Consider the following 72,089-nt stretch of genomic DNA (forward strand, 5'->3'; position numbering starts at 1 on the left):
CTCTATCTCATTTTGTTCTCACAACGACCTTGTGAGGTGGGTTGGGTTGTAGCTCCACCATAAATTTGAAGACACAGGAGCAGAGAGGTTAAGTCTCACTTCCAAAGACTCAGACTCATAGAGGGTTAGAGGTGATGTTAAGGTTTCAACCCAGATCTGTCGGTATGTCTTTTAGCAGACTGCTTTCTAGGGGAGTGCATGGATTGCTAAGGTGGGTCTCAGTGGGCTCTCAGTGTAGGTCATTCTCCTACCCTTGCACCTTTGCCAGTCACTATGAGATGCAAACTGCATTTTAAACTCCTGCATGTCTCTTTAAGCTCCAGCCCAAGAGTGGGGTGAGCAGGGCTCTGTCTGAAGAGAGGGAGACAATAGGTGGAGGCTGTATGCTTCTGCTGAGGCCCCTGAAGTATCCCAGATCAGGGCTCTTTTCCTGCGTCCCCAGGATATTCATAGAGGAGGAAAGGGAGTCTGAGTTCTGTGGAATCTGATCTGGGCTGGGCAACTTGGGAGGAAGTGGACAGAATGGGGCAGGAGGCTACTTCTCAGGGATGACCAAATCTGGCCTTGGAAGCTCTTAATTAGGGCAAATAATCTTCACTGATACATATCTAGTTTGGTGACAAGTAATGATTATTTTCCCTTGTTTTATTTCACAGGGTTGAGCCAATTCTCACATGGTACTTGGCCTTTTCATAGCACTTTTCACATGTGTGGTGGGTTTGGAAATGTATCTATTTTTCAATGGTGTTGTGAGATAATATATGTAAAGTACTTGAGCTTGGCCCAGAGGGGCTGTTTTTGTTATTGTGGTTGTCTGTCTACTTGTCAAAAATCTCTATTGTAAATTCTCAGGGAAGGGATTATGTTGCTGTTGCCTAGTACAGTACCTAGGACATGGTTATGTACTCAACACAATTTCTATGAGAGAGTGAGAATGAATTGAATAAAATGTGTTAAAGACAGCAAAGGTAGGGGATGAATATGCTTTTCTTAACCATTTAAATATCCTATATAATAAAAGGCTAATATGCAAACCGATTGATGGATTTGCTAGGATGCGCACTGACTACCAGGGGGCAGATGCTCAATGCAGGAGCTGCCCCCTGGTGGTCAGTGCGCTTGCACAGGGGAAGTGCCACTCAGCCAGAAGCCCTGAGCTGGGCTCACAGCTGGTGAGCCCAGTGGCGGTGGGAGGAGCCTCTCCTACCTCCACAGCAGTGCTAAGGATGTCTGTCTGTCGGCTTAGGCCCACTCCCCCCCTTAGGGGAGCGGGCCTAAGCCATCAGTCAGATATTACCCAAGGGCTCCCAGACTGCAAGAGGACGCAGGCCGGGCTGAGGGCCCCTCCACCCCCAATGCACAAATTTCGTGCACTGGGCCTCTAGTATGTAAATAATAAACATATACTTCTTGATCTTTTCAGTGAATAAATTCTTTATTTAAAATAGGCTAGATGTTTTTACTAGATTAAATAAAATACTCTACAAATTGAGAATTTAAAATCCAACATACCAAACCCAGTAATACCAGTCAGGGATTGTCCACTGATCCCCATTCAATAACATTTGAATGAAATAGCTTACAATTCTAAGAATATGTGCCTTTGCTTAGAGAAGGATATCCAAAGCAGTGTCACATCTTCTGGATACAGCAGTGTCACACTAGTAAGAGACATGCTATAATGCCTAAGACAGCTAAGAAACAGTGACTTTCAAATGCAGAGATTAATAGTATTTCTAAGTCACAGAGACTGTCGACACCTTTTATTTCAACAAGAGAAAGAAAGCAAGAAGGGAACCTACACTATTTCTAACCACTTGTATTTATTAATATGCGTTTGCTGCAGAAGGGTAAAACATGTTTTAGGAAAAAGAGGCCGTGGTTCAAAGCTGGGGAGCTTATGCATACACAAAGTAGCTGATATCGCAAGGCTCTCAGGGCTCTTGGAAATGCCACCCGTTGTGCATAATATGGGGCTGCTGGACCTTGTTTCCTGGCATCGAAGTTTGCTCTGTGTCTGGGGTCACTGTGGTATCCAAGGTCGTTTCTCCCAAAGGTGTGGTCGTATCAGCAGCGTAGGGCTCATAAACATCAGCTAATCCAGGGGTCATCAGTGGGTCAGCGGCTGCTGGGGTAACCCTGGGGGATCCCTTGTTGTGCTCTTCAGGGCCCCTGACCAGGCTGGGAATATTGTCCTTCGGGAGAGCAAGAAGCCCTGCAAGGGCGCCAGGCATTACTACCTCTGGAAGGAGAGCTGGGTTTTCTGGATTGGCTAGGTTGGCCTCCGGCACGGGGGAGCCTTGCACAGGTCCTTCTCCCTTCTCTGGGCCTTTGGTTGCAGCGACCGGGGAGTCAAATTCCAGAGTAAAGTCCCCACCCTTGCCTAGATTGGGAGGCATCCCTCCAAGGCTCGGCCTCATGCCTCCAAATCCTGGGAAAATGGCTCCATAGGCCATGGGGCCTCCTCTGCCTCCCTGGGGAAAAAAACAACATTTACCAAAGATACCGTTATCATGTATTATTACTATACCATGCTATCATACCTGGTCAGACTCACTGAGAAGCTACAAAAAACGACATGGATATAAAGTCCTTGAGAACAGGACACTTATTTTGCCTCTATGGTATCTTTTGATGCATCTAGCTCACAGAAGGCACTCAATGTTGAAACGCAATTTTTCTTTCAGTGAGAGCATATAGGTGTATTTATTAATTTGATAAGATCTGTAGTTGCTGATGATTTGTTAATTCAGTATGGTTCTGTTTTGCTTTGTGCTCTAACAGATGCAACATGAAATTTTCAAAGGAAAAAGTAAAATTGTGTGAATCTATTGATTCACCCTTTAATGTTGTAATATGAGTGGATGATAACAGAATAAGACTATACTTGAATTAACTTATTAATGTCCTTTCAATTTTATAATAATAAAATTTTAAACTTGATTACTTTTTTTCCTTTTTGACCTCTCAGTTTTGAGGTCTAAATGATTTGTGAGCTGTTGAATTTGTTTTGAGGGGTTAAATGGCCCGAGAAGGAACAGGAACTTTGTGTGAACCGTGTGTATTGTTTTTGGTTTGAAGCATTTGCCCTTCATTGAAGTCTTTTCAAGAGAGATTTCTCCTCTCCGCATTGTCAAGAAATGGAGCAAAACCCTATGCTAAAGAAAGGCCATCTCTCAGAAATGTCTGTATGGTAAATACGATGAAATCTTTGCACACTGCTTCAGGATCAAGCTTTGGTTTTGGAGCGGAACAATCTGAGTCACATGCTGTCTATTTGGCTGCATTCACAGCCAATGCCTCTTGCAGCCAGTCATCTGTGACTGTTCTCCCTGGATATTATTTTAAGAAGAGTTTGAAGATAGTACTCACTGCCATTTCTTCTGAGCTCATGATGCCAAGTGTGGTAGGAGCATTCTGTTAAAAAAGAAACACTGCTGACCCCTATTGTAGCAACTCAATACTAAATTAAAGGTCATTTTGTTTCTCCTTAAATCTCAATATTAATGGTGTGTCCAGAGTCAGAGTAAAGTGGGAAGATGAGGATAATTGAAGAAATGTAGCCAATTTGGAAAATTCAGATGGCAAATTTACTTTTTCTTTAGTGTGTGTGTGTGTCCAGAATTATCCAAATAGGAAATGTGTCTCTTTGCCATTTCAGTTGCTAATTTAGGCATTCAGAAAACATGGAATTATTGTGTGAGGACAGGATTTTATAATTTTAGCTCTTAAGGTAACATTTATTTTTATTTATTTATTTTTTATTTTATATGTGTTTTTATTGATTTCAGAGAGAAAGAGAGAGGGAGAGATAGAAGCATCAATGATGAGAGAGAATCATTGGTTGGTTGCCGCCTACTTGGGAGAGAGCCTGCAATGAGGACATGTGCCCTTGACCGGAATTGAACCTGAGACCCTTCATCTGCAGCCTGATGCTCTATCCACTGAGCACACCAGCTAGGGCATTAAAGTGATATTTAATTAAAAATTATACTTTTCATAAAATATACACTTACCAATTGATTTGCTCCATAGGACATGTAAAACATTCCTGGATAAAGCTAAATATAAATACAACAATAATCACAAAATGCATTTTCCCAGGGAAACACTTTGAAATAAAAGTGGTATTTAAAAAAACTTACTGAAGATGGTTTATTTTGGGCCAGTGGTCCCTGAGATATCAAACGGGCTATTGAGAATATCTTTAAGTGGTAGAAAACAGGATACGTAATTCAGATTTGTAACAACACAGGCAAACCTCCCATTACAGCCATTTCTAACACTTATGTGAAACACATTTTCAGATGTATTCATATGGCAACAAAGTATTTAATATTTAAGAAAACAAAGGAACTCATACTTAATATTCATAGTAAATGGAGCAATTAAAAATTTTTACTCTTTCTTAAATAAAGGATAGAGATATATATTTTTTTCCCCAAGAAAGTCTCATTGAGATGTGTACTTACGGATGGACCTTGTGGATCAGCAAAATCCATTCCTGGTAGCTGCATCACAGATAAATAGTAACATTACTAAATTATCAAAATAGACAACCAAACTTATGAATATGATAAAACAATCTCAAAGAGTGCCCAGATTTTTTACTTTCATTAGTCTTGGGGCAACAGACTAAGAGACTGCAATTGCCTTTTACTGACATGACTCAAGTGCAAGGGCAGAGATGCAGATGCATTCATATGACAATGATGTATTTAATATTTAAGAAAACAAAGGAACTCATACTTAATATTCATAGTAAATGGAGCAATTAAAAATTTTTACTCTTTCTTAAATAAAGGATAGAGATATATATTTTTTTCCCCAAGAAAGTCTCATTGAGATGTGTACTTACGGATGGATCTTGTGGATCAGCAAAATCCATTCCTGGTAGCTGCATCACAGATAAACAGTAACATTACTAAACTATCAATTACCAGACAAACCGAACACACTTTTATTTATGAATATGATAAAACAATCTCAAATAAGTTTCCCGATTTTTACTTTCATCAATCTCAGGGGCTACAGACTAAGAGACTGCAATTGCCTTTTACTGACATGACTCAAGTGCACAGGCACAGATGCAGATGCATTCATATGACAAGGAAGTATTTCATATTTAAGAAAACAAAGGGAATCATACTTCATATTCATAACAAATGGGACAATTTAAAATGTTTACTATTCTTTCTTAAAGGATAAAGATATTTTTCCCAAGAAAGTCTCATTGAGATGTATACTTACGGATGGACCTTGTGGATCAGCAAAATCCATTCCTGGTTGCTGCATCACAGATAAATAGTAAGATTACTAAACTATCAAAATAGACAGACCAAACACACTCTTACTCACAAATATGATAAAACAATCTCAAAGAAATGTCCAGATTTTTACGAATATGATAAAACAATCTCAAAGAAATGTCCAGATTTTCACGAATATGATAAAACAATCTCAAAGAAGTGCCCAGATTTTTTACTTTCATTAGTCTCAGAGGCACAGACTAAAAGGCATTGCAATTGCCTTTTACTGACGTGACTCAAGTGCATGGCAGAGAGGCAGCGTGTCTCTGGTGGGTTTGCCTTGTCTTGCACAGTAGAAAGCAATGAGTTTTGGAATTGGAGCATACCAGGTTGGTTTGAATCCTGACTCTGCACTTAATTTTTATGTTATGCTGGGAAAATTGTATAACCTCTCAAAGTCTGTCTTCTCCTTTTAAAAAAGATAGTAATATTGATCTTTATAGGACTGTAGTCAGGATGAAATGGGGAATGTTAAATGTCTGCAGCATGTCAGGTACATGGTGCCTTCCTTTTCTGTCCATCGCTCTTTCCTCGACATTGCTCTGAGATGCTTTCCCATGGCTGTCTTCTCTACTACCAGGTAGAGAAATAAGAATGGGACATACTACTTTTCATGCTGAGGGATCCATCCCTCTTCTCTGTCCTTCCGACAGTGAAAAGGACCCTGATGATGGGAAGCTTGGATTTCTCTGGGCTTCCCTATTTTCTCTAAAAGCTTACATTTCTTCAACTAAGAAACCACATTTTAGAGACACAGACTCTTTTAGAAACCATGCCCCATCCCTGGTGGCAAATGACAGAAATGAATATTTGTGTTCTATGAGCCAAATCCGTCAGGACATATTTAAATGTGCTCTCAAATTGTTGTTGTTGTTTTTTCTTCCCATTAAGTTAGTGGGTGATCCTGATCTAACTTCAGGGGAAGGATTTACCTCGGTCTTGGTCTTTGGTGGCTTCTCTGATGGTGCCACCTGCTGTTGAATCATGGGCCCCTCTGCCTGCTGCAAGGGTGGCTGTCCGTGGTAAACCGGAGGCTGAGGTCCTCCCTTCTGGACTGTGTCCTGGATGGCGGTGATCACGCTGGGCTGGTGGAAAGGTTTCTGTCCTGGCTGCTGAGGCTGCAGGGATGGCTGCGATGGGAGAGGTGGGGGATGCACAGGCAAAGAATATTCATACTGCAGAGAAATTTGAAAGGAGTGTCAGGATGCGATGGCTCACTGAACTGCGGTGTCTAGAATTTCTAAAGCAAAAGAGCTGGGGGATTTTCTATTTGGAAGAGTCTGCTCCTGCAAGTAGGAAGCTATGTGAACGTCCTTGTAGAACAAGTCGTTTCCTCCTCTAGGTTCTCATAGTTGCCCCTGTGCATCTCTATTTTACCCCTTTCTCACGGGATTACAAATTTTTGTTACCAATCTTTGTCCCCAGTCACCTGAGGGAGGATACGTCTTATTTATTTTTATAGCCCCAGGACTTAACATAGCTCCTAACAAGTGCCTGGCACATGATAGATGCTTAATATAGTTTTGAGTTAATGAAAGGAGAAAGAGTAATTAAACAAAACACCAATCAAATTTCTGCACTACAGAGTCCATTTTGGAAACAATCAAGAGGAGAAATAGTCACCATTAACATAACTGACTGTCCCACTAAATGTAGTTTGGTGGGCAATGCTGCCTGTTGTGGGAGGCCATCTGGACTTATAGGTTCCTGTTAAAACAACCATGTTTTGTTGATCTTTAAAAAATTCTCTGTGGCCCTAACTGGTTTGGCTCAGTGGATAGAGCGTCGGCCTGGGGACGGAAGGGTCCCGAATTCGATTCCAGTCAAGGGCACATGCCTGGGCTGTGGGCTCGATCGCCAGAAGGGGGTGTGCAGGAGGCAGCCAATCAATGATTCTCTCATCATTGATGTTTCTATCTCTTTCTGCCTCTCCCTCCCTCTCTGAAATCAATAAAAAAATATATTAAAAATTATCTGTGGTAAATGGCTCCCTATCATTTTTAAAGTGATTGCCAGCTCCTCAAAGTGACATGGATCTCACAACAACCATTGCCCATCTCTAAACAATTACAGCTTTCGTTCCTTATACCTCCTTCATTACTTATGTCTCACAATTTAGCAGCTTGTAATACGTTGTCTTCTCTTATTTCCCAATCAGATCTGAAATTCCATAAACCTTAGAGTCATTCTTAAACATCTTCACTTTCACTCCCAGTCTACAATTTGATTTATGTATTAGGCACCTAACAAATAATGGCTAAAGTTAACTGATATGTGATTGCTGTAAGGTTCATGATGTTTTAACCAGGACTTTGGCATCAGTTTAAATGTGCTTTTTAATAATTATTTGGGGAGTCTTGATTAAAATGAGAATTGCCCAGGATTTAGCCTGTTTCCATTTTGAGGGTATTTTATTGTTATTGCTGATATTTTTAACATAGGTCTCATATTTGGGAGTCTATTATCTTCCTGTTAGAAATAAATGTTCAAATGGGTTGAAAATTTGGACCATTTTATTTTAAATATTCCAAAGTACTAAAACTAGTTACAAGTTTTGATGTATTTGGTGTCTGGATAATTACTCGTATGTTTGTTTATTACTCTGTGGGTAGTATATGACAACTTAGAGAATGTATGTAGGGGAAGATTTTAAGGCTTGGTGTTTCAAACAATTGATGTAACTAACTTACCTGTTGAGTTCCATGTTCCCTTGGTCTCATCCATGGGAAGGAGGAATGTGGTGGAAGGAGACCTTGCATCCACAAAGAATTAAGTGATTTCCCAAAGCCAAATCTTGAATACTAAAGACATGGGGAGAAAAGACAGATAGAGAGAAATTTACTTCTGTTTCAATATTGGCTTAAACTTGGTTTTCATTTTCCAAAAGATCCACAGGAAATGTAGAGATAGCAAAAGTAAGAATGAGATTACTTAATTTAACATGGATAGGCAAACACTCTCTTGCAACAGCCTCACAGCCATTCTAAGCCAGACTGCAGTATCCTCATATACTTGTCTTGGATTTAGCTTTTAAGTACTCATAATAAAATTGACAATGCAAAAAAAACTTTTTAATAAAGAAAATTCAATGTTGTTTTTATTTTCCCTTGCCAGCCCATCTTAGAATCTTATTGTGTTTTAGGTTATCTCAGTTATTCATTAGTTCTTCCAAAATTTAGGATATCTCCTGTTCACAAATATATTCTACAAATGACAATGCTGCTGCTCATATCACTACCACCACCACCATTAATACAGTCCTTGCAATAAGAAATATTTGAAAATAAGTTTACCTGAGAAAGCATATTTAGTCCCTGCAAGGTGCCCAATTGTCTCATTGTCTGTAAAGAAAAAAAAGTGGGTTACTGTTTACCACACATGTTCCTTTTCTGTATGACACAACAGATTTTGCAACATATATCATTAACACAAAGTTTGGAGTGGGTCAATTTGAATAAAATAGAAGTAGACATTAATTATCACTGAAAAATAAAAATGTTGAATGTGTTTTTTTCACTGTTGTTATTATTGCTATTAAAGTATTTAGCTTGCTTTCTATTATTAGTAGAGAAAAAGCACCATTTAACTGAGGTCACATTGAAATATGGAAAAATAGCTCATTCAACTGAAATATAAATGTAATCATCAGGACATTCCTTCGTTGACTCTTTTACCATACTTTGCCTTTTTAAAATTCAACTTGAAGAGGAATTTTTTAAAAAAAGGCAAACAAAACAAAATAAGACCACCTCCATCTCCTTCCCAAACAAAAAAGTCCTCAAAATAAAAAATATAAAAGACGTTGAGTAAAATGGTATCTGGAGAGATTGTAAAAAATACCAGCAACTCAACAGAAAGTCAATTTCAATGTATTAGGAAGAAGTTTAGAGTGCTTTGGTTGCATTTAAGCTAGAAAGTGAGAAAAAATAACTCAGTGAAATTAGCTTGCATGTGAAATGGGCATCCAGCCAATATAGGTACTGATTGCCCCCAGATTATTATAATCTGAATAAACATTGCAAGGTCTTGTGATACATTTAAAATTTCATAAGTATTTTTCTATTTGTAACTGTCAATATATTTTATTAATATGGTGAAACAGTACTATTTTGCTGGGATTTTCTAAACAGAGTGTATACATTAGTTATGAGAAGTGCAATGAGACTACCATAGATTATGCAGCAGGTACAATGCTAGTGTTATTTACAGGAGTTCTTATAAATAACTGAATTTTGTAAGGTAAATTTTCTTCATCTGAACTTTATAATATAAGGTACTAAAAGGAGAAGGAACTAAATAGAAACCATTTATGACTTCAGGCCAATGTGTTTGAATTAATGTAGTAATTATATTGATGTAGTAATTATGTTAATGTATCTATAGTAGGCATTAAATAAAGTATATATAGTAGGTATTAAAATATTGCTTTGATTCACATACAGATGATGTTATGAGGAGTAAAGCACCTGAGAATTGGAAATGAGGTAAAATTATAAAACAAGGCTCTCATAGATGCCATAAGCTTCTCCAGAACCACACAGGAGGATGGCCACTGCCTTCTGACTGGGAAGACCAGAAACAGCCCATCACCTTTCTCCCCTCCCAGGAACAAACAAACGTAAAAAGTAAATGTCAGTGCTCTGACAACACATACCTCCAGGCTCAAACTAGCCATGCCCGCTGTCCCCGGCTGCCGAGGAAACACCTGCATGGAAATAGAATAATTTTGAGTTCTCTTCGGTGACAAACTTCCTTAACCACCAGAAATAGAAAGTACAGACAAGAGGCCAACATTTGGTTTATTATCTAAATAACTTGAACTTTTGGGAATAAAGAAGAATAATTTAAATTATTGGGGAATTAACATATTATTTTACAATTTTGCTCCCGCAGAAATCATCGATCCTTTGTCTACATCTTAGTGCTATGTTGCTTTAAAAGAAAAATTTGATTTAGTTTGAAAGTGATATAATAAGTAAATTAAAGCAACAAAGTAGAAAAATACTGTAAAGGTAACTTCTATTCTTAAGTGTTATCATGTAGAAGAGCAAAGGGGACAAACTTGAGGTCAATTTTCTTGTGTGTTTGACAAACCTACATGCTCTGGTTTATGGGATGTGGTGTGGAATCATGATGTTCAGCAAAACCCTGCCAAAACCCAACTTGCCTCCTATTCAAACAGCTTCAACAAATCATCCATCATCTTTAGTGAAAGATTACTTTATGTATAAAGCAGTTGATCTGTGTGTATATTTGGGGGATCATATCAAAGGTATTTTTTCTTAAAAAAGTTCTAGCTCTAAGTCATAAATTAAATAACAATCATTACATGAATGTAAATAGACAGGGGATACATTTCCCATGTGGCAGTGAAAGGAGAAGAACATGTAATTTGGCAGGCAGTCTGCTGGTGATCCTAAACAATTGTCTTGCTCTTACGACAAAGTGGATTTGTCATAGGTGTGGAGTAGAATAGGTTTGAATAGGGTCAAGGTATTAGACTGATGATGGAGTCTGACCTCAACGTCAGTATCAGAGAAAGGTAAATTAGAAGGGCAGCTTCAATTTTTCTTTCATTTAAAATTCATGTTGAGCAATAGAATAGAAACTTTTCATTTGTAGAATTGAGGTTTGAATCCTTGTGATCAGTTTTCATCCCCTTTCTCCAAAATGTTTAACTTTAAGAAACCCAAATAGCTAACCTTCTTTCTCAAGGAACTGAAATATTTTAAACTTCATTTGAGGCTGACCGTAGGCTCCCCAGACAAGAGACCATGTCATATCTACCTTTGTGTCTCAATGTTCAGCACATTGCTGGGTACATGACAGGTGCTTAGTCAACATTTTCCAAAAGCAGATAGCAGCTGAATAAAGTCCTCGTGAAAACAGAATCACATGCTTTTGGCTGGAATAGTTCAGTGCTCAAAAGAAGTGTATTCTTATGAGATCACCTCAATATATGATAGAGTGGACCAGGTGTATGACTGTAACATGCAATTCACTTTATTGCCATGACATGTTTTGATTTAAGAAACTTCACCTCTTGATCACATAATATCTTCCCTATAAGGCAAATTTATCGTTTAATTACTAGCTTCAAATGGAATTACTAGCTCAGTTTTGTAGCCATAGTAATTTGGCTAATATTGTTCTTTTCAAAGTGAAGAAAACGTACTTCACTTTTTTGAAGAAATTTTCTTTCCATTTCAATTTCATAATAGTAGCAAGTAGCTGATAAGAAAATTGTGCCATGGCATTGCGGAGACAACATAAGTCTCTTATCTTTGAGTGAATGAAGGGAGACTTAGACATTGTCTTTGGAATATTTTAAATATCTTTTTGGATAGAAAAATCATGTATTTGACTTATTGCTTTTGGATGGTAAGGCTCATGTCTGGGCAACTATGACTTTTGGCTCAGTAGGAATTATAACACTTGATTAATTCAAATGAGTCCATGCATGGACTCAGCCCACGTCCTTCAGTGTTCTTTGGGGTCCAACAGTGTCTCTGCTGGGACGCACTCTAGAAGACTCGGACTTACCGGCACTGCAGAACTCGTTTCCAAGAGGCACAAGACCAGTATCAGGTTCTTCATCTTGAAAAGTGGGATCTTAAACAGAGTTAGGTTGGAGAATTAAATCAGATACATTTTTACTCCAGAATGGTTAAAAGACAATACCTCAAATGAGCTGAATCACCGATTTTCCAAAACAACCAGGTTCGAAACAAAAACAAAAGCAACAACAAAAAACTAAATGTTGCTGAACAACTGATTTGTATTTACTAGTTTTTGTAAAGAATTGACAAGCAATTAGAAAATATCCAAAAACTTTCTGTGTGTGTATAGCTACAGCCTAAATGAACATGTAGGAACAACCTTCATGCATATTCTTTAACTGCTGTGTTTCATTTTGTAAAATATGAATTGGAAAATCCCTTCTACTATGTGAAATTTTGGTCTATTCAGTATCGTCCACAGGAAGTTATACTTTTTTCCCTTCCAGAGCAAATTTTGAATTCATTGCAAATGTAATACAGACCATAATAATTTCATAACAGACCTTTATTTGCAGATTTATAAGGCATATCATTCTATGTTTAGGTTGCCCACATAACCCAAACATATTTTTAAAATAAGAATGAACTTAATAGTTAAATTTCTAAAATGTTAGTGGAAAATATTTCTAAAAATTGAGTTTTTCTTTTTCTAAAATAAATTATCTCTTTAAAATGATTTTATAAGTTCAAAAGGCTCTTACCCTTATATGAACAAAAGTCTGTCTAGCCAAGAGATCTGTTCATCTTCTTATATTTTTATAAATTAGGCAATGTCACTAATAATCACAAATAGTAAAAAAACCCCACCTCATTAATAAGTTTTTCCCTCTCACTATAAAATGTTTATTAAATATAAGAGATACATTTAGATTTTATGCACCATAACCCATCTTAGCACATTATTACAATTAGAAATGTATGTTTTACAAAAATTCATTTTATGAGGTAGTACATATATTTTTATTTATTTACTTACTTATTTTTTTACGTGTGGATTTAAAAATTTAATGTTGTTAAAATATCCATACCACCCAAAGTGATATGCATATTAAATGCAGTTCTATCCCACCCTAAAATTCTTTTTTTTAAATTTTATTTTATTGTTCAAAGTATTACAAATAGTAGTCCATATGTCTCCTTTTTCCCCCCATTGACCTCCCCCTGGCCTCCTCTACCCCCCTGCACATGCAAGTCTTTTTTCTTTAGCTGGAAGGTTATTAGACATATCTTCTCTGAAACTTGCTAATGGTTTACAATAAGTTATTATTTTGGTGACAAATGAAGATAAATCCTCTTATAAAAGCTGCCTGCAGATAGGAAGAAAGATCTTACAGGAATCACAAGGAAATCATAAAATCACATTTTACCTTCAATGCTGGCCTGCACTGTGCTCTCAGGGCCTGGTGATGCCAACCAAGATAGTTCTAAGAAAAAGAAGATTAGTTTTGTTTTTTTTTCTGGACTGTATGTGCCTGGGATTCGCTCTGTATCTCTCATCAAGGTAGACCTGAAATCTTTATTTAAAGTATCAACCCACCAATCAAAGTGAAGCAAAATGGGGGGAAAAAAAACCATACCAAACTCTAGCCCACACCTTTTTACTGCATGCAAGGACATTGGCCTGGTAAAGTCTCATTATTTTTAATTGTAACTCAACCCCTGTATTTATTCAGAGAACTTGATTGCAGGGAAGATAGTGAAGGAATAATGGACATAAACTCTGAAGATAATAATTTTGGTGAGTCAGGGGGGAAATGCATGTAAAATAGGTTCAAAATAAACCATTATCTGTTTTGTGCAGGGTTTTATCTGCAGATAAAACTGGAAACCTTGTGCCAACATTCTCAAGATTTCTACCCTCATGTTTGTTGTGGTAAAAGTAACTCCCCCCTATTCCCTCAACAAATACACAGTCTAGAAGGAAATACTAAAATAACTTCCTGGGCTTGAAAGAGAGGATGAAAATATTAGGTAAATCATGTTACGATTCTTCCCCCTGCCCCCACCTTTGAATTTCCTAGGTATTTCACTAGAGATAGCTAAATTAACCTCTCTAAGAAATTTCAATTGGACCCTCTGAAAGAATCACTTCAGGAAAACCTTTGGCGCATGTTCTTTGGGGCGAGAGGGGAATAAAGCAGAACATTCTCCATGACCCAATCAAGCCCATCGGCACAACTCTCAGTTTGCTTTTTGGATAGACCCATTTTCAGGCACTGGTGTTGCTTAAGAGGTTAACATCAACATGGATGGGTATTTCCATGAACAAATAGGAATGTCTTGGATGTGGATTGAACTTTAGCTGCTTTTGTTATTTCTCTGACCCTCCTTGTCTTTTCAAAGTGTGATTTCTGACGTGAGAGGGATAAGAATTTAAGGTTGGCCGAAACCGGTTTGGCTCAGTGGATAGAGCATCGGACTGCGGACTCAAGGGTCCCAGGTTTGATTCCGGTCAAGGGCATGTACCTTGGTTGCGGGCACATCCCCAGTGGGGGGGTGTGCAGGAGGCAGCTGATCGATGTTTCTCTCTCATCGATGTTTCTAACTCTCTATCCCTCTCTCTTCCTCTCTGTAAAAAATCAATAAAATACATTTTAAAAAAAAGAATTTAGGGTTGGTTTCTTAAAAAGGGATGAGTCAGTACACTCTTTAGGGAAGTAGGGATTTTGTTAATTATAGAGAACTTAGAGGAAGCTGGCATTATGGAAGAAGTATGTCTTCATACCTAAGTGTAGGCCTAAAAGCTTCAAATAATGTTATCCAAGAAGCTGCTCCTGAAAAATCATTTCCCATTGATAAAATAATTATTTTTAGGATGCAAAGAAATAAGGAATGGGAATATGTTTCGTAAACAGCAAAATGTTATTGAAATGAAAAGTATTATTTTTGACTTCTCTCTTTCTCTCTTTATTACAGCTCTGGTACTTGATCAAGTTCCTTAATTTCTCTAAGCCTGTTTCTTCTTCTGTGATAAAAGGATAATCATTTAGGCTTGTTTTGAGGATTTGGTGAGGTGGTGAAGATGCAGCAGCTGCCATACAATGGGTGCTCAATAAATGGGATGATTGTCTTTCTTGGTGGGAGAAACTACATGAAAGATGAGACCACAAAGATACTGTGTGTGTGTGTGTGTGTGTGTGTGTGTGTGTGTGTGTGTGTGTTATAGGATGAGGAGTACTGGCAGTTAGGTCCATGAGCTCAAAGGAAGGTAGAGCGGGGACCTGATGGAAGACATTTCCTCTGCATGGAAGTTGATACTAAACCCATGGGATTAAGCTTCCCAATGACAGCTAAACAGGAAATGGAGTTTGTGTATGTCTCTTATGGTTTATGCGCATGATCATGACATCCTAATAATGATGTTTTGGTGGATTCAGATGTTCTGTCTTGCTCTTAAGCCAAATGTCCAATACATCATAAATGATGCTGCTTCCACTTTTTAAAAATATCCTTTACTCCCTTCTGTAACATTGATCATGTGACATTGGGTTAGTTATTCAACAAGAATATATATAGTATTTTTATCTGTGAAATGTGGTCTTCCATAGGAAAGCATTAATTTAATTTAAATAGACCAGAAAAGAAGTGCTCAGTACACTATCTGGTATGAAGAAAATGTTCAATGATTACGAGTTCTTCTTCTTCTTATTGAAATAAAGAAACATGTATGCTGAAAACCTGCTTCATATTGGACTGTGGGCCTTGACTGTAGTTATTCCAGCCAGCAATGTGAATTATAACAACTAACTAAAATGTATAGAAATGCGGGGCCGGGCTAGAAGGGGTCGATGGGGTAGAAAAGGGGTCATATATAATATTTTCAAAAATCTGGCTCCAGAGTCTTTGCTGTTACACACTATGACAAAATTAATCAATTACCCAGGGGCAGATGACATGGACTAATTAGCAATTGGCAGATACAAAGAAGTGCAACACAACACACCTGTCTGTGGGAGAATTTGCCAGGTGTTTACTTAAAGAAGAAAGACACAAAAGTAGTTAATGAAGCATACAATAAATTAACAATAATATAATTAAAAAGCACATCTAATATCAAAAGACAAAATCCCACACAAAATACTGCTAAAATAAGAGTGCTATATAGAACAGTGATCCTCAGCTTGGGGTGATTTAAAACATTTGAAAATTTTTTTCAATTACAATTGATATACAACATAATATCACTTTCAGGTGTATAGCATAGTGATTAGACATAAATTATGAAGTGATCACCCAGGTAAGTCTAGTACCCATTAGTTTGGGATGATTTGGGCCCCCCCACAACATTTAGAAATGTTTGGGAGATGGGATATTTTTTGGTTATCTTAGTTTGCCGGTGAGAGGAAGGGTGAAGGAGAGGAGAGATTTTTCTATTGGCACCTAGTGAGTAGAGGCCAGAGATGTTGCTAAATACCCTATCATGCACAGAATAGCACCCCTCCCCCAAAGGAAAACACTTATCTAGCTCCAAATGTCAATAGTGGCGAGTATGGGAAACTTTGCTAAAGAAGAATGCTATAAAATTCTTGAGGTTGGAGAAATCCTGTGGGGTCAGGTATTAGGAGAATAGATTCATGCTGATCCTTGAAGGAAAAATGAAATTGGACAAAGATACTTAATGGCTGGTGATTGAGTGAACTGATAAGTACTTAGTGTTCCAGGGAAAGAATTGGATGGAGTGTCATGCATTAAGCCTCAGGACAAGGGAACAAGGGCTAAGCGTGTGGTCTTGTCAGAGGAAGGCCAGTTTTTAAAGTAGTCTTAATAGATGTAATGCAGTATTTCATTAGTGTTTTATTTTATATTTCTTTGTTCATTATTAAGGTTATGTTTTCTTCACTTTTCCTAACTATGCTACTAACTGTATTTCCACTTTTGTAAAAATTTCCTGGTTTTGCTTATTGGCCACAGGGAAATTGATATTCTTATTAATTTGTATGTGTGTTCTATATATCATTGAGCATCTACATATATAAAAAGCCAGCGACCATAACGCTGGAATGACCAGAATGACCAGTTTCTATGATGCCCACTGTGGTCAGCGAACCAGCCTGATAAAGGGGTGGGGCCGGCTGGCCGGACAACCTCCCACTGCAACCTTCAAGCTGGCCCAGCCCTGATCGGGCCCTATTGGAGCCAGGCCAGCCGGACCCCACCCATGCATGAATTTGTGCACAGGGCCTCTAGTATAATATAAAACATTTTATATAGCATACAAATTAATCTCTTGTTATGTTTGATGTAATTTTTTGACAGACATTAAAATATGTTAAAATGCATTCCATGTAAATGCTTTATATTTTACAGTAATTTCTTACATGTATATTTATTGGAATCAGATGGAGCTCATTTTCCACCCCTCATGCCTTCCTTTGCATGATGAGTTCCAAAGACTACATTCCTGGTAATTCTGACAGTAAGCAAAACTGGCATTGATTCTTTCAAACAAGGAAATTTGTGGCAAATTGTGTGTAATGGATACAATACTTGGCTGCTTGCCAAGTAAAACACTCACTTCTTTGTATGTTAAAATGGTGATTCATTTGTTTATTTCCAGGATTATTATCATCTGCCAGTTGATACCCATTATAAACCCACTTCAGAAGGACTTTTGGAAGAATGAGTTGACCATAAGACAATACAGGATGACTTCAGCTCTTCACACAGTGACCCTACGCTCTGACATCAGTCAGTTTTACAGTAGAGATGGTACTTGGGTCTCACCTTGCCCAGGAGAAGCCTCTGGTGTAGATAATTGGTAAGCAAGTCAGGAAACATGTCTTGTGCTAGTCACTTACCTGCCGAGTTTGTTAAAGAACATTTATTAAAGGCTTGCTATGAACAGACCATCATATTACATTTAATGATGTAAAGAGGGACACTCAGGCCTCTTTTCCTCAAAAACGTCAGGTGGTGTTATATGACACTAATACATGAACTGACATGAGTCTTATTATGAAATATCTCACCATGTAAAAGAAGATAGTGCGCAAATTACTTCGCTACTAAGAATGTGGGCTCTGGGGTCAGACTGGGCAGGCTGGGATAGATTCATGACTCTCTAGCTGTGTGTCTTGGACAGGTTATGTCACCATTCTGTGCCTCAGTTTCCTCATCTGTAAAAGAGCACAAACAAAGGACTTGACAAAGGAGTAAGTGAAACAGTGCACTGAGGTTCTTAGAACAGTGCCTGGTACATTGTAAATATGCAATTAATGCAAATGATTACTGATTTAACGTAATTATTAAGGGGTGTCAAACCAGGAGGTTATTAGAATGGGACAGACTTAATCATAGAAGCATTCTTGTAGAAAGTGAGTTTTAAATCCAGGATTGCAGCAAATAAAGAATATACACAGACAGTTTTAAGATGAAAAATGCTTCATATCGAAGGAATGACCTATAAAAAGAAAGCTGATTGTGTGATAGTGAGAGAAAAGCAAATTGGCTGAGGCTGAAGGACATTAGGGAATCTAGTGAAAAATATATCCAGTTAGTAGATGTGATATAATCATGATGCCAAACATCACGAACTTAGCTAACTTGCATGCAGAAAAAGAAGAGAAACTTATTTGCCTCATCCTCTTCTCAGTTATTGCCATATCCATCTTCCAAAAGGAAAGACCAAGGTTTCCAATTTTAGAAACACTTCTAGTCACCTGAACTAATAGCTAAGTCCAAGAACTAAGATAAACAAACAAGACAGGTCCACACTGCTCTGAATTTGTGATGTAGACCTTGATCCTGTCTTGAAGTCCCTCCATTTTCTTTTCTGCTTTCTAGAACTCCTGTTAGTTGGGGTGAGTGGAATAGGCAGTGGGTCAACTTTAAACTTCATTTACCTGCACATTCCCTTGTGCTGAAGAGCACATTCTCTCCTAAGGCCAATGAATGGAGTATTATGGGTTGTGTAGTGGAATACATGCAACATAATGTAAGTGAAGACTGATGCTTCACATGATTACTTCTCTTGGATGTATTTTATCACTGAGAAGTAAATTTCAACTATTCATAAGCAGACATAGATCACAGTAATGGTTGTACAGTAAGACATTTTATTGTGACTGAAACACTGCACTGCACAGGGTATATGAAGTGTTGGGTTAAACATCATAATTTAAAAAAAAATTATTGACCATGAGAGTCTCCAGAATGGAGTTTGGAGGATTTCACTGAATTTTAGATGGAGCAAGGTAACATTTAGCTGATATGGTAGAAATGTAGGGCTCTAATTACGCTGCAAATTTAAGAACAGCTTCTCCCAAAAAGAAGCCAGATTTCTTATTCAGGCAAGATGAAGATCCTGTCTCAGCATCTCTGGCTGAAATGCAGAAGTGCAGAGAGGTTCAAACCTGCATGTAAAAATAACAGAGAAAGTACCCGTGATCAAGCCCATGTATTTCTTTTTAAAGAAGCAGAATGGATTTACCACTGCCTGGGCGCGCTGTGCCTTCCAGGATATCATAAAGTGTAGCATAAAATAGGGGGTGAAGGGGAAAGCTATGTATTGGTCTCCACTTTTACTCTACTTCTGGAGCTTTTACTTTCCCTATATTAGTGGTCGGCAAACTGCGGCTTGCGAGCCACATGCGTCTCTTTGGCCCCTTGAGTGTGGCTCTTCCACACTCAAAATACCACGTGCGGGCGCGCACATACAGTGCGATTGAAACTTCATGGCCCGTGCGCAGAAGTCGGTTTTCGGCTCTCAAAAAAAATTTCAATCGTTGTACTGTTGATATTTGGCTCTGTTGACTAATGAGTTTGCCGACCACTGCCCTATATGATTACATTTATTCCTCACAGGAACCCCAGGGGGCAGCTGTTATTACATCCCTGTTGTTCAGACATGGAAATGGGCATCAAGAGCTTTCACTATTTCCTCAGGGCCACACTGGTAAATTGTAGAATCAAAGTTCGAATCCAGTCTGGGTCCCAAGCCCACATCTCTCCCACCGTGGACATGTAACCCAACACGCAGGGCTGACATCGCGGCTGCTCAGGGGCGCAGGGGGAGAACGCCTGCCTCCCCATTTGGCCTCCTTGGCCTCCTTCAAAGTCCTACAGGAGCGGCTGGAGGGAGGACTCCCAAGGTACATGATAGGTCTGCTCTTCCCAAAGTGTGTTCTGAGAAACCTGTGGAGATGCTCCTTGCAACAAAGGTCCTGTGGCTAAGTAGAAACATTGCATTTTATTTCCTCAAGCACATGATTGGTTCGGGAAAACATAATAAAGAAACTTTCCCCCAATTTCCTCCACATTTGGTTTTCTTATAAAATGTGTTAACCTGTGGACCTGATGTTCTGTAAAACATACCTGAGGAGATGCTACTGAAGATGAAGTCTGTCACAGCCCAGAGTGTGAGCCTTGAGGACGGGGGCTGTCACGTACTTTTTGTATCTCCAGTGCCTGGTACGTATAGGTGTTGACATATATAGGGCACAGCATTTATTAAAGAAGTGACTCAGCCAATAAATGAACTCATCTGGCCACTCCAGACGGGTCTACCCAAGGGGAAGGGGCAGCACAGATGTGTGCTTATTCAGGGCGAGAGAGGAAGATCCTTCACTTTCAGTATCGTGCCTAAGGACACACAAGTCATCCCTCCTTAATCTTCTGAGATGTGTGTGAAATTGGATTGATTCCCGCATCGCTTTGGTGGAAAATGGGATGGAAGCAAGACAGTACATTTATTCAATATCTGTTAAATGATAGATGGTGAAGAGGCACTTGGTCTATGCTATTTCATGTAATCTTTGTATCAGCCTTACAAAGTAAGTCTTATTGTCCACATCTTTAGAGATAATGACACAGGCTTCAAGAACTTAAGGAACTTGCCAAAGACAAATACCCAATAAGCATGTCAAAATTTGAATTCAGGTCAGACTGACTCCCAAATCCATACACGCTATCCCCCCTATATCACACTGTCTCTAAGTAGGGAACTGGATTTGGATAGATGATATTAACACAGATTATTTACTTTGAGACTTAGATGTGCTTTAATTATGTTGTATATGAATTCTTAATATTAATTCATAAGATTAATTCATAGTAGTTGTTAAAATGGAAGAAAGCCCAGGCTATTGACTTGATTACTTTCATTTGATTATGGGCTCCTCTATATATTTTTAAAAACAAACAAAACAATCAATTTCTACCACTCTAAAGCCTGGATTTGTTAAGTTATGGTATAAGTGTTCTGCATAAACTTTTTTTTTATTTTACCATGCGACTTTTTTAGACACTATCTCTTTGCTCATTTCTTAGCTAAGTTTTAGCATTTGTACCAATTCTGCAAAGGCAAGAAAACTTACTGATTTTTTTTTTTTCCTTTGGAAGAGCTGGTCAGAACTGGCGGTCTCTGATTACAGGCCTACACCAACTTGGAGAAAATCACATTCTGTTCAGTCCACATTTCTGTCTGATAGGTAATGTCTGAAGGTGTCTGTGGGGGTAATTATTTAGGGAAAATATAGGCTAGGAAAACCAAGAAATGGGTAGACTATCTTTCCCCAAAAAAACCAAAGAAATTATCATTAACAGAAAGAAAACCAAGAGAGTCAGCATGCCTAAAATTTTAGGGTTTTCATGATTCAATTAAGAGACCAATTAAAACTGAAGAAACATTTTAAAGAGCATGAACAAAAAATTTGTGAGATAAATATATATGAAGGAATTCTAAAATGTGAATATGCCAAGTAGTTTTACTTCTCAAGATTATTTCTATGGATGTGTGACTGCTAATGATGATTGTAAATGATATGAAACAACAATAAAGAATATTAATGAGCTCCTGCAATGTGCTGGGCATATATTAAGCACTTGACATACACTATCTCATTTCAAAACTTGGAAGTTCAGTCATTCTGAATGGTAGCCATGATCAAAATTGGGGAGCAACTGCTCCCCTTTAACAGGACAAGCATTCTCCTTATTTTTCTTGAACCTGGCTGGCTTCACTCATCTATGTTACCTGCCTTGCCTGGGTAGGCATTTTGGTTTTTGATGCCTGCTGTAAATATAAAGTGCTTGTCACTATAGCATGAAGGATAACTGACCAAATTCTTTCTATTCTCTCACAGAGCATACAATGTCATGTGGCTCACGCTGCTACACGTTGTAGTAACAAAATATGCTTCTTCATTAATGAAAGCAAAATAGAAACATGCATTTTCAGGCCTCATGGAGACAGATGTCATTCAACCCCTTGTAATTGCTCTGGTACCTTCCAGCAGCTTCAGGACTTAGCAGATACTTAGCTTTCTTCTATAGTGACAGTCACCATAAGACACAACTGTTTCCCATGTCACTTGGAATGAGCCAGCTATTACTAACTGCCTCTTCCTAAATTTCCAGTATAAATTTCCCCAGAGAGAGGAGCTGACTGATTCAACTCATCACCGTTCTCTGCAGGAGGTCTGTATTAGGCAGATCTTTTGAGGCAGGGCACTCCACAGGCTGTTGGCCAGAAGTACCCACCCCGAGTCCAACCATTTGTGTCCAGGCAGGCAGAGTGAAAAGGTACGAGGCATGATTAAAGAACCTTTTAGAAGGGGATATGGACCCAGCAGGCATTCTGAAGCTCCCAGAAGGGTCCATGACTGTCAGATACCTTTCTTGGCCTGTCCAGTTATAAGCTTCTTGATATAATGCTACAAAATAGAATTCCTCCCATTTTTAAGGAGGATAAAAGCTTCCTAACCTTGGGATGGGCTTCATCTTTTTACTCTATTTTTCTTTAGCTCTCTTTTAAGAATTCTCTTTAGAGAAAATATTGGCAGAGGATAGGATTGAAAATTAGACCTGAAGTTACAGCAAATTGTAAGGGAACCTCGATTGCAGTGACATTAATTGTATTTATTCCCATTAAACTGTTTCCACATAATCTACAGTTACATCAGACTCTTCATGGAGGTACTACTCAGTGCATTCGTACGGTCATTCACAAGTACTCACTGGGTGATTTATGTGAGTGAACCGGTGTTCTCCGATGCTGAGATTACAAAGGAGCTAACAGTCTGTGAGAGAGTCAGACATATAAGGAATTTATTAAAGTTTGGTCTGCCCTAGCTGGTTTGGTTCAGTGGATAGAGTGCTGACCTGTGGACCAAAGGGTCCCGGGTTCTATTCTGGTTAAGGACATGGGCACGTACCTGGGTTGCAGGCTCTTTCCTGGTCCGGGCCCTGGTCAGGGTATGTGCAGGAGGCAACCAATTGATGTGTTTCTTTCACATCGATGCTTCGCTCTCTCTTCCACTTTCTCTAAAAATCAGTGTAAAAATACCCTCAGTGAGGATTAAAAAAAAAAAACGTTTGGTCTGACAAATGTTGTAACACAGGGATGTGCCAGGAACTAAGAACTATGCTACCATTTAAAGTTTAGATGTTGGCTTATTTACTCAACCAGAATTTACTGATTTCTAACTTTGTAGAAAGTATAGTGTAGGACATGGCAAGTAATTGCCTCCTAGAAGCTCACAGTCAGTTGAGGAGACAACGATGAACACACACACACACACACACACACACACACACACACACACACACACACCACGATCAGCACTGGTAGCCAAAGGAGATTAAATTCCAACTACTTATAGAAAATAGAGCCATAGGATTTCAGAGAAGAGACCTGTATAGGCAGGAGCAGTTTCAAAGCCCTAATTTCAAAGTGCCTTAAATGAGCTTTGAAAAGCAGATAGGACTACAGGACAGAGAAGAGAGACAAGGTGTTTGAAGGTGGGGGTTGCAAATAGTACCTTTGTTATCTTTTGACCTGAATAAATGTTTTAGAATAAATGTTTTTTTTTTTAGAATAAATGTTTTTCTTTCTGAAATGAAATTAATTCCATAACCTACATGCACATGTAGTTTAAAAACTAAATTACATGAAACATAATGTGCTTACTGTAATTTACGTGAGAAAAAAGTATAATAAGCAGTGTGCAATTTAATATATCATGCTTGAGCATGACTACCCAAGAAACCAAAATGAAATAGTCAGAGGTTAGTACCTACTTGTAATGACTCAGAATTTAGAAGTAAAATTAAAAGCCATGCTGAACAAGAAGTAGAGGGAAATGAAAGAACAGAGGTAAGTGGACATAGACTAAAAACTAGTACTAGGATCAGTAATAACAGACTAGACCTGCCTATCTATGATAAGAGAAACAGAGAAATAACCTTAATTGCAGTAAGAGTACATGTCAGGACAAATTATGGATTGTTGAAGTGAGAAAATGAGGAAGTCTGATATTCTTGCCTTATTTATAAGTGTGTGTCCAAATCATTCCCTGTGTGGCATGGGAGGGAGATGAGACAGAATATTTCACTAAACAAATTCTACCTTAAAAACCACACGTTGAGGTGTACACTCTGTCTTTGAATATACAAAACGACCACAGAGACCATACGCTTTGATAGCCAACGGGAAATCAGAGATCTATTGAAAAAAGAAAAAGCAACTCAAGGAACAATGAAGGTTTGTGGCAGATCGCCGAGGACTATAGGATTAAAAAGAACCTTAGATTGAAGGACAGGAGGCAATTTCAAGGAAATTTCAAGTTGTAATGTTCATAACATATATACTATGTAACCATTCTGCCACAAAGTTACAATAAAATACAAATTATTAAGAAATGTGTAGGTCTTTGCATTTCATGTATCTCAAAGAATATGAATGGCATGTCAGATCGTCCCTGTAAAATACTTGCAAACATCCGCTATCAATGCAGATGATTCAAATGTGGGGCCTTGGCTCAAACACCAAGTTGTGCTTGCCTTTAAGGACCTGATTTTTTTACAATGGTTAGCAACGCTTGGAAACATTTGAGCAAGAAGAAAACATTCTCTTCCCATGATTAAAATAAAAGTGCAGACTAAAATATTCCATGCACATTAATATTGTGCAAAAAAAAATAACATTGTGTTATATATGAAATAAAGTTGAATCCCAAGCTCAGATATGCAAATCGCCTTATTTACCGCCATGAAAATGTGGTGGGACATTGGAACGTCATGCAGGATGTGCACCAAGTCGTGTTTGGCACGTCCCCACGCACAGCAGGACATTTAGCCGCCCTGGCTCTTGCCACCCTATGTCCATAGCAGCTTTAATCCTGACAGCAAAAAAGCCAGCAAAAACCGCCAACCCCCTCTTCCCCAGGACCGGCCCATTTCCATTCCAAGGTCCTGTTACTCTAAAGCAATAAAAAAAGCTTACGTTGAGTTGTACTGTAAAACTAATAATGTCTTATGGTGGATTTGAAGGAGAGTGAAGAGGCCTTCTGTTGGATAGAGCCAAATGGTAGAGACTTTTAAATCCAAGGCTGCAGATTCGATTCAAAAAGTCTTGAGAAATTATAAAAATGTTCTAATGTCCCAAATTAATCTAAAATTTACACTTCTGTAGTTTTTCATGTCTCTGTCATTTTTCTACTATCACAGTTCAAAAGGATCTAACTCTTTCAAAAGATATCTGAGTTTGCAAGTTGTATCAACTCACTAGTGAATGTTTAAGCATAATTCAAGTCCCAGCTACCTGCATGAGCATTTGTGGGTAAACATCAATTGTAGGGGATATTCATTTCAGGGATGTCATCCCTGGAATATCATGTCTGCTCACACACCCACTAGATAACTACTAGTTATATAATGACCAGTGTAAGAATAGAGAGTCTGCCAGAATTTTTGTTTTGTGAAATTTTATAGTGTTGTGATAATGCAAATATTTAAATCATGTCTAGGTTGGGAAAGAATAAAAAATGTACCTGACCATATTTTTACCCCAGACTTCTCATGGGTTTGAGTCACTTTTCTCCTTTAGTGTCTAGGTCTCTTACTGTATGCTGAGTGCTGTAGTGTAGGGAAATTGGAAGTTTAAATACTTCAGAAAATTTCAGTATCTTCTAGAGGGTGTTATAGAAGGGCATCTAAGCTTTTCATGGAGACATAGTTATTTTCATAGCCCAGCATAAATACATACCAATCATGCTTTCTTAACAGAGAGTGGATGCTTTTTCTTGAGTCTCAGACTCAAGAAATCTTCTGGGACTTGGTAATTTCCAGGAGAAAAGTATAGGACAATTTCAAGAACAGGGATTGTATCTTATTTCTTATGTATTTCAGGCACGTAGCATGATGTCTAGCACATAGTATGCATTTAGTAACTGTCTTTGATTGAACAAATGAGGAAGAAGTGTGTAAGGTGATTGCTGTGCTTTGCAATTTTCCAGGTTTCGTCTCAGTTGAGGCTTCTCTGGCTAATGCTGTCTGACCAGCAGAGGGAGCCCAAGGTCCATGTTAGGATCAGAACAAAACACAGGAAGGAGGACATTTCAACTGTCAGAAAAAGGAAACAAATGAATTTGAAATCGCCAAGAGAGCTTAATTTAAGTCTTTCAATAAAAGATTACTTTTGGAGTTCCAACTAATCATGATGCTGTGTGGATAATATATTGAGGAAAATATCTATTTTTATTTGATTTGAAACATGGAAAACAACCAGAAAATTTAAAGGAGAAAATAAAGGTTGCTCAGAACTAACTCTGACTCAAATTTGACTGTATATACTTTTACCTTTTAGATACGTAATATGTAGAATGTGAGCTCTTCAAGGAAAGGAATTTTTCTATTATTTATTGAATTAATCCAAGCACCTATTACTATAGTACATAGCACAGATAGATACTAATAATTGAACTGTTGAATTAATTAATTAAGAATTATAATTATACTACAATATACTTGGTCATTTTTATTTAGCATTATACTGTCCATTAACAGATGAATGAGTACAGATGTGATACCCAAGCAGGCACACACAAGGAATATTATTCACCCATGTTATATTTAAAAATTTTCATTATATTTTATTCATTATCCATATAATCACAATTTTATCTATGCAATAAAATATTCATTTTTTAATTAAAAATATCACACACACATACAACCCCAGCAACACACTCACTACTGGGTCCCACTCTCAGGGATTTTGATTTAATTAGTCTGGAATGGGATCTGGGCATAGATATTTTGTAAAGTTCGTCGTGAAACTTTAAAGTACAGCCGGACTGGGGAGCACTGCTCTAAATCACACAGCCAAACTACTTTCCAGAAAGGTCGCACTGATTTACAACAGACTCAGTTACATGTGACACACAGCTACTTTCACCAATATTCATCATATGGTTACAGGTCACGTGGGTGTTCAAGGCGTGGCCCCAAGTTCAGAAACATGGGCATCACTTGCAGAACTAGGAGAAAATGCAGAATGTTTTTTCTCTGCCTCCATGTATCAGGATCTAAGTTTTAACAAGACACCCTGGTGATTTGCATACACATTAAAGTTTGAGAAGCACTGTTGTAAAATACCTTTTCTTAATTTGATAAGGCGAAAACCATATCTTTTTTTTATTTGAACTTTCAGCAATTCAACTTTTGAGGTTAAACTTTTCCTTCCATTTGTTTATCATCCATTCTCTAGCTCTTTTAAAAAATACTGCCCATTTCCACCCTTTGCCCTTTTTAAAATTAGGGCTATTTTCTCAGATGTTTGAATATAAAAAAATACTGATGGGTTTAAAAAGGGACATGAACTATGAAATATAGATCTATTAACACTGAAGTTTAAATCTGCCTGGAAGCACATGACCCAAAAGAGAGATAGGGGACAATATCTTGAACAAAGGAAGAATAATTAAACTGATCCTTAATCGGGGTTCTTTGCTTTTATATTTCTCTTCCTAACATTTGTCAAACACTTGGTCTTCCATTTACTTAATACATTTTCTGATTTCTCTCTCTAGTATACCATATGACTGCCGTGAGTCTGTGTGGCCATAAGGAAATCTGTTTGCTCATCATGGGGCCTTAATCTCTTTGGTGTGGTTACATGTATGCAAAGTTAACTAATGGTAAACTTTTTTGTTGATTATGATTGATTGAGTGCTAACCAGTTTGCTCAGACATTGGGGTCTTCTGGGCATTAGGCAATGAGTAATGCAAGAATGGAACTCACATTCATTGAGTACTTGCAAGTACATGCTCTATCTTATTCAATTCTCATGATGACATTGCACGGTAGTCAGGACTTTTGGATCATCAACCATACAAAGAGATGAAGAGTTACTGTTATTAGTTTTCAAGAAAATAAAGTTTTCTTGTGGAAGAAAATGGGCAACTTTTTTTTTTAAACTTAAGAATTCCAATGAATAAATGTAAAAGGAGTAAGTACACTAGAAAATCACCATTAGAATCCCACAGTAATCAAGGCAAGATCCACAGACAAATATCAACATTAGTGTCAAAATTTTAAGGAGAAACATGATATTTGTCTAAATTGTCTCCTCCAAATATTTATTAAGAGAAAAATAGTGAATTTATAGATGAGAGATCTAACAGACATCACTTTAACAACACATGAGACATAATCATACCTTTTACCCCTGAATGATGCACTGTGACACATCTCCTCTGCGGCACTGCTCCTCAAAATCACAACCTCAATCCAGTCAGTCACAAGAAAACATCAGAAAACACAAACTGAGAGACAGTGCACATAGTACCTTCCCAAACACTTCCAAAGTGTCAAGGTCATTAAAGACAAGGAGAAACTGAGAAATAGGAACCAATTGGAAGAGGCTAAAGAAACATGGCAACTGAATGAAATGTGGGAACTGAATTGAATCCTGGAACAAAAAAACAAAACAAAAAAGAAGAAGAGTAGTGAGAAAACTGGAAAAACCCAAATGAAGTCTGTTGTTTAGTTGATGATATTGTATCAATGTTATTTTCTTAGTTTCAATAATTGTACTGTGGGTATGTAAGGTGTTAACATCATGGGAAACTGGTTGAAGAGCAGATGCTTCTATGTATAAAATTATTTCCCAAAAAAGTGAAAACATAAAAATATCTACAAAAGTTTATGTCTTTCCATCTTGATTTAGTTCTCAACCTATGACTGTAACCCTAACCATCTTTATAGAAAAGGAAGAAATTTAAAAATGTAATTAGGCTTTCCTTTTGTAAAGAATGATCATTTCAATACAAAATACAGAAGTTCTGGCTGGGTACAGTCATGCCTTCACCGTCAGAAGTTCTGCAAAGCACTGTTCCTGTGAGGTGGAAATTACATCGTATACAGAATCTTTCATCACAGACATTTCTGAAACTTCTCCTCACAACCAATAGAGTTTCACCTTGGGCATCATGCAATCCAGCTTGCTTATTTTCATTTTATAGTTAAAGAGGATGAAAATAACAGAATATATTTACATATTACTTTGTACTTTGAAAAGCAGTTTTCAACTTATATCTCATTGTATCCTATAGGCTCTGGGTTACTTACTAAGTAAGGACACAAAGTTTGTTATTGACTGGTACTCTTTTGTACCTCCCTGAAGTGTTCCTATACTTTTGAAAGTGAAAGTGGAAAGTCAAATTCTCTTGCTCTTATAGGTCAGAAAACAGGGTAAAATTTATGTAATAATAATAACAAGAATAATATCCAGCCTTTATTGTATTCCTATAATATTCTAGAGAATTTGCCATGTGTTTTATAAGTAGAGGACCTCATTTACTCTTCTTTACAATTTTACAAGGGGCTTGAAGCAGACCTGGGGAGGGTTGGCATTGGTTTGAATGTGATGGGCAGAAGAAGAGGGAAGGCGGGTCATGATGCTTATAACTTTGGTGACATGGAATATGGTGGGACCATTAACAAAAATAAAGGGTATGGAAAGAGGAATATGAGAAAAGATTATTTCATTTTTGAATATGCCATGTGTGTACTCTTCAACCCTACAGTATACCCCTATGTGACTTCTTTAAAGCACTTAGAACAACCTATAATAATAAAAGCATAATATGCTAATTAGACCAGACAGCCAAACGACCTTCTGGAGGACATCCTTCCAGACGACCTTCCGGACGAAGCTGGGGCTGCGAGGGCCGAGCCCACTGCACGAATTTCATCCACTGGGCCTCTAGTTTAAGATAAAAAAGTACACGCACATGCTATTGTAATGGTTCAGAGACTGAGATTTGATCAGATATGAGAATGTAAGCTCATAGCTTTCAGCAGACTCTTCTAGTGGCCATTTGCTGGGCATGTGCGAAAGCTTCCCTAAGCATGTTTCTGAAGATTGCATTGGGACAACGAGTTTCACTTAGCTTGGCGAGACATTCCTTTGAAAAGCAAATCAGACTACAATTACAGTGTGTGGGGCAGACGGGGCGTGGAGAGTGTAACTGATGGGTAATTAACTAGAAGAAGCTTGCTGACATAAAGTCTGATTTGAGCAGTGATAAAGAACGTGTCTATAGTTATAGTATATGGGGTTTCTCACTCCTTAACCCCACAACTACATCTGTCGGAGTGGATGAGGGTGGGGAGAGACAGTGCATTATTAAGCAATCTACACCAGCTGATCCTGCACACACAGTGCCCACAAGAGTGTACAAAACAGCCCGGCAGGTCTGAGTCAAGTCTTTCAACCCACACAACTCCTCAGGGGCCCTGAGTGCAGTCATCCCCACTGGTTACTCACAGATATCAGACTCCCTCCATCTCTCATGAAAATAACAGTTTATGTTTCTGTATTGCTTTATACTTTGTAGGAGAAAAAAACAAACTTTCCCTTTGGACTTAAATCTTATCCATGGACTCTAGATTCTTTTAATCTAGAGCCCCACACTTTCTTGCCCCAGGTTTCCAGAGTAAGTCGTTAGTTCCATTGATTCCCCACCAGATGGGGCTAACTGAGGGAGCCTTGTTCTCTGGGTGGAGTGTCTGTGAGCCAGTCAGATCTTTCACATTGCTCAAACAACCACCTCTTGCCTATCTTCTATTTGATATTATTCCTAAAAACTCTCTCCTTCCTTCTCATCAAATGCCACTCTCTGTTACCCTCGGTACATATCATGTCACAGCTATAGGGAGAGATGAAAGAAAAGATACTAATTACTGATACCCATTTTCAGGTAGGGAGAAGGACGGAAAGATGTTCACAGTGATAGGAAATTTCCAACTTTATTTTAGATGTAGATAGGTCAACAGAAATAAAGATTTTCTTACAGTGCAAAATCCCTTTAAGATAGTTAAGGAATTGCCCTAACCGGTTTGGCTCAGTGGATAGAGTGTCGGCCTTCGGATTGAAGGGTCCCAGGTTCAATTCCAGTTAAGGGCATGTACCTTGGTTGCAGGCACATCCCTAGTAGGGGGTGTGCAGGAGGCGGCTGATCAGTGTTTCTCTCTCATCTGATGTTTCTAACTCTCTATCTCTCCCCCTTCCTCTCTGTAAAAAATCAATAAAATATATTTAATATATATATATATTAAAAAAAGATTGTTAAGGAATTGGCTGCATAAATTATGGTTAATCAATAGAGTAGAATGTAATTTAGACATTAAAATTTTATTTTAGCAAAATGAGAGGAAAAAATAATTATGATATATAATTAAGTGGAAAAAGTATGTTACATATACTGCTCCAGCATAAATTCAACTTTGTGGAAAAAAATACATATGATATGCACAGAAACAAGTGACTAGAAAATATTCACCAAAGTGTTAATGGTAGTAACCTATGATATGAATGGTGGGATTTGGGGGGATAATCTTTTCTTATAAATTTCTGCATTAAATTTTTTCTTCATGTTTCTGCTTCAAAAACCAAAGTCATAAAAATCAGTTGATGACTGATTAAAGGTTTCATTATTTGATAAATGGCACCAACTCCAAACAATATTTAGATATTTTTACAGTTCTGGTACAATAATTTTTTTATACTAAAGGATTTATTAAAAAACCAGTTAAGACACTACAAAAACATGACACTGTCATACTGGGAATTTATTTTACTTTTTAAATGAAAACACATATACATATTCAAAGGAAGCAGAATAACTAGTGTAATAGCTTGGAGTCCAGTAAACACATTACAAACATACTCATTCACCTTCCTTATCAGTCTTGTTAATTTTTTTCTTTATTTAGGACAATAGGGGACTAGTAATGTTTAATTTTTGAGATTCCAGATGTATTTCTGATGAAAAACACTTCTTACTTGACTAGGGTGCTGAGACACCATGTGGGGTTGTTTCTACTTTATCAGAATCAGCAACTAAGCCCCAGCTGAGAGCAACACAAAACCATCAGGTATCAGGGCCAGCCAATTCCTTGAGCATTATACATGTTTTGATTATTAATATACACTGAGTGGCCAGATTGTAATGATCTCTGAACGCATAATAATCTGGCCACTCAATATATATATTAGAGGCCCAGGTGCATGAATTTGTGCATGGGTGGGGTCCGGCCAGCCTGGCCAGGGGGAGAGGACATGGGCGGTTGGCCGGCCTGCCTGCTGGTCGAACTCCTGGTCAAGGAGACACTTTGCATATTAGCCTTTTATTATATAGGATATACACTGAGTGGTCAGATTATTATGCGTTCAGAGATCATAATAATCTGGCCACTCAGTGTATATTCCTCCTGCCAAAGATACTGTGGAATGGATTAGGAATAAAAATCAGGAATGGACTTCTGGTTTTATCAATGGTATATTAAATCACTTGGACTGATCCCCCCTGCTCAAGACAACTAAAAAGCTGAATCAAATAGAAATATAATTAGAACCATCAAAATGTTATTCCTAAAAACTCTCTCTTTCCTTCTCATCAAATGCCACTCTCTAAGTTGCTAGATCAAGATCCAAGAGGGGATGAAACTCTAGAGAAAAGAATCCAGTATTTGAGGCCATTATTGTCCTGTTATCTGAGTGACCCAGAAAAATATCAAATTCTAAAATTGGATTAGGATGGTCCAAACTGTGGTTCCCGTAGGCTCCCGGCAAAAAGAAACAAGAAATATTCTCTGACCCTAATTGTTTCTACAAAAAATGTTTAGAAACAGTTGTGGGCATGCTAAATCACCTGTGTTTGCTTAGCTCCATTGAGTTGCTTGAAAGTGGCTTCTAACATCTTAAATTAGATGCCTACTGATCAGTTCTGTCAATATTTGTGGGAGGGTGAGCCTGCGTTTTTATAGCCTTCTTTTCCTGGCCGGCAGAGGTCTTCCTACCCACAGGACACTTCGACAGTTGGAAGAGTTGTAGAATTTGCTTTCCTTCTTTCTGAGTCACTCCCAAGGTATCATAAGGCATCAATCACTTATATACTTTGCTTATACAATATCTGATTTTGCTTAAGTGTTGTCCTCTATAATCTTTATTCCTGTCTAGTTGAGTTCTTATTTAGATTTATGGATGACTATCATATTTGAGACTTAATTTGCTTCTAGAAGTACCTTGTCCAAAGGGGCTATTGCTGTCTTTTCCATGGCTCCAGCTGGTTCATTACACTTTTAGTTTTTTTCTGTTTCACAACCACTAGAGGGCAATATTTTCTATGTCAGCCCTATTATTTCTATCAAACAATTTCAATTTGCAAGCCTTGTGGGCTAATATTTTAAAAAACCAGTATTTTTCAAATCTTTTAAAACATTAATATTCTTAAAAATCAGTTTTAGGCTTACAGAAAAATTGAGCAGAAAGTACAGAGTTCCTCTTTACCCCCTCTGCCTCTCTCCACAGTTAATCCTGTTAACTTCTTGCATTAGTCTGGTACATTTGTTACAATTGATGATCTAATACTGATACAGTTTTAATAACTAAATTTCATGGTTTACATTATGTTGTATATTCTATGGGTTTTGACAAAGGTATGATGATGTGTATCTACAATTTCAATATCATACCAGGATAGTTTTATTACCTAAAAATTTCCTATGCTCCACCTATTCATCCTTCCCTCCCCATAAAACTCTGCAAACCACTTATCATTTTACTGTCTCCATAGTTTTACTTTTTCTAAAATGTCATGTAGCTGGGATCATATAGTATATATCCTTTCAGATTGACTTATTTTACTTAACAATATGACTTTTCATGTCTTGAAAGCTGAATATTTTCCTGTTGTATGGATGTACCAAGTTCGTTTATCCATTTAACTATTGAAGGTCGCTTCCATGTTTGAAATTATGAGTAGAATGGCTATAAACATTTGTATGCAGATTCTCATGCAAACACACATTTTCAACTCATTTAGGTAAATACTAAGGAGCATGATTGCTGAATCATAAGGAGGAGTATGTCAAGTTTTCTAAGAAACTGCAAACTGCCTTTCAAAGTGGTTGTATTATTTTGCGTCCCACCAGCAACGAATGAGTTCCTGTTGCTTCACATCCTCTCAGCCTTTGGAATTATCAGTGTTGTGGGTTTTAGATTTCCAACATGTGTGCAGTGGTATCTCATTATTTTTTGAATTTGCAATTTCATATGATTGAACATTTCTTTATATGCTTACTTGCCATCTTTATTTCTTCTTTGGTGAGGTGTCTTCAGATTTTTTGCCCACTTAAAAAAATTGTGCTGTTTGTTTTCTTATTGTTGAGTTTTATAAATTCTTTGTGTATATTTAATAGCAGCCCTTTATCAGATATATGTTGCACTAAGATTTCCTCCCAATCTATGGTTTGGCTTTTCATTCTCTTAGCGCTACCCTTTGCAGAGTCAAAAATTTTAATTCATTTAAAAATTTATTCATTTCATGGAGAGTTCTTTTGGTGTTGTATCTAAAAAGTCACCACCAAATCTCCTGTTATATTCTAGGAATTTTATCACTTTGCATTTTACATTTAGGCTATGAGCCATATTGAGTTAATTTTTGTTAATTAAATTTAAGCATGCTCACCAAAATTTTAAAAAGTTATATTTAAGTTAAAGGCATGGTTTTGTATTAATATGTAATTTATGTATTATTGAGCTTTTAAAATAAGTTACTAACTAAAAATTTTTAATTTCTTAGTTTTCATTTCTATGATCAAAATTGTTTTTAGTGATGATCATCTAATAATTCTAGTAGGTCTTCATTTAATTTTTTTGAAAGCTAAGAACAAGGAACTATCTGAGTTGCAAAAGGCCATTCTCATTCTTAATATCAGCACTAATATTTGAAATTCTTCTTTTATTTTGTGTCCTGGAGGTTTTCTATGACAGAGCAGTTTTCCATAGTGAAGTCAGGGATAGATGAGACATAGGTCTTTCTTTGTAAGGTGGGAGAAGAGTGACTAGGGAGGGAGAAGAAGAAAAGAACAGATTCTTGGGTGGATCTGTCTTAGGAAAGTACATATGTGGGAGTTAGTAATGGAAATTGCACGCTTAAAGTCATCTGTGCTTGTAGTCTTTGGAAAGTCCTCAGGTTCCCTCAGGTAGATACAATATGACTTTTTGTGTCTTGATAGCTGAATAATTTTCCATTGTATGGAGGTACCTGGTCTGATGGTAACCACACACCTAACCTAATAAAGCACAGTGAGGAAGTACAGGGAGAAAGTGTGGGGCTGGAAGGACAGATAATTTCAGCGGGTTTGAAGGATATTGAAAGTAAACAAAATGAAATTTCGTAGTGGTTTGGAGTTTGCAAAACACTTTCATAGATTATCTGCTTTGATCATCATATTTATGATTCGGGGTTTTTTGGTGAGCAGGGTGCAAGGGTGATTTCTTTCCCAGGTTCTTGTCCAGATGGATTCAAAGAATGTAGCCACAGACAAAAGGTGGTAGGTGAGAAGTACAGAAACTTTATTGCAAGCAGATACTATCTCTAAAACTTCTGATTCTAAGCTTCTAATGCTAAGACGCTGTCTCTCCTGGCATGGAGAGACAGAGGGTCCCCTAGGAGGGTGACCACTGCTCTCTTTGAGGCATTATATACCCTGGAGACCCTTTCCCTTAATCTAGAACCCCCTGATTTCCTCATTGGTCACTCTGTTACTTAGTACCAGTTTAAAGGCCAAAGCCCACGTTGTGCACCCCCTCTTTCTGTCCCCTTATTTTAACATTCCTCTATCCTCCGTGAAAATGTTTCCTACAGCGTCCACCCCCCCACAGATATCCTGTGACTTTTCTTTATCCTCTGTGAATGTATGTCTTTCTCCCCCCTTATCCTGCGGTATTTCTCTCTTTCACATATTCATCTTATCTGTTCAGGTTGGAGTTGCTCTTGATCTATCTTATGGCTTTCTCCCAGCTGTCTTGGCCGGAGATGTTTTGTTACCCCTTATGGCTCTCCTGGCTGCTCAGGTCAGGGCTGCTTTTGATCTAATTTATGGCTGCTTTAATTGTTCAGGCCAAGATACCTCTATCCTCTCTGGACCCCCTCCCTTCCTGTCTGCCTGATTAAGCTAGCTAACCCTTATCATTAACCTTGTGGGATATCTGTGACAGGTTTTTTTTTTACCGCCCCCATTTTACAGATGAGAAAAATGAGGCTCAGAAGTAATTATTTTTTTTTTGATAGAGGGTTACCTAGGAAGTGTTCTGATAGCACTTTTAATTAGTATCACATGATACTAATGGCAAAAATTTTTGGAAATTTGAATCCTAATTTACTCTCATTTGGCTGTGAAAGTCTTAACAATTCATAAATGTTATTCAGAATCTGCAAATTTGAAATACTGTAACCAATAAATCCTTAACCACTAGTAAATCTTTAATCACCTGAAACACTTAACACGGAATATACACTGAGTGGCCAGATTATTATGATCTCTGAATGCATAATAATCTGGCCACTCAGTGTATATCCTATATAATAAAAGGCTAATATGCAAATTGTCCCTTCTACCAGGAGTTCGACCAGCAGGCAGGCCGCCCAACCGCCCATGTCCTCTCCCCCTGGCCAGGCTGGCTGGACCCCACCCATGCACGAATTCATGCACTGGGCCTCTATACTGGTGGGGTTGACTCAAATATATTGAGATATATTATTAAATCTATCCATATCTGTCATTTGTGGGGGCCATAGTATAGTTTGTATTAATCTCTCTCACCCTCTCCCACTCTGAGTGAACTGTAATGGTCTAGGTTATAAATTTAAATCAGATTAAATTCTATCTTTTAGGTGTGAGAAGCAAGAGTATCATCTTTAATGGTAACTTTCAGTATGTCATTTCTCACTCTCAGACATACCAAAATTAAGCATTAGACACCATAATCACTAGCTCTGTATGTAAGTAGCTTGAGAAACAATATGAGTTACAATTCTTTGTTTCCACTGTATATTTTAGACAATCAAAAATAATTTCCATGTTGAAATTAAATTTGTAGCTCTTAGGGGAGAGAGTAAGTCCTCAGGTGGTTGTGAGGAAATCAGAGCATTTCCTTCCATTGCTGGGTATCCATTCCCACGACTACAGATACTCTTAGACCTGAGAGTCATCTCCAAAAACGTCTAACTTTCTTCCGTCCTCAAAGAAGAAAACATCAGTTTTCAAAATATGTTTTAATGTACGTATCATCCACATCCAAGATAGTGTAATGTTACATTTCAAAGACAAATCATCTATTTAATTACTTCTTTTTCAGAAGTCAGTATTCTCTAGGAAGAATATGTTTTCTGAAATTTCAAGAAAGTTTTTAGTGAACTAAGGATTTCTTCTGGTATTCTTCAGTGTCTCAATTTTTTTTCATAATATGCTCAGTGACAAATACTTCTATGTATCACCACACTTAAGGTGGTTTAGTGGAAAAAATTTGCAACAGCTTACTGAATTCCTGGAAGAAAAGAAAACACTTTTAAAATGAGGTCAAAGCACATTGAATTTAAACATTTTTACCTGACATCAGAATTTTTTTTTTCTAGGAGCAAGAGTATCAATATCAAATTGTTCTTTTGTTATCTCCAAGGACATTTGGTTCCAGACATACACACTTGTTAAACTATTATCTTTGCTTGTTCCCTCTAGAAGAGCTTATTTTTGCAACATTTCTCAAGTCCCACCTGAGGAGAACGGCACATGGGTTTGTCTATGTGCTAGGTGCAGTGTGTTACTAGCGGCTGCTTGTAGCATTAAGTTCGGGAGAAGTTGGAGGCTCATCCATGATCAGTGAGTGGAAAAGAGGATCATGACTGATTAACTGCGTCTGCTGTGGGCCTGTGTGTGTCTGAGATGGGAAAAGGAGAGTCCGTCTGTTTCAAAATATTTCCAGGTGGAGCCTAAGGTGGAAAGTATGTATGCCAGCAATTGAATGTCTTCTTCTGGGTCCAGCCGATAGGGTTGGTGGCCCGGTAAAAATATTCCCTCCCATCGCTGCACTACTGTGAGTACAGGGGCTCCCTGACTTTATTAAGATCTGTGCTTGTCAACAAGACAAAGAACTCTTCTCTCTCTCTCTGCAGATGACTGTCACGACCCAGGGCATTTTCCTGGCTGGGAGAACTTACCATTGGGGAACCCGGTAGTGGTTTCCTCAGCAATGTGCATGCCCCTTTGGATGCCTGCAGGAGTAGTCACTTCAAAGTCATCATCTGTGCCACTGGGCGTCGGGGAGGGGCCTTCTGGGGTTCCCTGGATGGCAGGATTTACTCCTGTTTGTCCCGCAGGAAGGATTGTGTTCTGGACGTCTGGATTAGCGTGGCTGGTGGGCAGGATGGCTCCGGAGAACAGGGGGTGGAAGATGAGGCCTGTGAAGATTTGCGGGGCCACTGGCTGGAATGAGGGAAGGAAACAGAAAACAGAGTTAAAGGAATACATTTTAAAGGCCAACCAGCCTTTCTTCTTGGAGGGCAATAAGTTTGGGCAGGAATGGCAGGATGGAGAAGGTAGAGTCAGAGAAAATAATAAAGATGGGCCCTCTTCAAAGGAAATGTCTCTCTCCCTGAGCCAAGCCTGATGCTGCCTTCATCACTGGGATTCCTTGCTGGGCTGCAATCCCCTCAGAAAAGGAAAGCCACAATCAAGCCAGTCAGGTGTATTTGGAGGTAGGATTCAGGCAGAAAATCCATAGAATTGCGACAGGCTGTGTCCCTGTTATTAACCTAAACCATAGTCTTTCCTGCGCCCCTAATTTTTAAATAAGTAATCTAGGAGACTAAAAATTAATGGGCAAAGTTAATTCACGTAGATTAATCATTCCTCTTCTCATGGTTTGCATCCCTTCATGTGTCTTTTGATGTATTTTTCAAAGGCATTGGAATATTGGGTCATAAATATTTCTCTTAGCAATTCAGCCACTTGTGTGGGGTTTCCCAGTGGAACGCCTCTTTATTGGACTGTCAATGGTTTGCCCACTGGTAATGGATGCTGCTGCTGCCACACTTCCCCCCCCCCCCCCCCCCCCCCCACAGGAAAAATTTTACTGTGAGAAGTTCCACCTAAGAAGAAATATTTTGACATTGGCTGGTTTTGGAGAGAGTTCAGACAGGACCCAGTTCTCCAGGACCTCCCAGCTCTGTTGGGGTTCTCACGGTATAAAAGGGCCAGGAGCTCACAATTAAGATTCAGTTCAGTTTCCTTGGACATGGTTCTTGATTGTTAGTTTTCGTAAGAACCACCCAAGGAATTTGTTATAAAGGCAAGTTCCTAGGCTCCATTGTTAGAGAGATTCTGATAGACTAGGTTGAGGGCAGGACCTAAAAATCTGCATTTTTAACCAGCCGTCCAAGTTGTCCTGATTTGAGGTCCAGGACTGAAGTTTGGGAAACACCGTTGTAGATTTATGAGGGATTGAAGCCAGAATTAAACGTATGCTGCATGAGAGACAGCAGTAGAGTACAGAAGTTTTCAATGGGGATCATGATATCCTTAGGCTTGAAATAAAGCAGGTGGGTTGTACCCAGGATTAAAAACAAGATAAAAAGAATAGTCTATATGAACTATAAACTACCTAGTGTTAGCTGAATGAAAAATATAGCTGTTACTGTGGGTTTTACTAAAAAATGTTTCAAAACCATTGGCATAGTAAATAGAAAAATGGCTTTCGATCCGTTTTTGACCTTGGAACCTAATCTGCTTAAGCTCTCTGAGCCTCAGTTTCTTTATCTATAGAGTTGGGTTAAAAATTTCCGCTTTGTAATTTGGTGAGGATTAAAGGCAGTATGTAATACCTTAATCAATAAAGAAAAATAAAGAATCTACTAAGGTGCCTGTTATATGGAATTGGCTCAAAAAACTGGTAAACATAGGTGTTAATGTGTTAATGTTGACAAAACAGCCCCATTATTTTATTTATGGACAATCTATCAAGTCTCTACCTTTTTTCACAATAGAAAAAAATTAAAAAAAACTGTCTTCTCAGATATTGCCTCAACTCTTAATTTCAGTGTCATGTTTAGATACCATATTAATTCATTTTTCTCTAAAAATGACTTAGAGAAAATGCATAGAAGAGTCTAGTAATGATAATATTAGTATTATTTAGGTTAAACCTTTTAGTTATTCATGTGCAAAGGGGATCATTCATCTATCACTATAAAACACTAAAAAATATATTTTCCTACAAAAATTAAAAATTTAAGTCAAGGAAATGAAATTTTCCTGCAATGAATTTATATATGTGTGTGCATATATATGTTATTGCATTTCAGTAATTTACCATCCTAGATTATAATAAATATAAAGTTAAAAATATGCATTGGTTTTCTGTATAGAACTGAATCTGACATCAATATACAGAAAACAAAAGCTAAGTCAAATTAATGGAAAAGTAACTGGATAATGAAGATAAAAGGCCCAGCTAGGCAAAGGATAACTTAATGCAAAGACCTATAAAATTTTTCAATTTATTGTAGTAAACACTGAGTGTAGGGTTTGTGGTCAAAGAGACTATTAATATGAGGACAGAAAACAGCATTGTGGTAGCACTGAAAAGAATTTTAAATATTAGTAATTAAAAAAATGTTTTTACCAATTCCTCTGAGCTTAGGATAGTACCCTAAAAAATAATAACAAAAATTGTTAGACAAATTTTAATATATTAATGGCAAGATATGTATAGCATAACTTAAAAACTTAAATTAATTTTAAAAATTGTAAAAATAGACTTTTTATTTTCAACAAAATTTTAAACTGCCTTGTGACTTGCATTACAAAACTCTTGTCAGCACATGATATTGGACAGCAACATTATTTGAGTGATGTGAGGTTTTTCGTATTTTAAATATATGTATTTTTCCATTATTAAGTAATAGATGCACATTGGAGGAGGAAACTTGGAAGGTGCTTTCTAGAAAGCAACAAGAAAAATAATATAATGTCATCTGGCAGAGTTTGATATATTTTCTTCCAGATGTTTTTCACACATTTGTTTTTTTATATAATAGAAGTCATGTCATTTATACAATTTCTATCTTACTTTTTCTTTTAATACTATACAATGACCATTTAACCACATTACAGACATATTTTAATAAGTAGACTTTCCAATGATCACAAAATATTGGCTTTAATGTTGCACAGCTAACTTATGTTCCTTTCTTTAAGATTTAAGTTGCACTCAATATTCTTCTGTACTATAAATATTATTTTGATTAACATATTTGTAAATAAATCTTTACTATATTTCAGATTATTTCCTTAGATGTGTCCCCAGGTGTAGAATCAAGAATTGATGCCGAGACCGGTTTGGCTCAGTGGATAGAGCGTCGGCCTGCAGACGGAGGGGTCCCAGGTTCGATTCCGGTCAAGGGCATGTACCTTGGTTGCAGACACATCCCCGGTGGGGGGTGTGCGGGAGGCAGCTGGTCGATGTTTCTCTCTCATCGATGTTTCTGGCTCTCTGTCCCTCTCCCTTCCTCTCTGTGAAAAATCAATAAAATATATTTAAAAAAAAAAAAAAAAGAATTGATCTAAATGTTATATTTGATTCTGCTGTTAGGAGTAAAAACTGCCATCTGATGCTCATATTTGATCTTGATCCTTGGTAATTTGATCTCAAGAATTATCTTTCACACACACCCACACATACACACACACAAAAGGGAGAGAGAAAAGGCAATGTTTGTATCATTTTTTAGGGAAATTATATATAATAATAAGTAAATTTGAAGTTAAAAAATAAATCCCCCAAATCATAACTCAAATCAATCCCATTAATTTATTTTTTTCTTAACAGTGGGACTTAAAGAAATGACTGGTTGTGTCACCTGTGACATTTACTATCTCTGTGACTGTAACTGAATTACTGTATCTCCAGTTACTCATCTTCAAATTGGCAATAAAAATATTGTCTGTAAAAGGTTATTTTGAAGATGAAATGAGATAGTACATAATAAATAATAAAATACTTACAACAGTGCCTGGCACATAGTAAGTGCTCAATAAGTGTTCTTGCTATGATCAGTGTTCATACAGTGCAAAGTAAACAGTAAACTTGGCAACTATTCGATGAATTGAGGCAAGATTAAATATTTCACACTAAGATGATTTAAAACAAAAGCCATCATACAAAATAACCTTACCTGGGCTCCAAGTTGTGCTACAATAAGTGGTAACATCTGGAAAAAATTGTAATAAATTCAGTAAAAAACATATTCAAAGGTAAGTTCTGATGGATGATATCAATATCAAGACTTCCTTAAAAAACACAACATTTGTTCAACATGTATTTGTTACTTATGTATTGTCTATAATCATAGATATAGACTCAGAGAGCTGGATGGGAATCAGAACTCATCTAATTTGTAAAAAAGAGGATTAGACCCAGGGAGATTTTGAAACCAGTACAAGGCAGCAGCACATTTAGAAGGTAGAAGTTAGTACATTGGATGATCAAAAAATAAGGTTGGCCTTAATCTACCTCCAAACTAAAAATTATCCCTAGAAATAATGATATAAAGTGTGATAAAAAAGCTTGTGTTTATTTTGTATGGCATTTAAGAAGATACATGAAAACACAGTGAATATTTTCAAATACAATGAATTCTTGAAACATTTATGGTTAGTCTCATGATGGTTGCCTGGGAGTTCCGCTGTTAAAATAGAGAACTGGAAGGAAATGAAGGGTGACATTGTTCAATAATCCCTGGCACTGACAGAGTTCTTAGAACTGAGAAATATTTTGAAAGGTCACTGGTAACTATGTAAATGTCCTGAATTTATACTCAAACAGATTTGGATGAGGTGTTGGTGTAATCTGGTACTTTAAGAGCTAACCTAGAGTTTGTCAAAGAGAACTAGGGCTTTAGGATTTATTTTTATTTCTATAAAGATTCACACAGTGTCAGGAAAGTAATCACAATGGAACTTTTAATAGCAACCAACCCAAAAGATTTGGAAGTCTCATGAAATAGACTCTTAACTTTATTATTTCCCAGCACAGTAATAGCCATAGTAACAAAGGGTAAAAAGTGAATACTTTCAAGAAAAGCCTGCCTCTTCATTAGATCTCCGGCTACTGACCAAAAATCAACCAATCTCAGGGAGACAATGGGGAAGGAGCTTGGGGGGAAGGGACCTGAGATTTGGAAGAAAACATAATTGAAATTAAAAAAAAAAAAAAGATGAGTTGGAAGGAACAAAAAGATACTAATAGGAAACTAGAGATGTCTAAGTAATTACAGATAATTTAATATTTTACCAATGTAAAAATAAATATTTTTATTAGTATTTGCTAGAGAAATTATTTGAAATAATAATACCTAATCTTGGTGAGTATATACTGTGTGGTAAGAAGTATTCTAAGTGTTTAATGTATGATTACTCATTTAACCTTTATAAAAGCTCTAGAGGTAGGTTGTATTTTACTCCAATTTTAAATTATGAGGAGAGTGAGCCACAGGTGGTTAAGTAACTTGGCCAGCATCATCTATAATAATAAAATTGTAATATGCTAATTAGACTGACGTCCTTCCAGATGAAGTGGGGGCTTCGAGGGAAGCCCGGGTTCCGGGTGCCAGAGGGAAGCCAGTGCCAGCAGCCGGGGGAAGGAAGGCTTACTCTTGCACTAATTTTGTGCATGGGGCCTCTAGTGCAGGTAATAAGTGGAGAGCTGGGATTGACTAGATGTTGTGTGAATGTAGAGTTCACTCCACCATGTTGGCTTTGCTTTGAAAAATGGGAGCTTTGGACAGGTGCCCAAGTTTCTGGCAGAGGACCCTTGAAAGGCAGGGTCAGAAGGACTGGGGCTGCACAGAAGCAGGGCAGGCATGGGGACTCTCGGTGGTGGGATAGCCTAGAGAGCGTGAAGAATCTCCCCTGAGAAATGGGATTGATTTATGTTATTGCATGTTGGGGAATGTGTATTGTTAAATCCTCTCTACTGACCTTTAGTAACATCTACAGTAACCACTAAAGCATTTGACTGGAGTGATTGTGCTAAGTCTGACTTCAAGGTTAGAGCAGGGCAATAATTGAAATTGAAGTTGGCATAAGGACCATGCCAGGATCACGTGTTAAAGAGATGTTCCTTTTATATGCCCATTTCTCTAGTCTTTTTCAGAGAATAGCTTTTATTAATGAGATATAAATAAGCAGCAAATATGTTGAGTGAAGGCTCTAAGATATCTGTAGGAAATAAGTACAAATACATTTCAATATTAAAAAAGAAATGTAAAAGTTATGTTACAGAATTTCACAAATATGAATTAATGAAGCAGGTTAGAGTGTCTTGTGCTGTTATTTTGGACAAAGGTATAAAAATGTATTAATCGCATATGATGTAAAATTTAAATTGAGCAGCTTAAAATTATTTTGTCAATTAAACTCAGCTTTGATTATAATTACTAATTAATACAAACTTACTCTTATTAAAACCTGGAGGTATCCATAGTAGTAAAAAGATGGTTAGGATATATTGATCCATTATTGTATTCATGCTTCATAATTTGGGGATGCGTATTAAAAGTCTTACATTTTTATGTCTTCACACCTACAAATTCTTTTCCTAAGAACTAGTCCTAAGGAGATAATCATGATATGGCCAAAGACATAGTTACAAGGATGTTCACTGTAGCATAATTTATAGAAGCAAAATTTAAAAAAACCACAATACCAAACTTTTGCAATACAACAAAAAAATTAAGCAATCATTAAAAACAATGTTATAAGTGAATATTTCAAAACACAAAGACTATTCAATATTTATTAAGTAAAAAAATCAAGTGATAGAACATTAGATATTATAAGAACATATTTTTAAAAAATATGTGCTAAGTCTGACTTCAAGGTTAGAGCAGGGCAATTTTCTTAAAATATGTGCTTAACGCATAATAGAAAAAAAAAGGTCATATCCTGGAATGCTGACAGTGTTTAATCCTGACCATTAGGATTATGTTGTGGCCCCCTCCCCCATCACTGAATTTTATGAGTTTTATTTTTGCTCATCTATATTTTCTAAGTTCTCTATAATTACTATATATGATGCATGTAATAAACAATAAAGCTTCTACAAAAAATTAGATCATTATGTGGGGCTAAGATAACCTGGTAGGGAGAATAAGTTATCCATAATGACTTAGTCCAGTCATAAAGGGATAATTATATTTTTCTCTAGAGCCTAATAATCTATTTAAAGAAGTTTCAAAAAGGTAGATATTTGGGCTTTGTCCATAGTTAAAATTCAAACACATCCCTAAGTGTTTGATGTCCTAAATATGTCCTTTATATCTTAACTAGAGGTCCGATGCACAAATTTGTGCACGGGTGGGGTCCCTTGGGGTGGCCTGCGGGGATTGGGCCCCAGCTTGCACCCCCAGCCTTGCAGCCCTGCAGCCCTGCCTGGCACCCCACCTTGGCCTGGCACCGCCCCCTCACCTGCTCCACCATCCTGTCTGTGGGGCGATTGATTGGGGCCGGGCCTCCGCCCGGCTCCATCAGTGCCTGGGAACCAAGCGGCAGCCTTGCCCCCCGTCACTGCCACTGGTTGCCATCTGTGGGGCAATGACAGGGCAATCGGGCTCCTGCTTGCACCTGCCTTGGCCTGGCACAGCCTGCTCACCTGCTCCACCATCCCACAGCAGTCCCACTCTCATTGGGGCCCATCGGGCCAGCAGCACTTCCACTGCCACCTGCTGCCAGTGCCGCATCACTGATGCCTGCCATGTTCTGTGCCGCCCCCTGGTGGTCAGTGCACATCATAGTGAGCAGTCGAGCTCCTGGTCTCCCGGTCGAACTCCCAGTCGAACAACCACCCAAGGGGGCAATTTGCATATTAGGCTTTTATTATATAGGATTAATATATAGGATGTGAGAGGGTTTTCCATGAAAGCAAATGATGGTGGGAAGTAGGTAAGAACTAGAAAGTACTTGGGGACTTTTGAGCAGGCCTGACAAAAAGGTACAAAAAGGAGATTAGAATTTAAATGTTATTCACCTCTTAATTTTAATTTTGGATGATTCTGGCCACCCAGAAGGTCTTCAATAGAAAACACAACATGTTAGAAAAGAATCCTGCTACTTCTCATTTTCCTCCTTATACTTCTGACTTCTCAATCTTCCCAACCCTTCACATTTTTCTATTACCCATTACAAATGTATTCTGGAGAGGTTATGAGGCAGAATGCTCAGTTTTCCAGGTATGTTCTCATGGATTTTCAGCACAACTCAAATTGTCAAAGACTGTTCCATGTTCTGTAGAACATCCCTCTACAAATTATCTGGGGGAAATGTTTAAGAACCTTGAAAAATTATTTCCTCTCCTGTAGGCTTCCACCTAAGAGAAGACGCTCCCCAATTTTTAACTGAAGTCCCATTTTTGAACTTACTTGGGGTTGCAGCTGCTGTTGAACATTTAATCCCCCCAGGGTCAGTGGGAGGGTATGGGCAGCAGGTGCCATTCTTGCAGGAGGAGGATTCAGCTGTAAGGCAAAGTAGGTTGTCATTGTATTGTTTCAGTTTGACATTCAGGAAACTAACATGTATTTACTAAATGTAAAATATGTGTACATAGAGAATTTACTATGCAAATTATACTATATGGCATTTAGAATTAGATATAGAGGTGAAGTTCCAAGACTTGTTTAGTCTACCAATACAACCACAGGTTGACTAACTTTTTCCATATTAAAATTTTCTTTGGCATTTAACCATTCTCTCTGAGAACAATTTAGGTAATTTCAACCTGGATTTCAGTTTTTGGCTCTAACAGCAATGATTACTGGAATTTTCCTATGAAGAAATGATTCTTCATAGGTATCCCATGAAAATTTCTAGAGTCAGAATAAAATATCTAGCCTGCAAAGGATCTATTACTACCAGTATATGTAAATCTGATTACTAGATAAAAATTCACTTTAATCAGCAAAGGAACTTAAACTATATATAGTTTAAATAACTATACAGATATTTTATGAAAAATGAAAATCTTCCTGTCCCTTCTGGTTTTCTCTAGTTGTTGGGGTGAAGCTAACAGTTACAGCATTTAAATGGTGGGTGCATGTTGTGGGGAAAAGAGAGGAAGGCCTGCTGAAGAAATGGGGAGAGGAACTTGAGGAAGAGGTAAAAAAACTAAAGGAGCAAAGGCTTGAGAATTGTAATTCCTTTAGTGCTCCTTTTGCTAAGAAAAAATGTTCATGTCATGTTGACTAGAATTCAGCTCTGACTTTTCTTTCTTCTCTTTCAATTGATCTACAATGAATATGTGTGTATGTGTACATTTGTGGATACACACATAGATACACACACTCAATGTTAGGTATTATATTTACTTACCAATGGCTATTAAATGATATAAAAGTTACTTACCAGTTGCAGATCTGACCCCATGGTGAGCATCGGCGTCAATGGTATTAGACTTAAGGAAGGGAAGACCTGCAGGGCATTGAAATTGATGTATGAGAGAGAGGTTGTCTGTTTTCACTAGCCTGCCAGTGGTGGACATCCTTAAGTAACCTATGCTCCCGTTAGGGGTGCATTTGCCATGAAGGTGAAGCTTCACTAGTATTGCCCCCTTCCCTGGCCCTGGGAGGCACCTGGGCAGTCTATCTAGTTTATGGTATTTATCAGCTTTAAAAATGTGTGTTTCTTATTTCTCATCTCATTATGAATTATTCACTTTGGTACTTAATGTTACATGTCTAATTTTGTATTCTTTTTCTTAAAGAGTATCCCTAAATTATGTAAGCTTCAGGTCCCGTAAGGAGAGAGATAGGTTTATGACCATAGATTAAAAAAGGGACCTTAGACTCTGGTGTTACCTGTTGTTTCACAAAGTCTAGATGAAGGCAAGGTGGGGGCCTTTAGAACAGAGGGAGGGCTGGAGTGGGAGGAAGGGTAAGGAGCCAAAAGACAATGGAGTTTTCAAAAGTATTTAAATATGCTTTGAAGAAACAGACGTTATAGCGATGCATTAGCTCATCAACAACAACAGAACTGGAGGAAATCTGCAGTTATTTTTATAGATTATCTCTATTAAGATTACCTCCCTGTTAGCTCTGGCAAATACCACGTGACATGTCACGGTATCACAAGACATAGATGGCCAAGCTTTGTCAACAGCCGTAGCTATTGCTTTTCAAATTTTACTAGATTTGGTTACTAACACAAATTATTGTTCAGACAAAAGGAAAAAAGAATGAGGATGATTTATTTTCCTGACTCAAAATTTTCAAAAAAAAAAAAAAAGGTGTATTTGTTCTTGTTTTACTTTTCTCCAAAAAGGAAATCCTCTCTCTCTTGTTTAGTCAGGAGACTCTATGTAAATCTTGATTTAAACCCACAAGTCTTACCACGTTGCCTTCTCTGGCTGCAATGCTCCTATTGGAGGACTCACCTGATTTGGCTGCTGTTGGTTTAGTCGGGTTGTCTGATCTGGAACCAGCTGCGTTGGAGGAAGTCCCAAAGCAGGTTTGAGCTGCATCTGTGATAAATATTTTCGCGGCAGTGATGTGTTTGACATTTTGTATCCGTTCATTTACAGGATGTAACTAGGTGTCCCCAATGCAAAAATGTCTGTCTTCAGGCTCTGTGTGTTTTGGGGCGGTTTTAATTTCCTGGAACATGTCGTGCATAGCAGGAGACAGAACCGTAGAGTGGAAAAAAACGCCAGTCCAGGTGTGTGGTGGGAAACAGCGTGGGGCGGGGCACATGCATTTCTGGTGGTAGTTCCTAGGTTCCCATTTCTTTTTCTGTAACTGTCTTCTTCTTTTCTGAGGGCATGACATACATAGTCTGCCCCTTAGCTCTGTTCACATCTGCTTTTTCCTAATGCTTGAATGCACTCTGCCACGATTCCTAATGCATTTTAACGGAGCTTTCTGCTTTTGCCTGTGCCTGGCAAGTCACTTTCTGTAATGGAAGTGAACATTCTCTTCTGGCCAGAGTTATTTTCCTAGTGTCTTTGAGAATCACTGAATTTAAGGGGCAAATATATGTTTGTAATCCGTATGATGTACAGCGTGTCCCAAAAATGTATACAAACACTTTTCAAAATTGCACTACCGGCTGTTCAAGTGTGTATACATGTTTTGGGGTACCCTATGTTTGTATGGTTTTCTTTAAAGATAAGGAAACCGAGGCCCAGACAAGCAAAGTGACCTGCCCAAGGTGACACGGTGAGTGGCAGAGCCAGAACAGGATCCCCCAAGTGTTCCTGGTCCTTGAAGAAATGAATCCTTCCCTTAGCTTCTCTCCCCAGTCCCTCTGCATTCAGGCAGAAGCTCCCTGGCCAGGTCCACCCCTCTGTCACCCTTGCTTCTGGCTGCATCTCAGAGGGCTATGTGGTGTAGTCGTTCACCATGTGCCCTTGGCCACTTGGATATACCTTGGAGCTGCCACTACTTCTTGGTTTCACTTTGGCCATTTCCCCTCAGTTTTAAGAGGAAAGACTGGAATGATCTATTCTTAGAGGTCCCTAGAAGCTTTAAGATATGTGGGTACAAATTCTGCAGATTTCTTTTCATCCTTTACAATCCACTGTCAGCATGGCAGCCAGAGTGGTGCTTTGAAAACAACAGTCTGGTCCTTTCACTCCTCTGCTCAGCTGCTGCATTGGCTTCCATTCTCACTCAGAGTAAAAGCCAGAGACCCTACAGGGGCCTGCACGCCCCTCATGCCCTGGGCCCCAGTGCCTCTCTGACTGTACATTTCATTTCATTTCCTGGCTTACTCTACTGCTGCTGTTGGCTATTTGCTATCTCTGTGACAGGTAAGGCCTTACCTGCCCCAGAGCCTCACCTCCACCCGTCCCCTCTGTCTGGAATGCTCTTTCCCTGGACATTGGCTCACTCCCTCACATGTTTCAAGTCTTTACTTGAGTTCACTTTCTTATTGAGGCCCACTCTCTTGAAAATGCAACCTGCCCCATCTCCAATTCCCAAACTTGAGCCACTGAAAACAAGTGCTAGGTTGTTTTAAGTGTCCACATTTGCAAATTGACTCATTTTTATGCATTTATGATCCTATCTAATAAAAGAGCAATATGCAAATTAACCATCAGTCTGCTACACCCACCAGCCACGCCCACCAGCCAATCAGGAGCGAGTATGCAAATTAATCCAACCAAGATGGCTATGGCCACGGAGTGAGCAGGAGGCTTGGGTTTCCCTGGCAATGGAAGAAGCCAAGCTTTCCACACACCCTGGCAGGCCCAGGCCTAAACTCAAGGCTACAAAGTTTCAATTATAGAAGATAAATAAATCCCAACAAAAATGGCGGCAGCCATGGAGCTGGAGAGAGCAGGAGGCTTGAGTTGCCCCCGGTGATGGAGGAAGCCAAGCTTTCCGCACACCCTGGCCTGCCTTGGCCTCCGCTCAAGGCTACAAAGTTTCAATTATAGAAGATAAATAAATCCCATATACCAGGGCCTCTGCTTGGGTTTCTGGAGGTGGGGGGATGGGAGGGGGTGGCTGGCCTGCAAACCACCACAGGCCCCTCGCCCAGGCTTCCCCATGCCCCAAGGGAACCCCCATCCTAATCCGGGACACCCTTCAGGGCAAACCAGCTGGTCTCCACCCATGCACCAGGCCTTTATCCTATCTAATAAAAGAGTAATATGCAAACTGACCATCACTCCAACAGACAAGATGGCTGCCCCCATGTGGTCAAAGATGGCTGCCCCCATGTGGACACAAGATGGCCACCACAAGATGGCCAGCAGGAGACAGCAGTTGGGAGGGACCAGGCCTGCAAGGGAGGGCAGTTGTGGGTGATCAGGCCAGCAGGGGAGGGCAGTTGGGAGGGACCAGGCCAGCAGGGGAGGGCAGTTGGGGGCAACTGGGCCTGCAGGGAAGGGCAGTTGCGGGGGACCCAGGCCTGTAGGGGAGGGCAGTTAGGGGTGACCAGGCCTGCAGGGGAGGGCAGTTAGGGGTGACCAGGCCTTCAGGGGAGGGCAATTAGGGGCAAACAGGCTGGCAGGGAGTGGTTAGGGGGTGATTAGGCTGGCAGGCAGAAGTGGTTAGGGGCAATCAGGAAGGCAGGAGGGTGAGCAGTTGGGAGCCAGCTGTCCTGGATTGTGAGAGGGATATCCGACTGCCCGTTTAGGCCCGATCATACTGGGATCAGGCCTAAACGGGCAGTTGGATATCCCTCGAGGGGTCCCAGATTGGAGAGGGTGCAGGCTGGGCTGAGGGACACCCCCCTCTTCCGTGCACGAATTTCATGCACCAGGCCTCTAGTAATTCAATAAACTCACAAATAATTAAAAAAATCTCATCCATGTGTCCTGATTTTTTGGTTGACAAATACCACTGTTATACCTAATAGATATCTTAGTGTCACCTCCTGCATCCCCTGTACCACTAACTGTAGCTGCTCTCGTGTTATTGGCTATTAGCAACCTGTATTGACTTGCATGCTACTTCTCAGTTTGCCTTGAATGATAGCTGTGCTTCTGGAAAGTTTTATTTCTCTTGAGTTTTTACACAATGGATGGTAATTTAAAATATAGTAGAGACACCCTATTTAGGAGAACCTTTTGGTAAATTTATTTGGTGAAGTGGGAAATCTGTGGTTTACAAAAAAATTAACTTCCTAATTTACCTTGTTTAGAAATTGAATTTTTGCAGATAAACTCTTTCAAGAAGGATGTATGTATCATTTGGGAAGAAATAAGGAGGTTATTTATTCATGTCTGTCCCATCCCCTTCCTACAAGATTACCCTCTTCTTCTCCTTCATAGGACTAATCATAGTTACAATTTATTATTTGATAGTTCTTTTAAAAAATTATTTATTAGCATCTATTGTGTAGTGAACAACATGAAGGATCATGCCCTTTCTCCCCTTCACCACTGTTTTTTTCAGCAACTAGCCCAGTATCTGGTTTATAGAGAGTTTCCAATATATATTTGTTGATTGTATGGATGACTACTGAAGTGTCAAGTGGGCTCAAAGCTCCCCTAAAATGGTTTCTTTGTGTTTTGCTATTTCATAGCAAATATATTGTAATTATTTTCTTAATGTCTACACGTAAGCATCTCAAATAGTCAAAGGGAAATCCACTTAGAGGCCCAAACCCATCTCTATGTCTGTAAAATATTGAAGGACAATTGGAGTATGTGTTCAAATGTAAGTGCTCATTTTCTTAAAAAAACACACAAAAAAACCACATCTGTTATGTGTAAATACATTTTGTGATGAAATGTTCTAAGTCAAAAGTCACAATTTTTTTTGTAATATTCCCTTGCAATTGCATGATTTGGTAGTCTTTTTGGAGTTTAGATAATCTAGATGTTTTGTGCTTTCAACTGGAAAAATCAGAAAATCCAGTTTATCTCTTTAGTCATGAGAAAATACTTAGTCGCCAACAAAAATCTTAAATTCTTTTTAGAAACTAAAATAATTATTCATTTTGACTAGCTATAATCTAAGGCATTCTTTTTTCTCTCTTGATTTCTCCCCTATTGCTCTGCCAAATTAATAGAATTTCTACTACGATGCACTTTAAAAATGTTAAGTATATTGAAATTTGCACTAACACTTTATTAGTTTACCGTCTTTCACCTTGGAGAATAAAACTCAGAAACTAAGGGAATGGGTCACAAAACAGAGGGTAGGAAGAGAAATAGTTATGTAATTAAGATGCTGCTAAGGTGGGTTGTACATAAAATAAACATATTGCACTTACTGGTAATGACTGAGTTGATCCTAGAAGATAAAGCAGTAGAATCATAGTCTTCATGCTTCAAATTGCTACCTATAACAACAAAATAGTGTTATTCTTTCACTCCATTTTTTTTTTCCTTTTGAGAAAAGATGATACTTAAAAGAAAAAACCCAGAATGCTCTGATTTGAAACATGGTCAATTGATGTTACCTTTCTCTCCACTAGTCAAAATGTACAGGTGAAAAAATTTTCAAAGTCCAGTTGATTTCTTCACTTTCTGGGGTGAAATATTTTATCCTTTGATGAGTTGTGAGTTTGTAGAAGGAATTTAAACTGAACTCCAGGAGGTTGGCAACTGAGAGACCAATCAGGACTCAGCTGTGAAATCATTTGGTTTCTTTCATTTCCCAACACTTCATTAGGTGAGTTATTAGCTGCAGACATCATATTACCCAATGTCTACCATTTGAATAGAGGGTATTTCAGGAAGACAGGGCTTGTGTAATTAAAAAAAGTATAGACAATTAAAAAAGTTAAAATCCTTCTTCACCTCCATCTCCCTCCCAAATAACTTTCCAGATGTACCTGTTTTATCAGGTATGTATGAACATGTAACTCAAACATCAAAATATAACTGTGCGTTAAAATATGAGGCATATTATGCATATTGCTCTGCAAGTTACTTTGTTTACTTAACAAATAATGAACTTCTTTATGTGTCAGTACATAGAGATTTATTTCATGGTTACATTACATTACACTTCATTTTGATGGGTATTTAATCCATTTCCATTTTTATTTTATAATTATAGAAGTGGTACAATGGATATTTGTATACATTTATTATACATGTAGAAGTATTTCTGTACTGAAGTACAGAAGTATTTTTGTATAGAAGTACTATATTGAAGGATACATATGTTTTAAAATTCAATGAATATGAGGTTAAAAGTAATTATATGCTTGGTAAGTGCAATATTAGCAGTTTACATAGGCATGAAGGGGATTGTGGTTATTTTGTTGGGGGCCAAAGGGTAGAGAAGGCTTATAGAAGAGTTGACAGCTGAGCTGGATTTTGAAGAATAAAACGAAATTTACTAAGAATTCAAGGAGAGGCCTGGCCGGTGTGGTTCAGAGGTTGAGTGTCAACCTATGAACCTGGAGGTCATGGTTTGATTCCTGGTCAGGGCATATGCCCAGGTTGGGGGTTCAATTCCCCCTGGGGGTATGCAGGAGGCAGCCAACCGATGATTCTCTCTCATCATCGATGTTTCTATTTCTTTCCCTCTCCCTTCCTCTCTGAAATTAAAAAAAAAAAAAAAAAAAGAATTCAAGGAGAGCATCCAGGCAGACCAATACCTAGATATGAAAAATGATATTTACTGGAACAAAATGGGGTAAGAGTATCAGTGAAAGATAGGGTTGGAGAGACACCTAATTCTAATCACCTGTAGTATTTAGTATTTTTGTTTGTTTCTAGTACTCATTTAGCTCCTAATCAAAAATTCTTTTATATGGCTCCATTATTTTTCTATTGTATGTTTCTCTTGAACTAGATGGGGAGTTCTCAGGGCCTTGTCTTATATTTCTTTTGTGTCTTTTATGTTAATTACATTAACATTGCTTTGCACCAGATGGTGTCTACATGTTGATGAATAAAATAGTAGAGGTATACACTATGGGGAGACTTCAGAGAAGAGATGGGGCTTTAAGTGGATTTGAAGACTAAATATGATTGACAGCACAGAGAACTGCATGGTAAAGGGGTGAATATTGAGAGGAGCAACAGAACATAAATGCTGAAGAATGTGGAAAGGAAGCAACGAGCTTTCATAGACACATTCATTCATTTTTGTATTCAATCAATTCATTCTTCTCATCCCTAATTTAACATATATTCACTCTATGGACTGTTAGCATTGTTTTGGTCCCTGGGAATTAAACAGGGAATGGAAAGGACAAAGATCCCTCCTGGGAAGCTTAAATATTCAAGCTTCATTGTGGGGAAGGGAGCCCACTTTCTTCTGGGCCTTATTTCCAATCAATGTGTAGGTAGAGGGCTTCCTTAATCTCTCTCTCTCTCTCTCTCTCTCTCTCTCTCTCTCTCTTTTTCTGTCTCTCTCTCTCTCTCTCTTCCTTCCTTCCTTCCTTCCTTCCTTCCTTCCTTCCTTCCTTCCTTCCTTCCTTCCTTCCTTCCTTCCTTCCTTCCCTCTCTCTCTCTCTCTCTCTCTCTCTCTCTCTTCTTTTCTTTCTTTTCTTTCTTTTCTTTCCTTTCTTTCTTTTCTTTCTTTTCTTTCTTTCTTTCTTTCTTTCTTTCTTTCTTTCTTTCTTTCTTTCTTTCTTTCTTTCTTTCTTTCTTTCTTTCTTTCTTTCTTTCTTTCTTTCTTTCGTGGCGGCAGAATTGAATTTTAGGTCACTGTTGTTCCTGGGCTTAGGTGAAGACTTGTGTCTCATCTCCAGCCTAGAGTACGGTGCTGGTGAATTGCTCATTTGAACTGAGTCAGTGTTTGTGACTGTCTGGGCTTCAGGTGATTCAGAGACTGACTGCCTATGGATTGCCTGTTGCAGACACGCTTCCAACCCCAAGTTGAAACGGGACACACCCTAGATGGGAAACTGAGCAGGCAGTGGGATATGACCAAAATAAACAACGAAAATTAAGAGGCTGAGTAATTTCTTAAACAAGAAATTTTAAGTTTGAAAGCAGATAACTTGCAATAATATAATTATGGAGTTGGGTGTCAAGAAATATGTACTATACAAGGAAAAGACATGAGCAAAAACAGTGAAGTAATTTATTTTTTTGAAATGCCTTAGGATATCAGGATTCATTAAAGTGTTTTATAGGTGATATCTCTTAGCCCTGTAGGTCTAGACATTTCTTGATCTTTCACATTGGTTTTAGTTTTAAGATTTTTGGGTTATGCATCCTTTTGAGAATCTGGTTGACTCTATACATCATTTCCTCAGAAAAAACATATGTCCGTGAACACAATGTGTACTAGACAACCTTAGGGGTTTCATAGACTGTAGTAACATTGTACTCTGTTTATCTAGAAAAATTTCAACTATTAAAAGTACGCACATACAAATGAAAAAAAATAAGCTTGGTTGTAGGGAATTTTTCAAATTGGGAAAGAATGTCCTGCAAATGGCAACAAATGAGGATGCTGATGGGAGGGATAAGAGAAGCAGTACTAGTGTAAAGGAGTAATTCGTGATTTCAGTGTTGGTATGATGGTTTACATAAGGTTCTGGAATGCTGTTGGAAAGTTATGTAGTTTCAGAGTTAGTACTAACACAATACTGCCAATTGGGTAATTACTTTCAGTTTTGTAGAAGTTACCAGGAAAATATGTTGCTTCAAAGTCAAATGAAAGGTCAGTATATGATTCCGTGGTGAGAAGATTATGTGTTTCAGAGTCAGTGTAAGGTTGGTGCCGTCACAGGGAGATGCTCCTGTTTCAAAGTAATTGATGTAGGTGCCAGCTTCTTGGCTGTTGTAGCACGGAGTGGTGTGTTAATGGGTATAGTAGATGTTACTGTGGGGATTATAGCAGATGTGGTGGTGGTAGAACTTGCTTTAGAAGTAGTGGTAGCAGGAAAAGTGAAAGTTACAGTAGTTGTTTTGTTTGAGGGTGAGAGCTTGAAAAAAACCTCAATTGGATTTGGATAGAGAAGCACAGAAAGGAAAAACTAATTTTGATTAGGTTGTTTCCCAAGTCTTGTTCATAAGTGGATTTGGATGAACTTGGTGTGATCAGACATTCTTTGATTTGACTTTGGACAAGATTGAGAAATATGAGGTTTTTTTTTTAACCTTTTGCACTCGGATATCGAGTGTGACTCGACACAGTTAGCATTAGAATAAAGGAATCGAGAAAAAAGCAAGCGAGTGCAAAGGGTTAATAAATAGCAGCTTTTAGAAAATATTTTGATAGATGAGATTTTGATTGACTATGGAGTTTTCTATGAGTTTTTGGAGAGCAAGCTCCTGATTGAATAGCTGTTTTATGGGGATCTTTGGATGGAACAATTGTTGGCTTAATAGCTTCTCTTGGATGATTATATGGAAAGGCAACACCTGATGAAACAAGTTTTTTTTGGTATACATTTTAGATGGGTTGGCTCTTTGCTTATTAGTTATTCATAAGTGGTTTTGTATAGATCCAGGTCTTAACTAAACACCTGTTTTTGGACCAGCTTTGGGCAGGAAAGTGTATTCCTAATGTTAGTTCTAGATGAGTTTAATAGAGGCAGCTGTTTTTTAAAAATATATTTTTATTGATTTCAGAGAAGAAGGGAGAGAGAGATATATATATGATGAGAGAGACTCATTTATCGGCTGCCTCCTGCACACCCCCTACTGTGGATCGAGCTCACAACCCGGGCATATGCCCTTGACCAGAATCAAACCTGGGACCCTTCAGTCTACAGGCTGATACTCTATCCACTGAGCCAAACCAGTCAGGGTGAGGCAGCTGTTTTTAGAAAAGTTTTGAATGATGCAACTCTTTGCATGTTGCCTTGTTTCTGATGAGTGTGTTTGTGGTAAGTCCTTGCTGAATAGCTTGTTTAAATAGGAGAGTACTTTGAGGATCAGCTTGTCTTTGATGAATTTGTGTAGAGCCAGGTTCTAGCTAAACAGTGCTTTTGGATGCTCTTTGGACAATAAAACTCTTCTCTCACAAGTTGATTTCAGATGAGTTTGTGTAGCACTAGATCTTGAATGAACAGCTGTTTTGGGATGTGTTTGGGATGAGGCAGTTCTTTGTTGATTAGTTGGTCCTTGATGAATTTGTATCAAGCCAAGTCTTGGCTGACTGATTATTTCTTGGCTGACTGAGTTTACCAGGGTTCTTTGCTCCTCAGCTGGATTTGGAATAAATTAATTTTAAAAAAGAATTCAGATATAATTGACATATAATATTGTGTAAGTCTAAGGTGTACAACCTTGATTTGATATGTTTATATTGCAATATGATTGCAATGGTGTAGTGTTAGCTAACACTTCTATCACATCACATAATTATGAAGAATTTGAATTTGATCAGACTTTTATTGAGGTGAAGTTGGCCTGAAAGCAAGTGAATCAGACTCTGTTCTTTGTTTGGTTCTAGTTTTTCTTTGCTAATTGTCTCAGGATTGATTAGAAAGAATGTTAAGGATAAAAAACCATCACTGAATTTTAGAAGAGGAGCAAGTGTGTAAAATGATGGTAGTGTTTAATTTGACCCTCAAAAAGAGGTAAGCTAGCCCTCATTTGCCTATATAATTTAGAGGTCTGAGTTTCTTGATTGTTGACCTCGGGTTAAGCACTCCAAATAACTTCCTAATTGTGTTTTTCAATTACTAGATGTCAAGGAGCTTCTGAAGCAACAACTGCTGACTTCTTGATCAACTGTCAAGTCTAAATAGTTTATGTTAATTGGTGTGGGAACCTGTTGAGTTGGGCGGGGAGGAAGTCTTGTCTTGGAGCTTGTCTTAGTGGCTAGTTTCACAATGTGTCTATATCCCTCCTGCGACTTTTGCAGCGAGGTTCAGGATCTGAAGGAGGGGCCGATGCACAAATGAAAATGTTATACAAGAAATATGAATTTAGGAGGCATTGGGGGCCAGATGGAGCCACTTTCTTGAAGAGACACACTGAGATCTTGCCTAGTCTGCTTTTTATTCAGTTTTAGATACACATTTTGCCCTCAGTAAAGCACAGCAAACACGTAGCAGACAGACAGTCTCAAAGGTCAGTAAAGATCAGTAAGGTCCAATAAACATTTACTCGGAGGCTATCAGGAAATTGCTTCGAGCCACTGCTATTTCAACATGAACAATTGGTGCCTAGCATCAGCCCTGTGAATGCTCAAGATCCATCGTCCTCCCGAGTTCCTGGGTGCATGCTCATGACAGTATTGGTAAGTGATGGCTTCCCACACATCCGCTTATCCTAAGCCCAACTGAATTCTAGTCTTATGGCTAATTCATTATTCAAACAAATATCTTTGGAATATTTACTATTTTTCAGACAATATGCTAGACAGTGGGGGATTTAGCTGATAGGTTGTCAATTTGCTATTTCTAATGTAAAATGAAAATAGATGATGATTAAGATTCAGTCATGCTGAAAGCCAATGTCTTGAAGTGTGGATGGAGGTGGAGAAGTTAGTACAAGAGACTGAGGAGAATCAGGACCTCCAAGAAAACTCCGAGAGGGTGGTTTCACACAAGGCAAAGTTAGAGTTTTTCAAGAATGACCAAATGATCAAATTGTGGAGAGTTGCTAAGAGGTTAAATACAATAATAACTGAAATATTTCCATTTAAATTAGCTATAAGTAGGTCATTGGTGAACTGAGGAATTATAGTCACAGGATGAAAGCTGAATTAGAGTACAATGAGAAGTGAATGAAAGGTTAAGAAGTGGATACTGGATATTATGATGTCTGTCGACAACTCAGCCTTTTGAGAAATTCAGCTGTGAATTGATAAAGGAATAAAGGGATAAAGGCCCTGGAAAGGCCCTGTAGGCACAAAAACTCTGGGAGGCAGAATGTGTTTATATCTAGACCAAAATGATGGAAGTGGTCTTTGGGCTATTCTAACAGGAATAAAGGAGAGGATGTGAACAGATGCAGGTAGATTTGTAGATATGGTGGCAGTAAACAAAATAGTCAATTTGAGGCTTCTGTGTACTCTGTGAAATATTAGGCAAGTTTATTTACTAAGAATGAGAGGAAAAGGGAAAGACAGATTTTAGTCTGGAGGATATACAGGTGTAGCTCGTTTTATTGTACGTTACCACACCCTCCTTAATTGAAACAACATGGAGAGAAAAGCTATTTTAGGGGAACTCCCTTATCTTCTCAACCTACCTGCACCTGGACTCATCTTTTTCTTGTTACAATGGAAGAAGTATCCTTACTCCTACTAAGGGACAACTCCTCTATTTTTGTTTTGAATCCCATTCTTTTTCACTTTCTAAAAGACTTTACTTTTCCAGTTGTCTCCCCACCTATTTTTCTTGGATCATTTCCATCAGCATCCCAACATCCTCCACATTAAGAAACACAACAAAAGAAAACTCTTTTGACTCTACATTTCTATCCAACAGCTGCCTATTTCTTAATTCCTTTCCAGAGGAATTGTTTGCATTCTCTCTCTCTTTTCCTTCACCTCCCATGTACCCATTTCACAATTGTTTCCCTTCCTACCACTCCACCGAAACTGCTCGTGCTTAAGGTTACCAATGACCCCACGTTGTCAGCGCTAAGGGACACTACTTGGTCTTCATCTCATTCAGCTTTTGGGTAGCATTTGTACCATTAACCACTGACTCTCTTTCTCAAAATACTTCCTTCTCTTGTCTTCCATGATACTACCCTCCTGGTTTTTCTTTTATCTCCCTAATTTTTCCTTCTAATTTTCTTTATCTTTAGAAAAGTTAGAATTAGTTCTAAGTTTTCTTTTTTTGCCTTCTCTTTTATTCTCTTCCCTTCTCTTTCCTTTTAATCTCTTCTCCCACCTCTCTCTCTATGTGATCTCACTCAATTCCATGTCTTTAAACAGAATTCAAATGCTGTTAACTCTCAATTTTATACATTTGCTTAGGCTTTCTTTATGAGTTCAAGCTTGTATACCTAGGGCCTACTTAAGATCTCTATCTGGACACCTGATAAGCATCTTAAACATATTTCAAACTGAATACTTGAATGCACTCCATTTTCTTCCCCAAAGAATTTTTTCCTCAAAATTTCACCATTTAGGTAAATAGCACCATCATCCACCCAGTTATCCAGGTCAAACACCTAGGATTTACACTCTAACCCTTTTGGCATGTACTGTTGTTACTGAATCAAAGTTTGTATGCCTGACACTTTGAAAGGCCAAAACTCAAAATGACAGAGTCTGGAGTAGGGAAAAATTATTGGCTGAGAAGGCACCAACCAAGAAAATGGGAGATCTAGTGGTGCCTCAAATCCATTTTACTTGCTGGACTAGGTTAAGGGTGTTTCATGGGTTAGGGGGAGCATGTATGCAGAAGTGCTCATGGGCAAGTTTTAATTGGAGGACCTTGGCACTTGGCCATTTAAGGTAAAAGAACATCAATGTTGGATTTTCCTGGACAACTGAACTCTGGCTTCTGAAAAGGTTCTGGTGTTGAAGTTTTGGTTATGTCCTGATCCTTTAGTTCCTTTTAAATTTGTTTAAGCCTTTTGCTATGATATCCACACCTCATTAGCATACCCACATTCTTCTATAATCTTTGTATGTGCTACTGTAAATTACTAATATGGCTAACAAGTTATAGAATGAGATAAAGTACATCCTGCATCACAGCAACTTAAAACAAGACGCACTGATGGGAATGCAGACTGATGCAGCCACTGTGGAGAACAGTTTGGCGTTTCCTCAAAAACTAAAAATGGAACTCCCATTTGACCCAGTGATCCCACTTCTAGGAATATATCCCAAGAAACTAGAAATACCAATCAGGAAGGATATATGCACCCCTATGTTCATAGCAGCACAATTTACAATAGCTAAGATTTGGAAACAGCCTAAGTGCCCACCAGTAGATGAGTGGATTAAAAAACTGTGGTATATCTACACAATGGAATGCTATACTCCTGTAAAAAGGAAGGAACTTCTACCATTTGCAAAGGCATTGATGGAGCTGGAGAGCATTATGCTAAGTGAAGTAAGTTAGTCAGAGAAAGATAAATATCACATGATTGCACTCATTTGTAGATTATAATGAACAACATAAACTGATGAACAAAAACAGATCCAGAGACAGAGAAGCATTGATCAGACTGTCAAACCTCAGAGGGAAGGTAGGGGAGGGTGAGGGTAAGGGGGAAAGATCAACCAAAGGACTTGTATGCATGCATATAAGCATAATCAATGGATGCAGACAATAGGGGTGAGAGTGAGGGCAGGATTAAGGAGGTAGGGGGGGCTATGAGGGGATAAGCACACATTTGTAATACCTTAACCAATAAAGGGGGGGGGGGACCAAAAACACTATGCAGTATGCTGTTTGCTATAACTTTTAATAAACTCCAGATTTTTAGATTTTTCTAGGTTGTGCCTTTTAAAGAGACTCAGTTATTCCTATAAACAAACAAACAAACAAACAAACAAAATAGATAAATAAATAACCGAGAAAGTGAGCAAGCAAACAAGCAAAGAAATCAAACACCAAGATCAGAATCTGCACTTTAGGAAGACAGCCACCAGAGGGCATATCTGTCAAAGCCGTGCTGTAAGAATTGGGTGAGCAGTTTTTCTACACGGGATCGTAGCCAGAAAGTTCAGAAGCAATGAACAGTTTTTCTTTTTTCTTTTTAAAATATATATTTTATTGATTTTTACAGAGAGGGAGAGAGAGTTAGAAACACCGATGAGAGAGAAACATCAATCAGCTGCCTCCTGCACACCCCTTACCAGGGATGTGCCTGCAACCAAGGTACATGCCCTTGACTGGAATCGAACCTGGGACCCTTGAGTCCACAGGCCGACACTCTATCCACTGAGCCAAACTGGTTAGGGCACAATGAACAGTTTTTCTAAAGCCATGAACATCTGTTCCGTTCTTGTCAATGGTCAGAAATAAATTTTTCTGAAAAAGCAAAACAAAAACAATATTGGTCAGGCCAATCCTATATAATAAAAGCCTAATATACAAATTGTCCCCTCAACCGGGAGTTCGACCAGGAGTTTGACCACTCACTATGACGTGCGCTGACCACCAGGGGGCAGCATGGAACATGGCGGGCATCGATGACATGGGGCCTGATGAGAGTGGGACTGTGGCAGGATAGTGGAGCAGGTGAGCGGGCGGCACCAAGCCAAGGCAAGTGCAAGCAGGGCTTGATTGCCCCGCAGATGGTGACGAGCGGCAGCGGCAGGGGATGGGGCCACCACCAGCTCCCAGGTGCTGAGGGAGCTGGGTGGAGGCCTGATGACTCAGGTGGGGTGGGGTGTGCTGGGGCCCTGAGGCCCAGGTGCTGCTCAGGGCCCAGAGGTCAGCTCGGACCTGCCCTTCCAGATTTACTTTCAAAGTGGCAACAAAAGACTTGGCAATTTAAAGTTTTGTGTTTTTTTTAAATATATTTTTATTGATTTCACAGAGGAAGGGAGAGGGAGAGAAAGAAACATCAATGATGAGAGAGAATCATTGTTCAGCTGCCTCATGCACGCCCCCTACTGGGGATCGAGCCCGCAACCTGGGCATGTGCCCTTGACCGGAATGGAACCTGGACCCTTCAGTCCACAGGCTGATGCTCTATCCACTGAGCCAAACTGGCTAGGGCACAATTTAAAGTTTTTTTTTGTTTTTTTTTTTTAAAGTAAATGCTCCAAGAAAAGTGAGGGCAAGGTCCAATAGTCAGGAAAAAAGGTTTCTAAAATTAAGTCAAACTGAGTGGAACATTAAGGCCACCCAGACTCTCATAGCAGGAGCAGAATGTGCAGATGATAATAAATATATTGGTGAGTGAAATCATATAAACCTTTTGGAAGCTTAATCATATCTCTCTAGGCCTAGATTTAAACACATATACAAAATGTTAAACCAGTCTTCCATGGAGCTAGCATGAATATATGTTGGGATTGCCTTACCTGGACCCAGTATAGTCCATCATACTCTAAATTATATACTACTCAACATGACTATAATATAATGCTGAAATATAATGCATAGACCATCAGTTATAAGTAAACATCTCAGATTTACCTCATTCTCCTTAGACTACAACAGGCTGGTCTAAGTTCATTTTTAAAAAAAAATTATTTTTTGTTGATTTCAGAGAGAGGAAGGGAGAGGTAGAGAGAGATAAAAACATCAACAATGAGAGGGAATCATTGATCAGCTGCCTCCTGCCGGACTCTGGATCAAGACCATGTGTCCCTGGATCCGGGTGAGGCCTCGTACACCTAGGCCCGGATGAGGCCACGTGCCCCTGGGTCTGGGAGAGCCCAAGCGTCCCTGGGTCCGGGTGAGACCATGTGTCCCTAGATCCGGGTGAGGCCACGTGCCCCTTAGTCCGGGTGAAGCCGTGCCCCTGGGTTCGCCGAGACCAAACCAGAGGGAGTCGGACCTCCGTTACCACCATTTGTCCACCATCCAGAGCTGAGGGGTCAGTGCTGACATGTACAGATAAGGAACTGGTGGACATTGAAATTGGGTCTCAAAAGAACTGTTGGTCCAGAAAGAAACTCACTACAGACTGATCCATCTGCCTGTCAACATAACTATTATTGCTCGTCTCACATTCAGTTCTCATAAGTATATATCTAGTGACATATGATCTCGCTCATCTAGGGGAAATGATGAACAACATAGACTGAGGAACAAGAACAGAACCAGAAGCAAGGAGGCATCGATGGGACTATCGGGCCTCAGAGGGAGGATAGGGGAGGGTGGGGAGAGGGGGAGAGTTCAACCAAAGGACTTGTGTGCATGCATATGAGCCTATCCAACGGTTAAGTTCAACAGGGGGTTGGGGCATGCGTGGGGAGGGGGGGGATGGGAATGGGGGGATGAGGACAAATATGTGACACCTTAATCAATAAAGAAATTAAAAAAAATTATTTTTTGTTGATTTCAGAGAGAGGAAGGGAGAGGTAGAGAGAGATAAAAACATCAACAATGAGAGGGAATCATTGATCAGCTGCCTCCTGCCGGACTCTGGATCAAGCTTGCAACCCGGCATATGCCCTGACCAGGAATTGAACTGTGACCTCCTGGTTTATAGGTCAACACTCAACTACTGAGCTATCCCAGCTGGGCTGGCCCAAGTACATTTTTAAAGTTACTTGCTATTGAACCAAAGCAAGTGCATTTTATTGAACTTCAACTGTGAACTTATTATCATTTAGAAAATCATGTGGGAGGGATAAAATTGAAAGTACAAGGTTGAATAGATTTTCTGGGAAAATAAAGCTTAACTTGAGACTTGGCTTTTGTGAGTCTATGTATGATTTCTTTTGACAATAGATGAATGAACAAAAATGGAATCTCAGATGATTTAATTTTTTATATTTTACATTAAATTTATTGGGGTGACATTGGTTAATAAACATGTATTTTTTCAAATGTATAATTATATTACATATCATCTGTGTATTTCATTGTGTGCTCATGAGATGATTTTATTTAAAAATCTGTTTTATTATTATTATTTTTTCAATCACAGAAATAGCATATGTTCATAGTAAGTATTTTTTTAAAATATATTTTATTGATTTTTTTTTTACAGAGAGGAAGAGAGAGGGATAGAGAGCCAGAAACATCAATGAGAGAGAAACATCGATCAGCCGCCTCCTGCACACCCCCCACTGGGGATGTGCCCGCAACCAAGGCACATGCCCTTCACCGGAATCGAACCTGGGACCCTCCAGTCCGCAGGCCGACGCTCTATCCACTGATCCAAACCGGTTCCGGCCATAGTAAGTATTTTTAAAACAACCTAGATATTGAAGAAGTATGTAATCTTGTAGAAAGTTAAGGTCCTCCATAAACATCTCCACTTTTAGGGTAATACTTTAAAGATTTGATATGTACATATTTGTATGCATTTAAAGTTCTTTGATAGTATTTATTATTAATGTTATCATTTTAACAAAATATAAGATTATAGTACACATATTTTGAAACTTGTGTTTTTTCACTTAGCAAGGTCTTGAACAACTTTTATTTGAGTACATAGATAAAGTCTGACTCTTTAAAATTTTTGTTAATTTAAAATTTTTATTTTATTTTTATGGGGGTTACACTGGTTAACAAAATTATACAGGTTTCAGGTGCATAGGGGGGGACCAGGAGGGCCTATAACCTTATAGATAGATCACCTGAATTAATCTGAAAAGTAATTATATTATTTTAAATCTTAGAACACATATACTTATGTGAATAGGTATTTAAGTTCCTTATATATGTGAATTAGGGGGTTATATTTTTCTTACGTTTCCTTTCCAAGGCCTGTGCGAAGTGATTGAGGAGGTGACTCAGCTGTGAATCCAGCAAGCCGAACTGATAAGCATGATCAGACCGACCTACCAGGAGTCAAAACAGCATGTCATCAACATCATCTCACTGCCTGATGACTAATTACAGTAGCCGATGTATTCAGACCCCAGGCCTGCACGTAGCTACATTCCTTTCCAGCCTCACCCTAGCTAGCCACTTCCCCTCTGTAATCCTGTCCCCTGCACCTGGAAGGCAGGATTTGATGCTTGTAAGCGCCCTGTCTTCTTGGTTGGCTAGCCTTCTCAATAAACACCGAATATGATTCAACCCTGCCTTCATTATTAGACACAACAGGGAGCCCAAGCCCAACTGGGGGTTTCCTGGTAACACAACACACCATCTGTACATTGTATTGTCTGTTCACCACCCCAAGTCAAATCTCTGTCCATTCCCATTTATTCCCCCATATCCTCCTCCACCTCTTCCTCCCTCTCCCCTCAGCAAAATCTCATGATGTTATTTCCCATGTTTTGCTGGACTTTCAGTGGGAGAAAAACACAGTTGATAATAGGCTCCACAATACAAGATCACGAATGGATGTTATTAGTAACACTGCTTTCACTCAGTTAAAGTTTTGGGGATTGAAGAGAACCCATCCTCATGAAAAATATGAAATCCTGATTTAATAACATCTTTAAAAATTTTAGACTTTTCCTGTTTCAATGCATATTATAAATAGCTTATTTAAGAAGTTTAAGATGGTGTGCTGGTAATTCCTGTGTAGATTAGATTTATGGTTACTAATTTGATATGATAACACAGTAATCTGATGTTGTCTTAGAGTTTTTAATAAGAGGATAGAAGAGATCTCCCAAATTAGAATGGAAATTGAAAGCTGAAAAGATATATATAGATATTGATTGTCATTATGTATAAAGCAAGATCAACTCTAATTTTCAACAAAGCAGGGCTAATGGACTGACAATAAACCATGCTGGCATTTCAATCATTTTCTGTGGCTATGTTAATAAGAAGGTCAGATAATCACCCTGTACTTTATAGTAAATGACTCATTTATAATATTCTTTTGTGTCAGGAAAGAAGATCTGAGTTTTATTTGTCCATGGTAGGTTCTTTGGAATAATGGGATGAAGGTCAATGACAGTGTATAATTGTAAAGTGAATTCAAATATCACATGCGCTATTGAGCTTCGAGAGCTTCCAGGTGAAAGCTAAAACTGATCCCCTTACACAGAGGTCAAGGAGAGACAGGAGAAAGAGGCAGACCACTCTAGTTTGGAAGGTGGCAGATTTAATTAGCCAGGGAACATTGATATGAGGCTCGTCTTGGGTGCAAAATCTTAAAAATGTACATAGAGGCCTCAACTGGGTTCAGTCATGCATTTAGTACAGATGGTGTCAAAAACACATTATTTTCTTAAGGCAGCTTCTAGTGCAGAGAAGGCAAGTAGAACAGGGGCGAAGCTCAGGAGCCTCTGATTGCCCAGATCCAGCTTGAGGGTCAACTGGTGGTCATATACTCTCAATGACTTATGTAATAACTAGATTCAATAATAAATGTTAATAATTTTAAATATGTGTTTAATGTTCTTTCATCCTGGGATTTTGTGAAGTCTATTGATCCAAGATCACATAAGGAGTTCATCTTATTGACAGATGTATTTCTACGTATAGAAATACATCTGTCAATTTAATTATATTAACCATTTTTGTCAGTTCTGTAAATATATTTAATGTGCTTGTATGTAAGGTTAAATTTGAGCAGTGCAGCAATTTATTATTATTGTTATTATTATTTTTTGCTTACCATGCACAAACATTCACTTTGTGCTAAAGATAGAGCAGTGAACAAGATATAATCTCTGTCCCCAGGAGCATATGTTTTGCTAGGGAGTCAGAAGTTAAATATCAAATTATACAATCAATTAAGTGCTTTAAAGGAGAAGTTCTGGGTTCAAAGAGTAGAAAATGAGGCACTGTAACATAGTCTCAGGCTGTCAAGAAATACTTCTTGGTGTATACTAGAGTAATGGCCATGATGAATTATACTCGCTCTGTCCACACCCTTGTGAGGCTTCCTTCCTCATTGACTCCGGTGTGGCCATGTGGTTAGCCTTGATCAATGAGACATAGGCAAGTCATACTGTCCCTCACTTGCAGTCAATGGCTTGGTGTCCCTCATTTCTGGGGTCCCTTGCTGAAGGCTCAATGTCTGTCCTCCATCAGGACACAGTTTCAGTTCATGTCTTCCACCCACAAATCTAATAAATCTAATGCCTTCTTCCTTCCTTCCTTCCTTGGACATGACATCTTTTATTTTTTTTAATTTCTTTATTGATTACGGTGTTACATATGTGTCCTTATTCCCCCATTATCCCTCTCATCCCCCCCACTCATGCCCTTACCCCGCTGTTGTGGACATGACATCTTCAGGGGACAATTATTCTGTCCCCCACAATACATCAGCTCATCAAACATGTACTAAGAAGAGTATTTAGGAGCATTGTTTATTCTGCTGGTACAGCCTGGTACTTCCTTCCATATTTTCCCATTGTTTTTTTTTTTTTTAGAGCGGAAAGGAGAGGGAGAAAGAGAAACACTGATTTGTTCCCTCCTGTACTCACCCGACCAGGGCCAGGAAATCTGCAACTGAGGTACGTGGCCTTGACCTAGGATCGAACCCAGGACCCTTCAGTCAGCAGGTGGATGCTCTATCCAGTGAGCCAAACCAGCCAGGGTTCTAAGGCCTTTTCCATCATTAAGCACCTATCATTCAATCTGGCCACAACTTTTGCAGTTTGAAGTGTGACAGCAAAACAGCACCAATTTATCTTTCCTTCTTCACAGTTTCATGGAGAGAAGATTTGCTCTCACTGTAGATCTGAGCAACCTCATCATGCTAGCTTTTCCTTTCCTTATTAAGTTGAGAACTTTCACTTTTCACTTACAGGAAGCACTTGATGTGTCTCCGTGGTACCTCCAAATCCCAGGCAGCACTTTCCTTCCACCTGGAGGTCATTACGAAGTAAAATCAGGGTGTCCTGAACACCAGCACTAAGATACCAGACAGTTTATGGCTCACAACAAATTCTTTATAAAGCCATCTTGCCATGTCTTACTTATCTGGTATACATTAAAAGAGTCATATAATTTCCTCTATCAAGGCTATCATTAAGTTACATGGCAAAAATACATACCAGGCTGTATTGTGGGGGACAGAATAATTGTCCCCTGAAGATGTCATGTCCACAACAGGGGGGTAAGGGCATGAGTGGGGGGGGGATGAGAGGGATAATGGGGGAATAAGGACACATATGTAACACTGTAATCAATAAAGAAATTAAAAAAAAAAGATGTCATGTCCAAATCTCCAGACTTGTGAATCTGTTATCTTACATGAAAGAAAAGGACTTTGAAGATGTTATTAAGTTAAGAACCTTGAGGTGGAAAGATTATCCTGAATCATCCAAGTGGGCCGACTATAATAAAAAATGTTCTTATAAGGAAGAGAGGGAGGCTAAAACAAAAGAAAAGAGAGAGAGAGAGAGAGAGAGAGAGAGAGAGAGAGAGAGAGAGAGAGATTTGGAGATGCTATCCAGTTGGCTTCGAAGATGGAGAAAGGGCCATAAGCCAAGGGTGAAGGTGTCCTTGAGAAGCTTCCAAGGACACAGTTTGTCCCCTAGGCCTTCCAAAAGGAATGCAGTCCTGCAAATACCTTGATTTTAGGACTTCCGGCTTTCAGAATTATAGAACAATAAATTTATAAGTCTTTAAGCCACGATGTTTGTCTTTCCTATAGCACCAACAGGAAAGGAATCATGGATTATCATTAAGATAAGTAGTTTTTAATTAATTAGCTGATTTATTTAAAAAATCCACTATATTTATAGACACTAAATGTCTCAATATTTTAATGATCCATTTTTTCTTCCATAATGTATACAACTAAATTATATATATATATATATTAGAGGCCTGGTGCACAAAATTCATTTGGGGGGGAGGGTGTAACTCAGCCTGACCTGCACCCTCTCACAATCTGGGACCCCTCGGGGATGTCCGACTGCCTGTTTAGGCCCGATCCCTGCAGTTGGACATCCCTCTCGCAATCTGGGACCGCTCACCCCTAATCACTTGCCTGCCTGCCTGCTTGCCCCTAACAATTTGCCTGCCTTCCTGCTTGTTCACCCCTAACTGCTCACCTGCCTGTCTGCTCAGTGCACATCATAATGACCGGTTGTTCTGGTCGTTCCGCTGTAATGATTGCTTAGGCTTTTATATATATACTAGAGGCCCAGCACACTATTAAAATCTTGTGAGGAAATGCCCTGCGGGCCGCTGCAGGAGTCAGGCCGGACCTGCACCACGGGTGGCCGGGACCAGCACCTGACTTCCACCCCAGGCCCCCCTGGCGCCCCTGCCTGTGTCTGCTCCGGGCCGCCAGAGCTGCCACGCTGGATCAGGCAGTCCTCCTGTCTCTATCTGCATCTCTGCTCCTGGCCTTACCTGCGCACACAGCCTCCTCCAGTCAGGTTGTTACCTGTTACGGCGTCTCAGCCTAATTTGCATATTACCTCTCTCTCTCTCTCTCTCTCTCTCTCTCTCTATCTCTCTCTCTATATATATATATATATATATATATATAGATAGATATAGATATAGATATAGATATAGATATAGATATAGATATAGATATACTAGAGACCCAGTGCATGAAATTTGATTTGTGCACAATGGGGGGGTCCCCTCAGCCCAGCCTGCACCCTTTCCAATCCGGGACCCCTCAGGGAATGTCCAACTGCTGGGACCAGGCCTAAACTGGCAGTCGGGCATCCCTCTCACAATTCTGGACTGCTGGCTCCTAATTGCTCACCTGCCTGCCAGCTTGGTTGCCTCATGCAGCCTGCTTGTTCAATCGTTTGGTTGTCCCTCACTAACCCCCCTGCTGGCCTGGTCATAGGCAGCCATCTTGTGAGGGCATGAGGGTTAATTTGCATATTGCCTCTTTATTATATAGGACAGTGATGGCGAACCCATGACATGTGTGTCAGCACTGACACGCGTAGCCATTTCTGATGACACGTGGCCGCTGAGGCGGCCGCATGCCGAGGATGAAACATTTGCTGCTCCTGAGGATGAAACATTTGCGAAATAATGTTTTTTCCTCAAAGTGACACACTACCTGAGTTATGCTCAGTTTTTTGGCAAAGTTTGACACACCAAGCTCAAAAGGTTGCCCATCACTGATATAGGATATAATTATTAACAGTTTTGCCTAAGCTTAACAATTTTCATTCTTTGAGGATATTTGGTGATTTTATTAGGAAGTAAAGCATGCTAGGTTTTAGTGTCTTTTTAAATTTGGAGGTTTTAAGCTTTAATTTCCAAGAATATCATTATAAGTAATGCATTAGAGTGTCAGTTTTTATTGATTTCTTGAAAGAGAAAGAAAGGGAAAGGGAGAGAGAGACAGAAACATCGATGAGAGAGAACCATCTATTGACTTACTCCTTCATATCCCCTACTGATGATTGAGCCCACAGCTCCAGCTTGTGCCCTGACCAGGAATCAAACCAGCAACCTCTTGATATATGGAACAATGCTCAACTAACTGAGCCACATCAGCCAGGGCTAGAGTCTGTCATTTTTCAAAAAAAATTATTTTATTGATTTTTTACAGAGAGGAAGGGAGAGGGATAGAGAGTTAGAAACATCGATGAGAGATAAACATCGATCAGCTGCCTCCTGCATACCCCACACTGGGGATGTGCCTGCAACCAACGTACATGTCCTTGATCAGAATCAAACCTGGGACCCTTCAGTCCACAGGCCAATGCTCTATCCACTGAGCCAAACTGGTTAGGGCGAGTCTGTCATTTTTGTTGTTTTCTTCATACTTTACTTTCCTCCCTTAGTGGGGCTCAAAATTTAGCTGAAGTTTGTTATTAGAGTCAAACATTTTAATCAAATTTATCATCACTTATTCTTCTAGATCTAGCAATGGAGCTTAAACCATGTCTCTATATTTTTCACATCATTCATTTTTCTCAGTAATAAAGTGAGCTATTTTAAATGCAATTTATAAAGATTAAATTAAAATGTGCAATTGTCACAAACCCAAAATTATTGATCTGTATATTCTCTTTTACAAAAAAATACAGTGAAGTTTTTAGATGTTTTTGTCAATAAGATATAAAATTCTCCCTCATTTTGCTTCCTAACTAATCACGTTTGCTTCCTAACTAATCACATTATGTTAGTAAAAATAAATTGTATAATGTTAACCTTTTTTTTTCTATAATGATAAAACATATAATCAGATACCAGAAATGTAATACTAAAAGGCCATAGACTAAATAACCCATTTCTGATTAATCCATATATTAATCACTTCCTCTTCTTTGTCTC

At 38.6% G+C, this 72,089-nt stretch overlaps 2 protein-coding genes across 2 annotated transcripts; both read right to left on the reverse strand.

Moving 5' to 3' along the window:
* Positions 1–1,934: 1,934 nt before the first annotated feature.
* Positions 1,935–11,933, reverse strand: AMBN (ameloblastin; the record flags this gene model as incomplete). Its single annotated transcript, XM_054722144.1, has 12 exons — positions 1,935–2,474; positions 3,373–3,417; positions 4,017–4,061; positions 4,146–4,205; positions 4,473–4,511; positions 4,859–4,897; positions 5,251–5,289; positions 6,224–6,484; positions 8,000–8,110; positions 8,603–8,650; positions 9,964–10,014; positions 11,853–11,933. Coding segments are annotated over 12 exons (1,359 nt in total), but the record flags the coding sequence as incomplete, so codon positions are not given.
* Positions 11,934–37,385: 25,452 nt separating this feature from the next.
* Positions 37,386–52,958, reverse strand: AMTN (amelotin). The gene is made up of 9 exons (XM_008157482.2): positions 52,902–52,958; positions 52,713–52,781; positions 48,421–48,507; positions 47,394–47,459; positions 46,415–46,507; positions 42,173–42,208; positions 40,621–40,647; positions 38,159–38,423; positions 37,386–37,488 (listed from the first exon to the last, which is right to left on the reverse strand). Exons 2-9 carry the CDS (start codon positions 52,764–52,766, stop codon positions 37,478–37,480), a joined length of 639 nt encoding a protein of 212 aa, XP_008155704.2. The 5' UTR covers positions 52,767–52,781; positions 52,902–52,958; the 3' UTR covers positions 37,386–37,477.
* Positions 52,959–72,089: the final 19,131 nt, after the last annotated feature.

Source organism: Eptesicus fuscus, chromosome 2 (assembly GCF_027574615.1).
Source record: "Eptesicus fuscus isolate TK198812 chromosome 2, DD_ASM_mEF_20220401, whole genome shotgun sequence".
Taxonomy (NCBI): domain Eukaryota; kingdom Metazoa; phylum Chordata; class Mammalia; order Chiroptera; family Vespertilionidae; genus Eptesicus; species Eptesicus fuscus.

What these genes read in the sequence shown, in the direction of transcription:
- AMTN (XM_008157482.2), bottom strand. Translation starts at nt 52,766, where the DNA reads ATGAAGACTATGATTCTACTGCTTTATCTTCTAGGATCAACTCAGTCA. An exon ending in ACCAACAGCAGCCAAATCAG is followed by an intron (nt 47,460 to 48,420) that starts GTGAGTCCTCCA and finishes AATGCCCTGCAG; the next exon opens with GTCTTCCCTTCCTTAAGTCT. An exon ending in AACAGCAGCTGCAACCCCAA is followed by an intron (nt 42,209 to 46,414) that starts GTAAGTTCAAAA and finishes AATTTTTTCCAG; the next exon opens with ATGTTACCACTTATTGTAGC.